This window comes from Diadema antillarum, unplaced genomic scaffold (genome assembly GCF_040938485.1).
Source record: "Diadema antillarum isolate AM-2024a unplaced genomic scaffold, OU_Dant_1.0 seq00000684_RagTag, whole genome shotgun sequence".
NCBI classification, from domain to species: Eukaryota; Metazoa; Echinodermata; class Echinoidea; order Diadematoida; family Diadematidae; genus Diadema; species Diadema antillarum.
Genome location: NW_027271589.1, coordinates 609,020 through 681,108, shown reverse-complemented (window position 1 = coordinate 681,108; position 72,089 = coordinate 609,020). Strand labels below are relative to the sequence as shown.

General features: G+C 38.5%; 2 protein-coding genes across 3 annotated transcripts in view; both read left to right on the top strand.

Annotated features, from left to right (window-relative positions):
* Nucleotides 1–11,584, top strand: part of LOC139737171 (rho guanine nucleotide exchange factor 7-like) — a 79,183-nt gene extending 67,599 nt beyond the window's left edge. For both annotated transcript variants that reach the window (XM_071647850.1, XM_071647849.1), the window contains exons 15-16: nucleotides 2,310–2,403; nucleotides 10,088–11,584. In XM_071647850.1, the coding sequence (XP_071503951.1) occupies nucleotides 2,310–2,403; nucleotides 10,088–10,259 (266 nt within the window). In that variant the 3' untranslated portion in view covers nucleotides 10,260–11,584. The remainder of the gene's footprint in view (nucleotides 1–2,309; nucleotides 2,404–10,087) is intronic.
* A 15,842-nt stretch (nucleotides 11,585–27,426) lies between these two features.
* Nucleotides 27,427–66,397, top strand: LOC139737165 (lysosome-associated membrane glycoprotein 1-like). Its single transcript, XM_071647843.1, has 8 exons — nucleotides 27,427–27,591; nucleotides 54,527–54,804; nucleotides 56,616–56,841; nucleotides 58,481–58,651; nucleotides 61,590–61,783; nucleotides 62,524–62,734; nucleotides 64,658–64,825; nucleotides 66,023–66,397. Exons 1-8 carry the CDS (start codon nucleotides 27,555–27,557, stop codon nucleotides 66,166–66,168), a joined length of 1,431 nt encoding a protein of 476 aa, XP_071503944.1. The 5' UTR covers nucleotides 27,427–27,554; the 3' UTR covers nucleotides 66,169–66,397.
* Nucleotides 66,398–72,089: the final 5,692 nt, after the last annotated feature.

Here is a 72,089-nt window from a genome sequence, read left to right as displayed (position 1 = left end):
TGTGTGCTGTGAGTGCTGATAGACACAGAAAACCCCATAGCATTGTACACACTGTCCAAAGTACGTGGCACAGAAAGGGTTAGACTTGCTCAGTTTATAGTGTCTGTGAAACTATATACAGAGACATGCCTTCCCTGCTTCCTGCTTTATTTTATTAACTCGCTTAGACATTACCTATCGAAGGAGAAGAGCTATAAACCTTGAAATCAAAGTGGCAACTCTCTGTGATAAATGTCTTCTGCAGACTATAGAAACATTACCTTGTGATTTGGGAATGCACAAATGTGAAAAGCTAAAACACATACACTCACATACACACTTACTTGTCATCACCAAACATTCAAGACTTGAGCCTAATAGACTAAAAGCAATTGATGATGTTGTTGTAGGATACCTATTTAGAGAACACAGTGTCATTACTTTCCACTGTCCAAACTACTAAGCAGGTATGAATGTGATAATTTGAAAGGGAAAAAAATGTTCTCAGCAAAGTGACTGTACACTGTTGTGAATGTAATATTATATACGCCCAATATTTTGCGAGGTTTTTATTTTCGCGAGTCAGCTGCTATTCGCGAAATTAACAAACACGCGAAAATGTTGACTCTAATGCCGATATGAATGTGACGTACGCATATACATTTATCCGTTCAGTACAGAATCGCGAATTTTACCTCTAGCGAAATTGTCGGGAAGTCCCGATGCGCGAAAATTTAGACTCGCGAAATATATGGCGTATACAGTACTTGAATTCAGTGGTGTGTATTACTGTGATAAGAGTGTCAGAATGATTTTCGTTTGCTTGCTTGTTGTTGTTGTTTTATGGAAAACAGTTGAAGGCATAACCAGTGAAAGTTTTGTGTAGTGGCATAAGGATCTTATCAAGTTTGACTGAGGCTGTAGCAAAGTGCTAAATACTCTGTATGCCTTCCTACTCTCCACTGATGGATACAGCTCATTTTCAGGTGCTTAATGGTCATGCACCAACTTGGACAAAAGCAAGAAAGACAAACAAAAAATAATCATGTTATAGACATAGCATGGACAATAAATGTAAACAGCATGGCTTGCTTCTTCGCGCTTTTCCCTCCCCCCACCCATGACCGATCTCTTACCCCCTCATGATTTTAACGTCCATACCTCTGACCACACCCAGTGCTTCTCCCCCCGCCCCAACTGCCATTCACCCCCTCCCTTGCCCCTTGGCTATATGTCAGCTCAAGTGGACAAACGCTCATGCTTTAAATGTGCACCTCATTAAACTCGAAAAGGGCGTGGCTGGTCCTGCTTCCCTCTCTACTCCGTCGGGTTCTTGGGCTCCTTTCTACTTATTACCCCCCTCACTACCACGTGACTCCTGCTTTTCTCCTTCTGGGGGACGAGGGGGGGGGGATGGTCTCTGCTTGATATCTTTGTTTCTCCTGATGTATTGTGTGGGAAAACTTCACGGTTTTATGGGAAAACTTCACGGTTTTAAGGGAAAACTTCATGGTTTTAAAGGAAAACCAGCCTACTACCAGCAGTGTTCGCATTTTGTATCCCCTGTAAAGATTTTTCGGAGCATGATGTGCAAAAGAACCTTTATAGCAAGGTTCAATTACCCCAAACACAAGGAGGGAGGGGGAATAGATAATGCAGATCTTGTGTGTGAAACCTGTTGATCACTCTTCCCAGTACGGGCTGCAGAGGCTAAAGGCTAACCTCATCTTTGTTGTGGTTGTTGCAGAGTTTAATACGTAGCACCTTGGGACCAATCTGCAACCCTTGTACCCATTTCACCTGAAATTGGTTGAACGAAGGGATGCTAGTTTCTTGGGTTGTTGTTTGTGTGTCTTTTTTGGGGTTTTTTTTTTTTTTCAGGGGGGTGTAAGAGCATTGCAGAGGGTGATATTGATTTGATATTAGGTTTTCCTACAAGGGAAATTATACCCAGTGCCAATTTTTTCATTGGAGAATTCCTCCAAACATGTTTGTTGTTGCTTTTTAAATCCTTAATCAGCTCACCTTCCTTTCTGATGTGACCTAACCAGTCGCCACTTTAAACTTCTTCCCTGCCCCCACCTCCCAATTTTTTTATATCGTAGAGTAGAATTTAGAAATCTCTTCTCCACTTTTTCTGAACAATTAATTGCAGTTACGAATAGTATTACGTGGTCACGCTCGATTAACTTTTTGATTTTATTTTCCGTTACCATCCGATCCCTCACGTTTTTGGTTTTTTTTTTATTTCGTTTATTTTTTTGATCCAATCTCTCATTCCCCCACCACCACCTCCAACACATCTCTTATTCCCGTTGCCATGCCGATAGTTCCTGTGGAGGCAGCCCCCCACGTGTTTCTGGCGGAGGATGAGAAGATAATAGTGGAGGAGACGAAGGGATCAGAGACAGTGGTAGAGGAAAAGTGAGTCCCCCCGAGATTTTATTCCGTCTTCCTCTTTTTTCGTCATCCTCTCATCCATCCATAATCTCGCTCTCCATCCTCATCTCGTAAAGACCAAATTTCACGTCTTTCTGTTTTCTCTTGTGTGATCTCTTTTTCTCTCTGTGTTCAGTATACATGCATTTGTGTCACGGCTTTGTAAAAAAACCTTTATTTGTTTGTCTTTAGAGATATTTTTAAGTGAAACTAACATCCTGACTCCTGTTTTAACCCTCAAATGATGTTCTCCGTATTTGTGTGGTCTTCTCATTATCAATATTCACGAATGTCTTGTCTGCATCTTAATGACTTTAGCTTCTCATACATTTTTTGGCAATTTTTGAAGTCATCAAACATCATGCATCGCAGAGCACATATTTACTCCGCTGTTATGTCAATTATTCATATATATCACCTCCTTATCTCATACAGAATATAGATTTGCAGTTTGTGTAGTAGCTGGCCTGATGGTTTGCATATTACAGGAAAAAAAAATTGATCACAGTCATTTCAAGCCAAGTTTATCATAGCAAGCTGCTGCAAAATTTGCTCCTGCTCGCAATTGCTGGTTTGAAACTTCTTTCATTTCTTTGTTTTGACGTAAATTCAATATCTTATGCTCTCGTTTGCCTCAAATCGTCCCAAGTAGATGCTTTAAAAAAGTGCTGTTTGAAAGGTGGCATCTTATTCTTAAGAAATGTTCTCTGTCAGCACATACTACTTCACGTAGCCTCATGCAGATGAAATCCATGCTCATAATAATCAGCAGATCTTTCAAAATCGTACACTGTGTGAATGTCCTTTGTTATACACTGTAAAAGTGGATATTCTCGTGCAAGTAAGTTTTCGCTCTTGGCAATATAGGATGAACTTCTTGTGTTTTTAATTCTGCAGAATCGAGACATTGATCAGTGTAACATATATTACAAGCTAAAATAGTGCTTTTATTTTTGCACTAGTTTCTGGTCACGCGAAATGTGCAAAAATTTCTACACTGCAAAAAATTTCCACTTTTACAGTTTTACAAACTGCCTCCAAAGCTCTTGTATTTGTACAACTGTATCTCAACTAGGTATCTGTGTCATAACCTACATGTATGTGTGTTTGTGCCCATTTCTCTGTGACCCTAAAGGAAATATATACTTCTATTGTATCCAACTGCGTCAATTTCCACACCATTTGAATAGTGCCCATATTCTTGCTTGGAATTGAAAGATTGCTGTATTTTTCATAGAGTAGAACACTTTAGAAAAGTCCTGAATAGTGTTTAACAGGTTTATGTTTCATTAGAGTCTAGTTATGGTTATGTATGTACTGAACCATGCAGGAACGGTGCATTAAAGGAAAAATCTGATGTTGCACATTGTATTGAATCCATGTCTAGGCGAATGCAACAGTTTTAGGGTTTCTTGTTTTGTGTGTATGTGTTTATTAATAAGACAGGAATATTATCAAATCATCACTTGAGCAGAACCACTGGAATATTGATGAGGTTTTGGCCCTGTGCATCTGGTTGGGAGATAAACTGCATAAATGCTGTTCTCGACAATTACATTTCTGCATCCTCTGTGATAGTCTGGACAAGCAAAATTGACCCTAAATAGTTAAAAAAAAACTTTGTTGAATATTATGTAGAATGCGGCCAACATATTTATTGCTATATGGGACTCTCCCCTTCTACAAATAAATTTCGGGGATCATATTGCAATTTTCATGAGTGATCAAACACTTCTTAAGTCCCTCATGCTCTTTATGTAGTATGGAAATTAAAGAAAAAAGGAATTATTCATTTTCTCCCTCTGTGTGAATAAAAACTTGATGAGAAAAAAAGGGAAGTTATTCATAGGCAAGTGCAAGCTTAAAATACCACAGATATGTCTTTTGTAAGTTTCTTGTAACATATATTTTACCTGCCTGTTAGCTAACCTCAACCTTACCGCACATTGAATAACCTTCTTGGTGAAATTTCATTCTGTATCTCACTCCAATTTATATGTATACTCTCCTGTATTCTTCTGTACACATTCCCAACTGGATGCATTCATTTATTTCCTAAGTTTGAGTCAATCCGTATTAATCCTCGTGTATCAATAATGATTTCTTTCTTCCCTTCCTCCTCCCCTCCTGGCTTTCAAAATGTTTCCCCAACTATCTCTCCTATATCAACATCATCCCCATAAACCTCCTCCTCCCCCCCCCCCCTCCGAAATGAATACATCTCAATGTGCCCTCACTGATCGCCGTCTATGGGAACCTGACGTGTGTGTGCTGTGTAGACCCCCCAAACTTTGGCCGATTCACCAGGTGAAAAAAATGACGGCCTATAAGCTGGGCGGGGGTCTGAGTGCTCTCAACGGGGTGCTGAGAGTGTAGCGCCCCACCCCTCCCTCCGGTAAGGCCCCCCAACTGCCCGCTTCCTTGACCGTCCTTGACCGCCTTGCTTGCCTCCTTGTCCAGTCTTGCCCTCCCAACGTTCCAACTGCCTGCTGATGCATTGTAGAGTGTTGTTCTTCAAACGCATGTTTAGCATGTCTGTATGTCTTGCAGTCTTGTCGATCTGTTTCGTGCATTCCCGATGGACCAGTTTCCATGACAACGCATGTCCCACAATTATATTCACTCTCCTGTGCAACAATGGTTACTCTGTAACTGTGGACTCCCACAGCAAGCCTTCCCTACCTGGCCAACTGTAATGCAAGCAATATGTATTTGCGAGAGATGAAACATGCCAAAATGTCCTATTTTTAGAATGTATCAGAACATCAATGCATTGTGTATTGCCCAAAAACAAAATAGCAAGTGCTAGCTGTTTGAAAGAAATATATTTTGATATCTGAGCTGCCTACTACAACATGTAGTATGTTTTAATCATACATTGTATTGTTATGCTAATTCTTTATCCAAAAGAACACAATATGGTTTGGAGTGAACATTTTGTTTTTTCTAGTAATTAATTCAGCATGCTTTGTATCTGCAATATCAAAAATATATATATTTTTGTTTTGTTGTTTTTATTACCTCCGCCAAGGGAGGAGGTTATGTTTGCGTTACCGTTAGTTTGTGTGTTCGTTCGTTCGTTCGTTCGTTAGTTAATTTGTCCGTGTGCAAAATAACTCAAAAAGTAGTTAACGGATTGGGAGGAAACTTGCAGGAAAGGTTGAAAATGACACAAGTACCAGACGATTAACTTTTGGTAGTGATCCGAGAATTTTGGGGGAATTTATGAAGGATTTTTGATATTTTGGCAGGTAGGGTCAATGAACTTGGGAGTTCAGGCTGCGCGTATTTGAGGTTTGCATGCGTGCACTAAAGTGTGTGCTCTAGTTTCTGCTAGGGCGAGGTGCGTCGTGCAGCTGAGGGTTTATGACGTAACAAAGGCTTCTATATTGGGAAATTGGGCGACTTGCAGCACACTATAAACACTTTCAGCATGGTGCCTAAGTATGTATGGGTGGAAATCACTGATATACTATGGAAGAACAAGATCAGTGGTGGAAATGAGCTGCATGCTTGGCAGAGGTCTGCGCTCTCAGAGTGCTTCTCTAGTTCTGTTCTGTTTTCATTTTTTTTTTTTGGGGGGGGGGAATAATGGGGTTTTATACATTTGTATGATTCTTCATTTGTGGAGATCGACAGCTCTGAATGATTGCTACTAAACTTGAATAATTGCGCATGCAGGTATAGAGATTTCAGTCGTTTTGAATATGCCTATGTAGTTACTAGTACAGTAGAAACTCAGTATATAATGAGATCCTTGGGACCAAGACAATTTGTTCTTTATATCAGATATTTTGTTATATCAGTAGTCAATAAACAATACAAAACAAAAGAAATGAATCAATTTGGACTGGAGAAATTAGTTTGTTATATCAGGTATTTTGTTGTATCAGGGTCTCGGTTCATAAAACTTGTCATCAGTAACAACTGCCACATTTCTGTGACAAATTTGCTCTCAGCCAATCAGATGCAAGGATTTCAGTAGCTTATAACAACTATCGTAATTTGTTGTTGATAACCAGTTTTATGAAACGGGACCCTGATCTCTTTGTATCAAGTTTTTCCTCTATATTGTATGCAAGTCAAGAAGTTATAGAATTGTTACAGAACTCTGAAGTCTGCAAAGCTGCTAATATCAGGAGGATGTACCGGTAGTGTCCCAACAAAATCAGGGGTTATAGCACTCTTGTCTTTCCCAACTGATCTCCTGCTAGCAAGACTAAAGACGAAGCATTAGTGATATTTGTGATACATGCATTATTATGTCTGTGCAACAGACTGCTTGCCAGTGTAACCAGGAAGGTTTGGTACACAAACTTTTATTGCATGAGCAGTGATTGCCATTTTTGCTTTTTTTTTTCTTCCTATATGAATTGAGTTGATAAAAATGAGTTGAGTGCTTCAAAATTGATACTCATGGAACATTTGTACTTATTTGTTCATCTTCTTTTATATTTTTTGTATATTTTCGTTTTCCTCCTAACCAGAGGAATTCTTTATGTAGCCATATTTTACCTTGATAGTCTTTGTAGATCTGCCCTGAACAATGTATCAGGTTGACTGTATGGCAACTAGTGCAGATGTTATCCCTCAACAAATGTATTAGTGTGTATGTAGATGGATAGAGGGATAGATAAGTAAATAAGGAAGAAATACAAGATATATAGACAGAAAGATAGAATGATAGATAGATAGATAGATAGATAGATAGATAGATAGATAGATAGATAGATAGATAAATAGATAAATAGATAGATAGGTACACTGTGGATAGATAAATAGATAGATAAATAGATAGATAGATAGATAGATAGATAGATAGATAGATAGATACTGTAGATAGATAGGTACAAGTAACCTCGCCGAAGTTGACATCACACAAATAGAAAAAAAAATGGTATTTAAAGTTGAAGAAAAGTTCTATCCCAGATGAATGTAAATGTGTTAATTTTGCTGTGCAAGTTGAAATTCACACATTAATTTTCTCTGGTCCCTTTGGATTTGACTTAGATGAGGCTGATGATATGTACAACCATCCAGATAGGTAGATAGATTTATATAAATAGATGGATATATTTGGGAGAAAATCAAACCTTGTATTTCTTAGGTGGGTGACCACTCAGGGTTCAAGCTGTATTATCCCTTAATTTGGCAAGACGGATTTGATATACTCGCTATGATTCAGCCGATGCAATTCAATTTCTATTTTCCACTCATGGGGTGGAACACACTCACCGGCCAAGGGCTGGTTTTCAGAGGGGTCCACTGTGGGATATTGTCCTTGTTATATTCATATACAGGTGTATTTACCATTTGTTCCAGTGTAACAATGACCTGGCAGTATGATGACAAAGATATGGCATTAACAGAATTTCATGTTGTATGGGAATCATACTTTATTTGTTAAAAAGGTTGATCAAATCTTTCACTGAGATTAAGTAATAAAACAAACAAATTCAAAAACAATCAAATAAGATCTCATCATGTTCATCTAAAAGGAACTTGCATAACTTTCACAGCCTGCTTTGGATATTTTGATTTCGTTGCAATTGATGATTTGTATGCCCTTTGCATCTTGTAACACATCATCATTGCAAGTACCACACAGTTATCACACAGGTGTCCTTTCTTTTGATTTTATGTATAACTCATTAAACAATCTGTTTCTAACTCATTTAACAATCTGTTTCTCTTCTTCTTTACTTTTGTAATACTTTTTTGTTCACCTTTTGCTCTAGTGCTGAGGAATCTTTCTGCCAAATTTTCAGTGCTGGAAAAACATTACTGCACACAGCTAGATATATCGCAGCAAAATGTTCAGTCATAGGCATGCACTAGTCTCACCCAAGACTTTTATGCTGAATTGATTCACATTTGTGAGTGGATTCAAACCCACCATGGGGTCTCCAGAGAGCAAAGTCAAACATGTATCTTATTTTCTTCTCTCTCTCTCTCTCTCTCTCTCTCTCTCTCTTTCTCTCTTAGATATCCTAAAGTCATCATGTATTCCTAGCCTCTTATATAATGCACCCAATAAGTAAATTAAGTTTGCTGATTCTTTGCAAATTAAAAAATGTGACAATGAAATGAACAGAAACTAAGCCCTGTCTGCACGAGACATCCTTTCATTTAAATAGCATGGATATTGAAAATTATGCGGAATATGTTTATTCTTTTTGTTTTTGTTTTTTTGCCTCATTCCAGTTATTGCTCTGTTGCCTAATTTGATGCATGCTACAACTTTGCATGTGTTTTGTGTTTTGTGGTCTGTAATTGCATCTGTCTGTTTGAATGTTTGTTTGTTTGTTTGTCTGTTTCATTGCTCATGCACATCATGCACTTTCCTCACTGCAGGCATTTTACCGCATGGTATACACATCTCTGTCAGAATTTGTTTCGTTCAGATCCTTCAATTGTTAGTCATGTTTCTTGTTTTAAATAGCATCATTAGTTTCACTTTTCTCCATTTTGTGCTAATATATGATAGGTAAGAGCAGAAGGGAGCAATGTGTCTATCATATTTAGAATTATGTGGGGTTTTTTTCAGAGTGTTTTCTCTGCATTGCCTACACATATGTTAGCTGTTGATTAAATGTAGGGTTCACAATTTTCCTTACGATTCTTTTTTTAACAGTTGAATGTGGGTAGGCACTTTCAATGACATCAGTGATGATCATATTTCAGTTGGAAATAAATTGTAGTGGTATTGAAAGGTTAAAATTTAAAAAAGAAAATTTTGATAAAGAGTAGACTTGTGTCATTTCTGAATTCTTTTTTCTTCAAAATTCTTTTTTTTTTTTTTGTGGGGGAATTTTTTACTCTTTTTTACTCTTTACCTTTTAAACCCCTTGCCCCAAACTTACCAACAACATACATGTACTACTGTTCTAATCTTATGTGCATATTTGTTTGTGAGCAATTGTATTTTTCTTGATTCTTCATTGTTTTTGTTGTCAAGAAATCATAATGTGCAGTGTGTAGCTACAACAATGACCATATGTTCTCGTACAGTTATATTGAATGTATTTTGAAGATGTGAAATGCCCACAAGGCAATGATCTTGTTTATTTAGATGATTGATATGCCCCTTTAAAAACCCTCCTGACCATAAAGTATTTTGTAAGAACACAATATCAGGCATATACCTCCTTCCTGTACTATTATTATTGTGTCCTGTCCTTTCCAGGAAATCAAATAACTTACACCCAATGGAGAAATAATTTTGAGCATTTGCGAAAAAGTTTTTCAAACTAATTGTGCTGTTAAATTCTTTTCAAGATACCATTTGAGTTGAAATTTGCATTAATCACAAGAGCACACCTTCAGTGTTAGAGGTCTTTTTTCCCCTATATTTATCGCTGTGATTGTGTCTGTCTATTCTCCCATCTCTCTCGATGTCAGTTGTCCATCTATCCATCTATCTATCCATCTATATATCCATCTATCTTTCCATCTATCCATCTGTCTATGCATATATTCCCATCTATTTATCTATCTGTCCATCTACCTATCCATCCATCCAGTTTTTCCATTTATCTATCCATCCATCCATCTATCTATCTATCTATCTATCTATCCATCCAATCTTTCCATTTATCTATCCATCTATCCATCCATCCATGCAATCTATCTATCTAAACTTTATCAATCTATTCTCTTTGCCGCCCAGGACCCTAGTGGACACAGTGTACGCCCTGCGAGACCAGGTCAAGGACCTGATGGACGAGACGAAACGTCTCAAGACGTATTTGGACGACGAACGGAAGGCACGGCGGAGACTGGAGACGTCCGTCAGACACTCCATCGCGAAATACGACAAGTTTGACGAGACAAACTTATGACACGCGTAGACGTTACAGTGGGAAGAGAATTAAGAGAAGAAAAAAAATGAGGAAGGAGTAGAAAAAGTGCATTTTTTGTTTCAGCCTACAATTTTCCTCATTGGCACATTCTTTTGAATTTATGTTTGTCATCTGACCGTGGGTCCACTTGTGAATTTTTAGTTTTTCTTAAGCTTATTTGAAAGCAATATATTGCAAAAGGACCAGTCAGCGTATTTTAAGTGATTTTTTATTGGAGTTAGCCATGATTCGATCACCCCTTTCCTCAGTTGACGCAGAGAATGTGCAGAAATGGAACGGACCTCACAAACTCTCGATGACATTTTGCTTAAAAGAAAACACTGTAATGTGAGTGGCACCTAGCTCTGCGATGTGACTGAGTCTTATTCCTTGTTCACTACTGTATTAAGCATCGAGATCGTGATACAACGCGGAAGAGTGCAACTGAGGTGCATCGGTACCAGTCGCGTCAACACCCCTCTACATTCAAATTCCATGCAGAGTTTGAAGGAACAGGACCAGGTGTGTTGCGTCCACCATGGGGGGGCAGCCCATGCACGTGTTCCAGAACAAGCAAGATTCAAAGAAGTGTATGCTTAAAAGTTGGACAATTTGCTTGATCTGCTACCTTTTATATCCATGTCACTGTTTCCACAATTTTACATTTCCTTCCGCTGTGAAATTTTCTTGCATCTTATAGGTACATGGTTCAAAACTTGCAATAATTTTTGCAATGAGGATGCTCATTATAGCAAAGCTACTGGAGACTGGGTGAAATAATTTCGATACATCACAATTTTTGTTACGTTGGGGTCACAATGACTGTAACATGCACACAAAGTGGATGTAGTGAGACAAGGGAGATTGCTCTTTTCGAACAGGGTCGCTGTATCAGCGATATCTCAGTAATTCAGAATGTCTGAGAAGAGATCAAAGGTCAAATTTTGGTGTGCATTGTAACAGTGTCATTTAGTCACGCAAAGAGTGACCACAGCATTAAATAGACACTGACAGTTTTACTAGATAATTTAATCTTTCCATTGAACAAGACAAAATTACAATATCTGATGGTATAAAGTTTTTGCATCTTCTTTTTTTTTTTTAAGCATACCATACTTGCACCACATCTTTGCTGAACCAAACCACCGAAAAAAAGTGAAAAGAGTATGTTTATTTTTTTTAATGCATATGTTTTTACTTAAAGTATCATGTGTTTTGCAATATGCTTCGGATGTACCATTTACTATGTGAATGATGACGTGGGGTGTGGCTCATGATCGCTTCCCAAGATGCTTCACCTAGTCATTAAAAAAAAAGAAAAGAAAGAATTGTTCATCTCAGTTTGGTTAGGTTGTATCTTGGTTATCATATTTTGGATGGCGTTAGGGTGGGGTCATTTCCCTGTGGTCCCACATTGTGGTGAGGGTATGGAATGCCATAGATGCTGGCTGTAACTTTTTTTTTTGCAGTATTTTATTCTGTTTTTTGCCAAAAATACTGCAGGTTTTATGGAAAGTTCTGTTTTATCCAAATTGTATTGCTACACATGTCTATTGCAGGAAAGGTAAAAATACTGTTTCTTCACCAAAAAAAAAATATGCCTTTTCAGCCCTGAGAATATTGAACTGCTGTAGCAAAGTTGGTATCCCAAATTACAATCGCTGTATAGAGTATACCAAGCTCTGCTTTTAAGCTGCTTTCTCAGTGTAGTTACATCATGTCAAAAGTATACAGGAAAGATGTGAATTCACCTAAATGTATAAACACACACAAGTAGCGGAATTCTTGTCTCTGATTTAAGAATATCAAACGAAATGCGATTTCTTTTTCTTTTAGATGAATTGATGCAATGTCAAAAATTTTGAACACTGAAGGAATTTTGAAATATGTACCCAAAAATCTGCACCCTCTGCACATTTTTGTCGCAGTCACCTATATATCAGTAGTGCCAACACGAGGTGGTGTGCATCGAAATACCACGTGTAAATAGCTAGAAACAACTTGCCATCAATACAGGAAATCGTTGCGAGGTGAAATGTATGTAGCGCTTTCAAGTTCTTGATGAGTAAATTATTTTTCTCTCTCTCCGAAGTCTTGAAGTCGTATCTCTGCAGACACGATTGCTTTCCTTTGAAATACAATTTGTTTCTCAAATCAGGTAATCAGGAGAGACTGTTAGTATGTTAGGCTTGTGCACCTTGCTAAACCCCCCAAGTTTTTTTACCACTTGGGGTCGAATACTCTGTACCATCACATATAAGTCACAGGAAATGAGTGATTTATCCATGTAGTATAACTTGTTCAAAATGTCACATCGTTTTAGCACATGCAAGGTGGTGAGGCTCATGGTAATCAGAGTTATGTGAAAAAAATGTACAGACATTTGGACAAGCCTACAAGATGCACTTGATCTTTTGTGAATAGCAGCGTTTAGCCGCCCCCCCCCCTACCCTGAACTAAGGTGGCTGCTCCCATAGTGGTCAGTGGACAGTCAGTGTGTCCAGAGCCAAGTTTGGTCGAGGTCCTCGTGGGATGACCGTTGTGCCGTGGATATGCCCTATCAGCGATGTGCTGCGTTAAGGTGATCTGGCGTGCTCGTTGATTCAGGTTCTGTTCCAACTCGATGCTCACAGTCCATCCTATTTCTTGAGACTGAGAAGATGGTGCAACCAAGTTGACTTTACGGCATTTTACTACGCCGACACAGCCCGTGAGGACGGCCGCATTCGATTTGCCGGGCAGTGACACCCCAGATCACACAGACTTGTAGAAACTGATGAAGTACATTGAGTTTACATGGAGAGGAATTTTGTGCCGATATCTTTCATTTGAGCGTGAAATATAAAGATGATTTCTGAGAGTTGATGATTCTGAGGTTAGGAGACTTCATAGGGAAAGAGAATTGGATACCAATTTGTTATCTTTGTCAGTGATGTTTTCCCCTTTGCTGCTTTCATATGAACATTAATCTCGATTCAACATTTTGATAACCAAAGAGATAGAAATAGAGAAAGGGTCATAACTGAGTTTGTGCAATCCTTATGAAGTTAGAAGATATGGAACTGAGATAGAAAAAAGTATACATGTATTTATTGCAATTGATTAACGAAGTACCCTTCATCAACATAAATTAGCACCAACTATTGAATGTTTTAGTAGTAACCATGACAAAAAAAAAAAAAGATTATTTGCATACGTGAGAACCAGCAATGGCTTGAAACTAGAAAGCTTGGCAGTCCAGTGCATACGATGCCTGTCTAGCAATCAGGAGATTGTCAGTTCAAGTCTATCCGGAGTATGTCTGCTAAGGATTTTTTATAATGGCTACTACTCAGAGACTGAATAATCAGTCTGTTTTTGCATCAATGAAGGGTAATTTGTCAATCAGTTGTGATAATAAACAACTTGACGCAAGAATCCATTAATATGAAAAGACAAGTGTTTTGTAGGAGTATGAAACTTGAAGGTGAGGATGGGGGGGGGGGGGAGAGGAAGGAAAAATGATAGAGAAGAGAGTGGGAGAGGGGTTACTAAAGGGAAGCCAAAAGTGAAAGTGAAGATGCCTGCTTTCTTGAAAAAGTAATTATCGCTGGAGGTACTGTGTGAAGCAAAACCCATCGTTTGATTTGTCGATTGATGTCTTAATGGAACACTATATAGAGGAAAGCCATCCAAACTATACAATTTGGTTTCAATTAAAGAAGGTCTCCACAGACAAAAAAAAAAGTCAAGACAATCGCTTAATGCTTTGGCTTTTAGATATAAGCGATAATTATGCAAACTAGATTATTGCAGGTATTCTGTGTTTCTGGGGATGTGTTATGGCCTGTTTTGTTTCTTTCATTTTATCGTTTTTTTTTTTACAAGGTGATAGATTTGAATTAGTTTCAGATTATGAGAGATTCCACCAGCTCTAGTTCCTCCTTCTTCCAAGTAAGGCGTGTTTGCCGTGAAAGTGATCAGTGTTCATTATGAGAGTGTGTGATCGTGGGGCGTACGTCCGAGGCATAGATCCCCTGCCACGTCTTTTGCGTCATCTCACTGGGCATCTCGCCCAAACTTGGCTCGAAAAAATGTCACACTTGAATGCCAGACCGCCTGGTAAAGCCTCCTTAGCGCCAAACCAGATTTTGTGAAGACATGGTATATGATTAGGTATGCATATGCAGTGGCGGATCCAGGCGGGGGCGCACTGAGCACGCTCCCCCCCCCCCATATTTAAAAAAACAAACAAAATAAAAGTAAAAAGTGGGGATGCGTGCACCCCCCGCTTTAATTTTGCAAAGGTGCTTACCCTTTATGGAATGCCTGGATCTGCCCCTGGTATGTTATCGCATCGCAACATCTCTCGCCACTGTAATGCTTGTATGAACCGGAATTCATGTACAATATGTAGGCGGGGGCGTGAGGCTGTGCTTAGCAAGCTAATTGATGGGCAGGAATAGAAAAAAAAAATATGAAAAGCTTCCTTGTTCTCAGTTTGCATCCAACAGGAGGCACTTTGTTTTTAAAATATTACCCAGACACTAATTATGTTACCACACACTATCTAGGAAGAAGTACATGTATGACAAGGTTTAAGAGCTTCATGAAAGACTTTTATTGCCCACAGGATAGTTTTTATGTCCTTTCTGTGCATTCTAGTGAATTGTGTTGTCTGAACAAAGCAACCTCATAAAGTTTTGTGTTGTCACATAGCTAATGGAATTATTATCGGATTGAACGAGTCGGAGAGCGCAGTCTTTTGTTTATGACCGCTTCTCGCAATTAGAGGCTGCGATGAGTCTCGTGTCTCCCCAGCAATGTGTTATGCTACGGTAATGTGTAGCCTTTGCATCCACATTGTCGGTGAGAGCTATGTTCTAATGAATTTGCAAACCAACAAAATGTTTAACGGGGAAAAATTGTATGTATTGCCTTAAAGTTGAAGATGTATGTAACATATTTATATATAAATAGATATATATATATAGAAATATATATATATCCTGTCAGCATTTTTTGACCTGTATAGAGAGAGGAAGGTACAAATTGTATACGAAGATTTTGTATGTTAAACTCGTCGTCGTCGTCGTCGTCGTCATCGAAATCATTGCGTGCTGTCACTGTTGGTGCGTAATGTCCCAGCGTGTTCCGAGAGATTTTTGGTCCAAGCCTTGAATTGATGCAGCTGGGGGAAAGCTGCGACAACAAACCACAAATATTTAAGTTTTAAAAAAAGAAAATTAAATAAAAAGATAGGAGGAACATGGGGAAAAGAATGCTTTCCTTTTTCGCATTGCAGGTGTAAACTTGCTCAAATGATGTGATTGCATGTACGGGAAAAAGGTCCATCTCATTCTTCACTTGTGGGCCAGTTTGCTAATAAATTCAAATTCAAGCATCAATATTCCGTGAGGATCTAGCAGAAAAATAGTCATTCATTTCCAGAGTGTTTTATGTCTTGTATGATGAAATGCTGCAGATGCCGAATATCAAACTGGAGTTTGAAGACAATTTCACTGGTGGCTGAAATTGCAAACAGGAACTACCTGTAAGCAGAACACGGTAAATTCATCATCGGGGAAAGCCTGTGAAGAAATGAAAACAGCCATAATTCCGTTGAATAAGGAACTAATTTGTATACATGACCAGAGGGAAATATTTAGATATTTCGGTGGGTTGTTTAATTTGTAATCTTTTTTTTTTACCCCAAAAATTCGCAGAACTTAAGCCGTCGCTAATATTCAGAATCTACAGTACATGGAATATATGCTTGCCTGCATTGATTGCAGAAATGTCCGACAAACTTTTGGACTTTCACGAACAACTGAAACTTGTAACAAATAATGCATATCGAGTGACTGTTTCTCTTTCTATTCCTGGGGGAGGGGATATATGTCGTAAACTGGTCTATTATAGTGTGACCATACATGTCTTTGACTCTGCGTCTTTAAAAAACAGAAATGAAAGAAACCCAAAATGGTTTCTGCAGCAACCCCTTTGCTTTGGTTCGTCTGCTTGGATCAAAAATCTCTCGGGGGACTAACTGGACAAGCGTGAACATAGTACTGGAACATGTCGTTTGTGGGCAGTGTTGAGAGATTGTGTATATAACCAGGTAACCTAACAGCTCCAAACACTTGTTCATCTCATTGGAATTGATGTCATAAAGCAACAAGACAGACATTTTTCTTTCCTTTTTTTTTTTTAAGGGGTAGGCAGTTGAAGAGAGATTTTGTTTGATGATCAAATGAAGAAGGGGGCTAAGAATACTCCCAAAATCTCCCCAGTCTCTGGAATGTACTTGTGTTGTTAGATTTACTTCATGACATGCTGTAATGCATTGTTGCTTTCTGGCACCGGTCAATGCAAATGTCAACGCAAGTGTAATTTTATTATTTTTCTCTCTTTTTTTTCTGTTCTTTCGTAGAGAAGGAAAGCTGCTAGAGAGCCCAGTATCTTGCTATATGACCTTTTGTTGCTCAGAAAGGTAGGCTGTCAAAGTTAGCATATATATGTTTAAATGCATCGTTTCGACACCCTTTGAAATAAATAAGGGCAATGATGCATCTTTTCTCAATATCTTTTTTTTTTTTGGGGGGGGGAGGGAAAATGTAACTATATGAGGATTAAGATTGGACACTTTGAAGGCATTTGTATGAAGTGTATGTGTGAGGCAGAATTACATCTGCTTTACAAGAAGCATCATTCCTAGAGTGTTTGCACTTATATGGACACAAAAGATAAAGAAAGTAAGACAAACAACTTACTTCATATTTCTTCTCGGTGTAGTCACCTTCAGCCTTAATATCAAAGTTGATTTGGGTCATAGTTTTGTTGGCAAGAACGAGAAAGACTAGCAAGCAAAACAAATGAGAAGTAGAAATTCTCCAGCAATGTAAGAAAGCAGCAAGCACTGAAGAAAATTAAAAGTTTTGCAAAGATTGGGTTCATATTCATTCATATCACACATGTGCAGCAGCAAAATAAAGTTTGTAGAATAGTAGTAGTCTTGCTTAAACTCTTTCATCAAGCCAAAGTAGATGGACAGTAATGAGAGCTATAGCATGCATAGATTTTTTGCCTTTCATCATCTCCAATGTTTGACATTTGCACAGCAAATTAATCTGCACGATATGTGCAGAAGATTGTCAGGAAAATTATGATTATGTTCCCTTTTCTAAACAAATTATACTCTTTTTGTTAGTATCCATTTTTATGAATTGGGTGTTGCCACGATGAAAACAATTATATGAGTATATTGATAAATTTCGTTGATTTACTTTTTCATTATGAACAGAGCGAACTTTTGTAAGTTATTATTATGAATTAGGAACTCAGATGAACACAGGAGCCTGTGGTATAATGCTCTGTGTATATCTTATATTGTGCATCTAGGAAGTATTGAGAATAAGACATTTGCACATCACGTTATCAGTGAAATAAAATATGAAAAAAACAACAACTTTGCGTTTGAATGGTTTTATAAGATGGTCTTATGTTTTCGTGGATGCCATACTCTTGTTGATAACTATGATGATTTGAGAATGAACAAATATGAATCTGCAGATTGATGGATGATAGAGTGAAGGAATGAGAAATGGAGAACATTACAGGTAAAGAAGATAAGATTGCAAATGATGGAAATGAAAAGGGGAGGGGTGGAGAGGGAGAGGGCCCTGGGAGAGATGTCAAAGTACCCTTGTCCTTTGCAGCTGTAAATGAGAAGGAAATTAAGCCTGGTCGCAGCTGCATGATTGACAAAATTGCCCTACATCGACGTAAATAAGTACAGAATTGATTGGTGTTTTAGTAGTAGCCTTGATAAAAGAAATCACGGGCATACATACAGCACTCGGGCAGGATTTGAACCTACGACCTCCTGATCTCCGGACGGGCGTCATCTCCACTAGACCACTGCAGTACCCGCTGCATGCTATAAGGATTAGAACCAACACTTGCTGTCGGGCAGAAGCTTGGTGGTCTAGTGGAGATGACGTCTGTCCGGAGATAAGGTCGTAGGTTCAAGTCCTGCCCGAGTACATACGCCCATGATTTCTTTTATCATGGCTACTACTAAAACACTGATCAATTCAGTGCTTATTTATGTCAATGTAGTACAATTTGTCAGTCATGCAGTTGCAACAGAAATCTTCTCGACACAAGAATTTGAAGAGTTTGTTCGCAAAAACCGATAAGTCCATATTTGCCAAATAGAGATACATGTACAATGTATTTGCGATTAAAGGTCAAGAAAAATAAAGAGAATAAGAAGAAAATTTTTGCTTCTTTTGACCATAAGTTCAAAAATGTACCTTTATAATGTAGTGACCAATATATCATTTAAAAGGTATTATTTTGTACTTTATGACAGAGACCGTACTTCAAAATCTTCAAAAATGGACTTATCGGTTTTTGCGAACAAACTCTTCATTTGCTATGCGATATAAACTTTAATCTGTTTATATTTGAAGAAAAAGAGTATCCAAGCATGTAGGCCAAATGATATGGGGTTTGTAGAGGTAGGGCCTATTCAATCCATTCAAGCACTGCTAGGTTTGGGTGCCCAACTGGCTTTCTTCTGCACCATCAATGGCTATGATTCTTTTCCTTTTGATTAGATTTCTCGAAAGAGCTGCGGAAATTAACTATTTTCCTTTGTCTGTGCAGCAAGGATCTGGAGTCCTCCACTGAAGTACACATTGTTAAATTGTAATCGGTTTCTCATTTTCAGAGCTTTTTATTACAAAGGGTGTTGTTCATCTGCTGATGGTACAGACAGAAAAAATATCAATCCGTCTGTCCGGAGAAGTTTTATTTTGACTTTTTTACGGTTCTCCGGAGTAGGGGATTCCGTGAAGCGAGATGCAGAGTGCTGACTCCAATATGAACAATTATTTTGAACATTAGTTTCACATGTATCTGGTAATGTTGTATACATCAGAATTTTTTCCTTGAACTTGTATCAACAAAATTGTGATATTGGAAATAAAATTCCGTTTGAATTGAATTTGAATTGAAACTACTAGTACACTAGTACATATATATCACAGATCTGTGTATAGCATCTTAGCTAGTACACTGCTGCTTGTTTATTTTATATCCCCGATCGACCGCTTTTTTTGTGACGCTTTTTATAGCCTTTATTCAGACCAATCAAATGAAATTATTACATTGTAATGACACAAAATATAACTATAATACACTGTTTAACGGACAACAAAAGGTTGTGTGTAGAATATAGATATAACATACATAAATTGTACACATTTGACATGATTCAGTCACCAGTCTGAATAAAGATTTTATCTAAAACAAATACAAAAAAAACAAAACGTGAGAGGTGATGGACTTACAAAATCTTTAAAATATATTCTATTCACCAATTATGAACATCATAATGACTGATATCTCTCTGGGTTTTATGCAAGTGGAGATTCATAACCAGATGATATTTAATTAAGTTTTAATGATAATGAGAATCAGAGAAAATAAACAAGTGGAGCGGGCAAAGCTGAAAACACAAGATATTCAATTCATTTTGAATAAATTAACTGAGGTAAATACTAAAGATATATCTTAACAAAATTCAATAGTTAAACTCGGTATTTCATGAAGTATAATTTTCCCATTTCGCGTAGTGTAATGTCAATTTATCCTTTAATGTTGCTTTTTCATATTCAGACTGTTTTGAGGTGGCGATTGCCCTACATATTTCTTCACAGGTTGGACCTCTTCCAATTTTACGATTAGTATAAATCATATGCTTAATCAAAATTAAGACATGATTCAACAAGGCATTGACTTTGATATTTTCCCTTAAGAAGTAAAACATCCAGCCAATTCATATTAATAAACTGAGGAAATTTTAGTTTATTTCCTACCTCGTTCCATACTCGATAAACTGGAGGACAGTCATAAAATATATGATAATATGTTTCAACCTTTTCCCTACAAAAGGAGCACAGATTTGAATGTGTTATTCCAAACTGGTAAAGTTTATCATTACAGAAAATAACATTGTGCAGAAGCTTATACTGGAATTCTCTCAGCTTCCAGTCTAGTGTTGAAATTCTAGGAATAGAGAAACAAACTGCAGTCGCAGATCTATCCATGTTTAAAGCTAATACTTCTGGGTGTTTGGAAAGGAAAGAATCTTCAAGTGTACCAATAAAAATATTGTAAATCATTTTTGAAGTCACTGACACTAAGGGGTACACTTTTTTGTTAATGTTAAGACTAATTTCAAAAACATCAGCAGGGTTATCATTCAAAATATGATCCCTCGCATTACCTATTCTCACCACCTTCCACTCTGCTGGAAATTTGTTATACAATTCATAAAGAAAAATTAAATCGTCTACATTTAAACCCTTTCTAATAAAATGCGCCCCTGATCTAATTTTTCCTCCAGCATCAATAACGTGTTTAACTTGAAAAACATTAGCGTTAAATAATTTTTCATTAAAGGAGAAATTTCTACCTGAAATAAAAGTATTGTTAAAAATTATTTGATTTTCATTATGCCTTTCTTTAACAATAACATTCTTTCCTTTCAAATAATTCCAAATATCTAAAAATTCTAAATACAAATTCGGCGCTTTAATATTTAATAAGCGGGGATCATAATTACAATGAAAAATTAATCTCCCTCCCACTTTCTTAAATACATATTCAAAAAACTGTTTCCACTTCATATTCTTATCACCTCTAAAAAGTCTCTTAATCCACATTACGCGCTGGGCATACACCATATACCTAAAATTCATCATTTTCATTCCCCCATTGTCATAATTCATATACAATAAATTTCTCTTTATTTTGTCACGACCATACCAAATAAAATTAAAACAAATCGTTTCCACCTCTCTGAAAACCCATCGAGGTACTGACATTATTGAAGAAACGTATAATAATTTAGATATAGCAAATACTTTAACCATTTGAATTTTCCCAAAGAAGGTCAAATCCCTTTGCTTCCACCATCCCAACAATCTTTTTATTTTGCTCAAAATTTCTTTATAATTCATTTCTTCTTTAACATCAATATCTAAAGAAAAATATATTCCTAACACTTTCACTGTTTGAACCAATTTGCCCAGCGTTATTCCAGTCAGGTTATCATTACTCAGACTAGAAGACCCCAGTTTCATAATATATGTCTTGTCCCTATTTATTTTTAATCCTGATATGTAATAAAAAGAATCCAATATATTATCTAATCTTTCTATATCACGTTTTTCTTTCACAAAAATTGAACAATCGTCTGCATACATTACTATCTTTGTCTCCATATCACCAATCAAAATACCCTTTAAATCTTTTTCATTCCCAATAAACAATGCTAATGTTTCTATAATCAACAAAAAAAGGTATGGAGACAAGGGATCTCCTTGCCTTACTTCCCTGCCTATTTCAAAGTATCCCGTGGAGAAGCCTCCATTCATACCACAACTAATCGCATTATTGTATAATACTTCTATCCATCTACAGAAATATGGACCAAAACCATATTTTTTCATTAATAATTTCATGTAAGAGTGTGAGACGGTGCCAAAAGCTTTCTCAAAATCGACTGTAACTAAATAGCCCTGCACATTGTATACCTGCGTATAAAATATAATATCATCAATAATCCTTGCGGCCTCTCCAATATTCCTCTCAGGTAAAAACCCAACTTGATCTACGTGTATCACTTCTCCTAATACCAATTTTATTCTTTCAGCTAATACTTTAGATAAAAGTTTGTAGTCTACATTGAGAAGGGTGATTGGTCGGTAATTACGAATATATAAAGGATCTTTACCTTCCTTTTTTTATTACTGTTATTACGCCCTGTCTTTGTGAGTTCGATAATTCCCCTCTCTCAAAAGATGCATTAAAGGATTCTAAAACAAAATTTCCTATATCAGACCAAAATTTTTGATAAAATTCAACTGTTAATCCGTCATTTCTTTGTGATTTATTCAAAGGCATTTTATTTAATATCGAAATACATTCACCCATTGTAATTTTCTCATCACATGATTTTTTACTAGCTTCACCTATATTCAAATGGGGCATATTAATTAAAAAAAATCCCCTTTATTGTCTATTATCACACATTGAGTATACAAATTTTGATAATTTTTTTTAATTTCTTTCAGAATCTGCTTTGAATCAGTGATTTCTACACCATCTTCTGATTTTAATTTATCTATAAATGTTTTCCTCTGGTTAGATGCTAATAATTGTTTAAAATAATTTTCATTAATTTCACTTTCCTCAAACCACTTAGCTCGCGATCTCACTTTTAACCCCACTACTTTCTCATCATATAATCCCTGCATCTCATTTCTTTTCAACTCTAATTGATGTAAAATGTCATTATCTTTGGAAATGATTAACAATTAAAGGGTTTGTTTGCAAAAACCGATAAGTCCATTTTTGAAGATTTTGAAGTACGGTCTCTGTCATAAAGTACAAAATAATACCTTTTAAATGATATATTGGTCACTACATAGAAAGGTATATTTTTTGAAGTTATGGTCAAAAGAAGCAAATTTTTTTTATTATTCTCTTTATTTTTCTTGACCTTTAGTCGCAAATGTCTCCATTTGACAAATATGGACTTATCGGTTTTTGCAAACAAACTCTTCAATTGTTCTAAATCAAAAATATTTTTCTGTAATTTTTTAATTTTTTCCTGTATTTCTTGGGCCTTTCCTTTCGAATATTTCTTTGTTATTTCACGAATTTTCATTTTAACAAAATCCCAAAGGACTCTAACATCTGTAAACTCCTTCTTTCCTTGCTCTATTATAGATTTAATTTCTGCTCTCAGGAAATATACATATTCTTTATCTAAATACAAACTATTATTAAACTTCCAATAAGATGGTCCTATATTCTTTAAAATATTATGATTTAAAAGCAATCCTGAATGAATAGCCGAGTGATCAGGGGCAATTGATGAGAAAATATTACACTCTGAAATTTGCTTCTCCAGTTGATTAGAAATTATCCAATAATCTAACCTACTTTGTATTAAAGGGTTCTTCTGCTTATATGTAAATTGGATCTTATCTGGATTTCTTTTCCTCCATATGTCTAACGCATCGAAGGTTCCAAGAAAATGTTCAAATTCTAAATTAAACTGATGACCTATAGCACTCCTTTTACTCGAAATATCATAATCAAAATTTCGAATCATGTTAAAGTCCCCACCAATACTAATTATCATAAGACCACTGATTTTCGGTTAACTGCTGATAGCGCCATCTACGTCAAAAGAAGCGCAATTCAATGTGCACAGACTGTCATATGACCGTTCAGGTGACTTTTCACTTTTTCGTTGGGGGTGGTTTATTCGGCTCTTCCAATCACTGAACTGCCCCCCTCTGTAGAAAAATATTATACGTGCACGCATGATAACGGATGCCATACACAGTTTTGTAGAGACAAGGTCGTAAAAATGAAATGTGCACGACTTCCGTTTCCGCAGATAAAGCTTTATAATTTGCAAGAAGGGCGACGAATTTCCATGGAGCCCCATGCATAGTATTATGCCATTACCTATTCAGAACACGGAACTTTCATTTTTAATCGTCCTTGTAGGTAAGGCCTACTTCGTACACGACTTCACTTTAAACACGCATGCTTTCATCAGTGGTATCTGTATGGGTATAATTCGCTGAAAAACGCTCTATATAGTCAGCAGGAAAACATGCAAAAAAGGAATGCGAGAATAACATTCAGATGATAGGTGCAAAACGTTTGGAAGGGCAACTCTGGAATCATTGTTTTCTATCATCATCTCTTCAACATCTGTTATTTGTGGTGAATAATTGTGCCTGTCTAAAAATAAACACAAATATGAAAACTTAAAAACCTACCTGCTATAGACCCTATACAAATCAGATTGCTTAATGTACTTGACGGTATACGGATCAAAATGTGCTCTAGTAAGTAGGCCCTAAGTGCAGAACTTTCGGAAAGACACCATGCAGTTAGTCATTGTTTTCTATATCATCTCTTTAACGTGTGTCTAATGGTGCGGAGTATATGGTGCCTATCTACTCTGACATGTAAAATAAACACACAAATGAAAACTTGAAAACTAGGTAGATATGCCCTATATGCAAATAAACCAAATCAAAAGAATATGCGCATAAACGGCTTATGATCAAAATGCATGAGCTCTAGTATTTTTTCCACAAAAATCGCTTCACATTTTGACTTTTCACTCCGGATGGCAATATTGTTGCAAGTCATGTTGAGAAACTTCTTGAGGGAAAAACAGCCAAAAGTAATATAATATAGGCCTACCGTCATGAGACACTTCTCATGACCGTGTTGGAACTGACCCAATTTCAGACTTTGAATTGAAATCATCTTAGATTATTCGATACCTGATATTCACAGCTTTATAGAGCAAAAACACATGCACTACATGGACAATTATTTCTCGGAATAACTTCTTGTGTTTATATACGCCAGTCGTGTTTTTTTCAAATTTCTTGAGTATAATTGCAATGTTCAGCAATCATACTTGCATTTTAGTATATAGACTTCACATCGCAAAACATCCATCGAATTCTGAATCAGTCATTATTAGGCCTACATCTCTGTGGTCACATTGTATATTATATAGAACATTATACACACGATCCTATAAGGGCCCGGGTTCGAACCCGAGTCTGGACTGAGCAATGTAGTGTGTAAGCATACGGTCCCCTCTAGCAAGAGGCAAAACACTCTATCCCTCGGATAAGACATAAAATGGAGGTCCCGTGTATATGAGAGAGCAACAACTCATGCACGTAAATGATCCCGCTTCATTCATTCATCGCAAAGAGCAGGGTGTTTAACCCGGTGAAGTGGTCTGCCCACCTCATATCCAACTGGACCCCACTGGAAGACCAGCTTAACATACCTGAATATGGGCTATCCAGCCATCTTCTCAGAGGGAAATGAACAAACAAACACTTTGACAATCTTTCTTCGACATTTTATCAACAATCGATACTATCGATACAAATAATTCAATCTATATTCTTATACAATAATGACGAAGAGAATATAGGCCCTAATAAAATGTATTTAATAATATTGTTTGCATCTTCAAAAATTGGCGGCCTATCAAAATCTGACCTTTTCCTATGATAGTTTCATATAAGTTATTCTCAGGAAGACCAGCCATGAGCAACAGCAGCACCAATAATAAAGAACGAATCATAAAATAAGATGCAACCCCAGTTCTTTGCATATCTTATATAATTCAAATTTTCAAATCATTTTTTTTTTCAGATACAACAATTATCACAAATCGATGTAACACAAAATATGTAATCGAAAACATATGAAATCGGAAAAAAATGAGTAGAAATAAGAGCATGCAATAAAATCATTGTACCAGAAAAGCGAAGCCCACGTATAAAGAAGAAGAGGAAGGAGTAGAGAAGAAGGAGAAGAGGTAATAATGATAATAATAACAATAATAATAATAATAATAATTATAATAATGATGATAATAATAATAATAATAATAATAATAATAATAATAATAATAAGAAGAAGAAGAAGAAACTTGATGCAATCCCTAAGTCATCTGGAGATTAAAAGATGATCTCATACTTAATAGAATCGTGTTGCACCTATGCATGCTTATATATACTTTGTTTTTATGTCCAACAATAACTGAACAATCAAATTATTTATTTTTCATCGTTTGAAAAAGAAAGAAAAAACAGAAATCAAGTCAAAATATATCACATCGTTGGATCCACAACTGTAGACAGAAAAAATGATCATATTGTGGTATATAATAAGGGACAACTTCTCATTGCTGCATATATACAAAATATCCAGAGTTTGATTCATGTTAAAGGAGAAATCAGCCTCAAACGTACAATTTATATCGTGACTTCGGTGAATGCAGATTTTTTTTTTCAGAAGGTGTATAACCTTTTTTTTAACAGTTTTAAATTGTATCATATATTTATGATAATTATGATGCATTGATAATGCCAGTAATGAGGTTTTGTTGATGGCAGTAATGATAAAGGTGACAAAAAATACTACAAGGGTGTTAGCAATGACAAGACTTTAAAGCAATAAAGATGTAAAGAGCATATAATGTATATATTTTTCGATTTGTTGTCTTCCAAAACAGAACGTTTTAGTTGGCAAAGTCTCCCCCCCCTTAACCCTCTCTCCCTGTGTTTTCGTATAGAGTGACACATCGTTTAATAATGATATAAATAACTCTTACTTTTATATACAGGAAGGAGCTAGACCTGAGAGTCATGCGACTACACAGAGTTGATGAACGTGACTTTCATTCATGTCACCCAAGTTTCTCATTTTTCCGTTTTTGGTATAGGGGCGTGGAACAGTGATCTCAACTTTGATAAAAACCAGAATTCTATTTGTTCACATGAATTATATTTATATATTTATGTATAGTATCATAATGAATTTACGAAAGTTTATATACTTGCTCGCCCAAGACTCCCTCAAATTATATCCTCTTTCTTTCTTCCTTTTTTTCCTCTTCTCCTTCCAGTCCTTCTTCGTATTTTTCATTCTTGTCCTTTTCCTTCTTCTGCACCATCTACATCCCTTTCCCCTCCTTTCTTTCTTGTAGATTTCTTCTTCTCATATTACTTAATCGAACCTTTTCCAATTTCCCTTTTTTCTGTCATTTCTATTTTCTTGTTTCCCTCTTCTATTTTTTTTTTCTCGTTCTTGTATAGATAACTCATTTGGTTCTAGATGGAACTTTGAAAAGTATTCATCGGAAAAAGAAGAAGAAGAAGAAGAAGAAGAAGAAGAAGAGGAGGAGGAGGAGGAAGAGGAGGAGGAAGAGGAGGAGGAGGAGGAAGAAAAAGAAGAAGAAAAGACGAAGAAAAAACTCTGATTAGCCGATGATGAGAGTTTAGAGGTCATGTCGCAATACACAAGTGCATGACGATAACGTCATCGGCTTTTTAATTTCCAGGGGGAGGGTATGCTAAAAATGACCTCACCATCACGTGCCTGATGAGAGATCCGTGCAGTGCGCGATGATGACGCGCGCGCAGCGCACACTAGCCGAGCTGCCATTGAGACAGCACTCTTACGGAACAGTGAGCTGGACTTTGCCCGCAACTTTCCCGAGCTGAGTAGTACGAGAGCTGCCCCTGATCCGCTGAATTTGGTACATGCAATACATTGTACCATCATTGCGACACACTACGGGTTTACAGCATCGAGAGTCTTGTCCACCGGTGAATTGAGCGTTGTTTGTTTCATCACATATCAACTTGATCGACCACTCAGGAGTATCTCAAAATGAGGCTTTCGTATACATCGTTGCTTTTTCTTGTTGGTAAGGCGTCATATAACGTGTAAATTATTATCATGCTCTTGTTATTTATTAAATTATAATCATCGTCTTACTCCCCCTAATGTTAGATCTAGCCTCACTCAGCAGCTTTTCCAACCGCTGTGTGTGCTGTGTAGTGGCACGAGCGTACCACTTGGTAATGCAATGATTACTATTATAATAGTTGGTAGTGTACTAGGTCCAGGGTCTAACATTGTTAGATATTTTCAGCAAATTCGTCTAAAGCTACTCAAATCCTTTGTCGTTGTAGTAGGAAAGTGTTGGTCGGTTCTTGACCAGGCTGATTAAATTTAATTTCGAAATGTTGAAACTCACTTTTAGATGCCTCGACTGGTAACGTTACAACTGAGTCTGCATGCCATGACTGGCATGACATGAGGTCTAGCACTCAGCTAGATTTAGTTTTCTAAATTTAGGCCTACTGCTGTTATGTCACCACCCTCATGGCGCTCATGAGAGGGGCTCTTCTTGATTTTGCTCATAATCATAAGGATAGGGTGTCTGGAGCATTTTTGTAACGTTTGAAATTCTGTGAGAAACGAATTGTGAATTATTTCATATGAAAGAGAATTACATCATTAACACTTAAGACATATTTCAAATTTCATGGCGAAATGATGTTTCTATCTTGAGAAATTTAACTTTGAAATCACAGCAATATCACCCCCTTTTTTTACGAGCACGCATGAAAATGTGACCCAAATCATGTTTGCAAACAACGCCGAAAAGCTGCATTCGCGTGTGGGATGTGGATCTCCAGCGATCAGATAATGAGCGTACAGCGGTTAGAAAATACGCGTAACAAGCGCAGAAGCCACTCCCCCTATGTGTTGTCATACCCTGTGTGCGCTGCGTGCGTACGTACGTGCTCGGTATTCAGTTTACATTCGATTCACATGTACTGTATTGAGCACCCTACAACACGTACGAACCCCGCGTATGTGTGCAGGCGCAGCTAGCTAGCAGCAGCTAGGCAGCCCCGCCGGTAAAATTTGGGGAGCCGAGCGGAGAGCATCGCGATTGTAAGCCCGGGCAGCCGGCATGCGAGCATGGTTCGAAGAAATATGCAGTCGATTGTCGAGAGCAGGTGCACACAGCTCGCGTGAAATGTACAAGCTACAACCTCTACAGCCACAGGCTTGGAATTGATGCCACATTACCACTATTCGTACATGCAAAAATGGCCAAATAAGAGTCTTCCGAAATCTTTTGCACGCCCTTTTTGTCGATAGGGTGTTCGTAATACACGGCTGCCGCTACCACCACAGTAACGTTAAGGCCTACTTCGTTCGCACTTTGGCTAAGCGAACATGATTGTATTCACAACCGACTTCTCGGCTTAGTGCCAGTGACTCGAGCATCGCGAGTGCACTTTCGAAATATAAATGAACAACAAAGATCATAACCAATCCACAAGTAAACTAATAATAGTAGACAGAAATTGGGGTAGTAGAGTCTGGTTGTTTTGCAAGATGTACGTGATTTGTGAGCGTGACTGTATCCGATATGTACAGTACAGAGTGCATGCTATGTGTGATGCGTGTTGTAGGAGCTATCGCAAGCGACAGCCCAGTTTCCTGCCTCGTGATATGCACATCATACACAACACATACACACACACACGTAGTGACACGCACACAGAGGTAGCTCTTTGCTGGCAGCATCTGGCGTGCGCCGCATGCACACGCGATCCCCACACTCCGCAGATGAGGCCATGTGGCCGGTGGTAGACGGCGCGCGATGCGTAATCAAATTTACATATGCATTAGCCCCTTCGCGCGAAGTTACTATGGATTCTTGCATATGAAGCCCCGCCTAAAACGTGCGCTGTGACCAAAAAGTTATTGCAAGGGGTATCTTCAAGGCGATATCCCCACACCTAGGCGTGGAGCTAGCGAAAAACTAGCCACACCATCGGATTCAGCATATCCTCAAAGTTCTACTAGCATGTCTTGGGGCGATACAAATACCGAAGCAGACGCTGAGATATGGGGATAGATGTGCTTCTATCGATGTTTACATCAATTTATCGTCGGATTCATGAACCGCCCCTCTGATAGAATATGGAGCAAAACTTCCTCTTTCATATGATACCAAATTTGTCAGGATTCGTTAATGGCATGGTCTGGGGATTTGGCAATAAAGGCGAAATTTGGCACAAAAATGCTTGGTCAAAACAGCGTAGGCGCGCGGCTCCATTGCGTTCTATGGGACTTGCGTGTTATTAGATAGGGGCGCATTTTGGTCGAGGGTTAGCAGTGCGCGATCAGACACCCTAATAAGGATCCCTCCTCCTCATGAGTATCCTGCAATGCTCATGAGGTCCTCACAGCATGTTGCTCGTGAGGCTCCCTGTTCATTTCTTACATCATCTGACATAAAATAATGTCGCAAGTTTGCACGGTGATTTTTTGTTACACACACAGGTCCATTCTCCATGATGAAAAGAAGGAAAAATTCTGCCTGCACTTTTTTGACAAAAATTGAGTTTAATTAACTGATATGCACGTGCACTGATCCCACAAAACACGGGCTCTCCTTGTAGGTTCGTTCAATTGATGGAGGGCTTCTGGATGCACCAATTGGCCTAATCCGACTCGAAATTTTCGGTGCCTTTTCCGGCGCCTCTCACCTTTCCACGCATGCACAAATCAGCCCCATGAAATTGAAGTTTAACATCATTTTACCAATATTCATAAAGAGAAAAAAAATCAGAACTAATGTGAACTTGTGCATAAACAGCATAGATTCTATATTCCAAATTACTATTCCACACTGATAGATTAGGTGGGTACTCAGATTTGTCAGCAAACTAATCACTTTGTAGGTATTAGTACAGGGTTCTATTTCTTTGTGAATTCCGCAGTCCACTTGCCTTTGGGCGCCTTTCATACATAGTACAAGCGTCCTGTGGCATCTGGCATAGACAGCGTTCAAGCCACGCAAGCTGTTTGGTTTTCTGAGGGAGCTTGGTGCACGCACAGGCGTTCTAGCATTGCATGGCTTGCATGCTGTCTGCGCTGGATGTCTTGCTGAAATCTAATCCTGATTATTTTAGGTTCATTTTGGTGTTATCCATATTGATTTGTAAACACAATTTACAACCTGCTGAAAACAAAGATTTATTGCCTTGTCTGCACACTGTAGATCACTTTTTTCTGCGCTGTTACTGCTGAGTGAAGGCTGAAATGACCTGGAAGGGATATTGCTGCCTCACTTTGAAAGGTCATACTGGCGGTCGTGCAGCGCGCACACAGAAACGATCACTGCACATCAGACGATGTGCGATACTTGCAGCGCACGTGCCAGGCTCGGTACAGAGCACTTCTGGTCGGGCATGCACACAATTTGTATCGTTCAAAGTCGCCGTTCAAAGTTCAAAGTTTGTGCAGTAATGATCATTCTCTGCGGTTGAAAACTCAATTTTGCTCCTTTGACATAGCACGAAGGTGCAGTGTGGATTTTAAATACCATAATCGAGTCCCAGCAATCAGTTCTATGGAAGTGAAACATAAAATTTGTGGTAGAATGTAGAAATTTTCAGCAGTTTTTTTACTGTTTCGGGGATGTCCCCATAAAAGTGTGTGGGTACTTGTCAGACGCTGTGCTGCATCTGGTCGGGCTATGCCATTGTATAAGTATTGATACCATTAGATCCATAATTCTCTCAGGGTGACGAAGGTCAAGAAATACAGGGTCCCTTTCCTGTGAAGCACTATGTGTTAATCAGAGCGCACAGTATTATGCAGGCTGCACACTAAGCTTTACATTTAGACTAGGGGTCTAGGTTAAGTGAACCTTGTGGTGGTACAATTGTACTTTGCTCTGCACACTATAATGAAGTACCTTTGGTTTGGTGTTACTGTTAGTGTGTTAGTCCCAATGATCCACCATATTGGCATACGGGTACATTGTTGGCATAGAGGGGGTGGATTCACGCTTACCATTGTACTTTGTGGTTCAACTGCGTGTGCATTGCACCATTGACACATCGTATGGCCCAATGTGAAATATCTCGGTGATGAATATAATTGTAGACAGTTGGGCAAAGAATGTGAACAGAAGTCCTGCTGATTTGAAAATGAAATAGGAGTAAAATTATGCTGGAAGTTTTCAGTACATTTCAATGGTACATTGTTGGCATAGAGGGGGTGGATTCATGCTTATCATTGTACTTTGTGGTTCAACTGCATGTGCATTGCACCATTGACACATCGTATGGCCCAATGTGAAATATCTCGGTGATGAATATAATTGTAGACAGTTGGGCAAAGAATGTGAACAGAAGTCCTGCTGATTTGAAAATGAAATAGGAGTAAAATTATGCTGGAAGTTTTCAGTACATTTCAATGGTACATGGTGTTTTTTTTTTTTTTAGCATTCTTAATAAACATTGTTTGACCGATATCGATTTATCATAATGTGCCTGAAGCCATTGCCACTATGTAATTGCGATTCAAAAATTGATCCTACTCCACACCTAAAAATTACCAGAGCGTGACCTCAAGCTCCCTCTCTGAGGCATGGTGTGGTTCATTCATTCAAGCGTATGGCTCAATGTGTGCCTGGTTGATACCATCTGCTTACTATTGCTAGTCATCTGGGGCGAACCAGGAGAGGTCTGTATCATTCGCCAGTTCTTCTTGAGTTTGCACCCTGTCTTTGGATGAATGAATGAAGTGGGATCTTTATCATACAGAATGTGCAAGTTGTGGCTAACTCACACATAGGACCTCCATATAATGTCCAATCCAAGGAACAGAGTGTTTTGCCTCTAAATGAAGATAGCTTAGAGGGGACTAAAAGCTTACACACACCCATTACTCAGTGAGACTTGGGGACTCAACGAACCCAGCATCCCAGGGCATGGAGTCAGACTAAAGTGTGGTGGAATGACCCATTGGGCAGAAAAAAAAAGAGTGGTTTTGTTCTTTGTGCTGTTCACACATACCGCACAAGGCAAATCATTGTGAGAGATCAAAGAAAACCTTAAAGATAATAAAAAGTTTTGGTACCTCAAAATTTTCCTTGAATTTCCTTGTCTTAGTTTGTGTTTCAGGTTAAAGTACCTTTCATATAACTAACACTGTGAGACTTACTCGCCCCAAAGTGCTCTTATGTCTTAGTAATCATGCAATTAACTGCGACCAGCAGCCCCATACGCATAGCGACCAGCAGTCCCATTATATGCATAACGTAATCGGGCTACGCATTGTAGCATTCAGGATCATGACAGATTTAGTATCGCAGGATAAATGTCAACTTAAAATCCCAAAAATTCTTCAATTTGAAGACTTGCCAATTAAGGTGAAGTATTGAAAACAGGCTTCGGGCAACGTTTGGTTCTGCCTATAGTCCCTTTCTGTTCGAATTGATGACTGAATGTGACTCGGTCGAGAGGACCTTGGGAGAGCTACATACACTGAATACTACAGCCAGTGCATGCGAACACATCACATGCGTACAAATTTCAAATCCATCAATGGATAAGATGTTTGTGTGCGCATGCGCTGGCCGTAGTAGTCAGTGTATGTAGCTCTCCCAAGGTCCTCTCGACCGAGTCACATTCAGTCATCAATTCGAAAAGAAAGGGACTATTGGCAGAACCAAACGTTGTTCGAAGCCTGTTTTCAGTACTTCAAATTAATTGGTAAGTCTTCAAAACGAAGAAATTTTTGGATTTTAAGTTGACATTTACCCGTGATACTAAATCTGTCATGATCCTGAATGCTACAATGCGAAGCCCCATTACGCTCTGCGTATGGGGCTGCTAGTCGCAGTTAGCTATGCGTACAATGGGCTGCACGCTGCTGGTCGCAGTCAGTGGTTTCGTACAATATTTATCGACGCCGTACGGCGACGGCTCTGGTACGAAACCATTATCGCATGATTACTAAGACATGAGAGCACTTTGGGGCGAGTAATTCTCACAGACAACGTACTTAAACGTGAAACACAAACCAAGACAAGGAAATTCAGGAAACTTTTGAGGTACCAGAACTTTTTATCATCTTTAAGATGGACCAATTTTTACATGTGATCACCATTCAATTCAAATTATGGCAGAATCAACTCAGTCAGGAGGATTTTTCTGTAATCATTTTATATAAGTTTTTGCTCCCAAACTAATGTAATATAGCTCTACCTCAAAATGTCATTGATGTTAGTGGTTGTTTGCTCAAGGAAGGAAAGATGGCAGAAGAAAAAATGAAAGAAAGAAACATACATAGGCAGGCAGGAATACAGTATTGTAGGAAACAACAAGGGTACCATCCAGCATGAATTGGTCAATTTTAGAGGAAACAGACATTTTCTTGTGATAAGGCAGATTGAATTTGTTAGCATGAAAGCATAAATTTTGCCGAAGTCAAAGAAGAAGGAGAATTAAAAACCTGGCCCTTTGAGACTCCCTGATTTTGTAGTAGTAGTAGTAGAAGTAGTAGTAGTAGTAATAGTAGTAGTAGTAGTAGTAGTAGTAGTAGTAGTAGTAGTAGTAGTAGTAGTAGTAGTACTTAGTAGTAGTAGTAATATCTAGTAGTACATTGTAGTAGTAATAATAGTAGTAGTAGTAGTAGTACAGAGCACTCCCGTTACAACGAACACGGTTATAACGAAATTTCGTTATAACGAAGTAAATCTTCTGGTCCCAAAATTTCCACCATTAAAGTCTATGGTGCAAAATTCACTTATATCGAACACGGTTGTAACGAAATATCCGTTATAACGAAGTCTCTTCTGAGCGCCACAGACAAAGAAAAACAAAGGAAATGTGCTCCGTTATAACGAAATGCAAATTGTTTTCGAAAATACGTAGCGGAACAAGCATTTATATAGCGTCTCTGCATGGGTGAACGCTTCACACCACTGTGTGTTCGCTCCTTGTGTCATGCACAGTTTCTGAGGGGAACTTGCGTTTATTATTGTAATACAGTTATCCCATCACATTTCACATAGCTTTCCAGCGTATGATGAATATTCAGCAAACAGAATATGATATCAATATAGATTCTAGTAATGTGGTTTCCTTGTTTTCGTTATATATTGTATTTGCTCGGTTATAACGAAATTTAGTTACAACGAAAGAAAACTGCCGGTCCCGAGCATTTCGTTATAACGGGAGTGCACTGTAATTAAAATGATAATAATGATGATGATGATAATAATGATAACAATAATAATGATAATAATAATAATAAGAAGAAGAACACTAAGAAGAGTAATAGTAAAGATAATGACAGTGATGAAGATATTAATAATGACAGTAATTATTATTTTGTATTATTATTATTATTATTATTATTATTATTATTATTATTATTATTATTATTATCATCATCATTGATTTATTTGTTTATTTATTCTATATTTCATATTTTATATATATATATATTTTTTTTGCTGGAGGCAAATATAGCCAGACCATGAATAATATCTACTGAGTATGCCAAGGTGCAAGCATGCACGAGTCACTCGCACTATGTGTAAGTGCATGATGCGAACCATTCTGGATTGGGTTTTTAGATTGTGGTTAGTGATTGTACAAGGAGCTAAGCAGTGCTGCATGTGTCATGGGGATTAAACATGGCACTGCAGTGATTGCCGACGATTGAATGAACACTTTCTGTAAAGATTCTGACTCACTACAGAGACGGCAGAGCATTAAACTTGCAAGGAGAGGCAGAGTTCACTGGGAGAGAAGGAACACATGAAATACATTGTAATGATACAAGTAGGCCCTACCCAGGTCCATGTAGAAATGTACACTATATTGGATCTCATAAAATTGTCCTTTTTTATTTCAGGTTATTGATAGGATATTTTCTGTTTTCATATTTAGGGAATATAACAGCATGTTTATGAATTAAAAAATATATAAATGTATATCATCTTCAGGAGTCACCGTCATGATTTTCGTAGGAAGGGGTCTGATGTAACTATTGTGTGAGCATGTGTGGTATCTACATGTATACCAGGGAGATGAGACTAGCCTCACCTTCCTGATGTATACTGTATATGTGTGTGTGTTTGTACGGGACTGTGGTGAAAATTTAGTTGACTGTACACTTTATAGTCTGTTTCAAATTTTATCAAAATTTTGAGTGGCATTTCTTTTTGATGGCTTTAGCGTGAGTGGCAAGACTCAGTGTGAGGCAATACTCTATATGTAGAGCATGGTGGGGGCATAGTCCAATCCTGTTTTCTCTGAGGAAGAAATATTGTGAAAAATATATTGCATGAGACATGTAAACTGCAGATGGTGTGGTATTACATGATGAAGCGATGCCAGTGTTGGTTGCCAACATGCTGTCCTCTAGACAAGCTTTTGAGATCAGTTGGCACACATTGTTACAGAAATGGTTTCAATAGTGGCATGTCCCTGTGCATAGTGCATGTGCATAATACCATTTACTTCCTGATAAATGCTTGTACAACCCTTTATCATGACCCTTTAGGCAAGAGCTAGAGGCGTGTGATATTTCATTCACATAACCTGGACATGGGATTGCCCATAGTGTGGAATGGAAGCTGATACTGCACATTGAGGAATAGCCTATTCAGACTGACTTTCAAGCACCTGACATTAACGAAAAATGCAATACAACAGAACACAATTAATGTTATTTACATTCTTCCCCCAAGGCACAGAGTGCATGCTAATACAAAATTACAGAAATGGAACATTTGTAAACACAGCGCAGAATAATAAAGGGAAATATTTTGACCAAGCATCAATTCATTTGAATATCGCACAAAAGGACCACACAGGCAGTATAAACATGTAGTGTAGACTACAATGTATACGCAGACAGTTACATATTACACAAGCACACATGGGAGTACTATGTTTGAAGGAAAGGATGGGGGGGGGGGGGGGGGGGGTGGAGGTGGAGAGAGAGCCGCTAGCAAAATGGCTGCAAGGCCAGACTGTCCAATCAGGAGACCGATACCAACTTGGGATTCCCGCTTCCATGGTCGTCCTCGTCACGGATCGTGGTCAAGATTCCATGAGGTTGATGTGGCAGAGAAGAATTGAATCTCACTTGTGGCACACGCTGCACACACCATGTGCCTGCCATGCAAGGTCATGGACTCTGTCAAGGGCGAAACGTCAATTGTTCCTTGGTGCTCGCGCTCATTATTTGTTCAGTAAGACTGCATACAGTAGAGATAGAGGCACATGATACAGTTTGTTGGGTGCCTGCAGGATGTGTTCATTCAGTCGGGGTTTTACCCATTTTGAACTGAAAACTTTTTGCTCAGGAGTCAAATGCTACTGACATATTACTTTTTGATCCCCCCCCCACCCCACCGACATACACAAATGTACATGGTGGCAGCATTGAAGCCTAGACCCTTACTGCCTTCAAATGTTATTCATTGTACATGTATATATTCTTGAATGAGTATTGTGTCTAATGTGTTTCATCCTCATTCCGTGCAACTATGTGATATATAAGGCTTGAAAAAAAGGGAATGTCCACAGACTATAAAGTGCTTTGAAGCCTGGTGTGCAACAGTGCATGCGAGGAGTCTTTCTTGAGCAAGTGAGCGTGTCCAGCTGTTGGTAACAGATGCCAACATGCACATTCTTTTTCCAGCAAAGCCAAACTGTAGATCAAATGGGGATATGACCATGTGTACAGAAAACTCTATTTCCAATCTTGCATTTTCTCTGAATATGACCGTCTTAATTTTAGCATAATGTTAGCATTTGGCAGAGCAGGGACTTATATCTTCTTCATGCATACTCCTGGAAATCCTAATTTTATTCTTTCTCTTTGTTTTCCTTGTTTGAACTGACTGCTTGTTTTCCCATAAAACGCCCGACTGAGCCATCGTGTCTCAGGGTTGTCTGTTGTATTCTCATGATAATTTTTGTATTATCTTTTGTAACTCAGTGGTGCTACAAACCCACTTGACTACTTGCTCAGATCAACTACGAAACTCACTGTTTGGCAAACAGAATTAATGTACACAAGTTTGGCAATTCCAAGTATGGGCCCCTTGCCCAAACCGCCCACTCAGAAAAGTGGGAAAAGTATCTTTGGTAGTGCTACATAGTGTATGAAGATGAAGATTGCTGAGAAAACCTTTAAAGGAATGATATAGTTTTGTTTAGGATAGGGATTCAGGCTTAGCTCTTTGCGAGATAATTAGAAACCACCTAATTGAAATGTTAAAGAGCATACATATATTTCTAAGAGGAATTAAAAGTTTATTTGATGGAAAATCGATTTTAAAATGGCTGAGATATCAAAAGACAAAGCAAGATGAAGTAATCCTAATAAAAGGTGGGTTTTACCTTAAATTAGGACTACTTTGTTTTGCCTTGTTTTGCATCAACTTACCAAGTACAATGCAATATTCCACTTATGTGTGTACAGAGAAATAGTTCATGAAGGCTATGAATGTGAATTGGGACTCTGTTTTCTTTGACTTAATAGCTGATTACCATACTCTGTATGTGCCATCAACTTGCACAGAGTTGACAATAGTTCTATGACTCAGCACTCTGAGATATTAGTGTACGTAGTGCGCAAGGTGGCCTCAGAAGTACATCCAGCACTGTACTGATGATTAGCGCTTGTATTATGAGTAATGTAGAGGTCTTTCTATTGGATAGGGTATCAAGGGGGAAGGGGAAGAAGAAAAACAGTTAAGGGGCTGAAGCTTGAAGTTAGGATTATGGATAAGTTAATAAAGTTCATTTGAAAATGCCCTGCCTTTTGCCATCGTTACCAGAGATGCTTAGCTTTCGTTAGGTTGCGTGAATGTCATGACCCTTACTGAACTGCAAAACCAGAAATATTTGTGGCATGAAATTTCGTGATTTGGAGTGGACGGTCTTTCAATGCATAAGTGTAGACAAGAGCATTTGTGTGCATTTTAATTGCACAGATCTTGGCTCCTCTAAAAAAATCTCTGGTTTTAGAATACATTATAGAGCCAGTAAGGGGATAGAAATAGAGAGAGAGGCACCTGTAGATAGAGAGAGAGAATGGGGGGGGGGGGGAGGTGGGGGGGGGGGGTGTTGGGGGTGGGGGCAGGGCTTTGTTCGCAATTGTTCGGTAGCAGCCACCTGCTTATAAAAAGATTTGACTGTGCCAGCAGTTCGCAACATTAAGAAAGACAAAAAAAGAACTTGCAGATAAAATGATTGTGGCTGCAAAAATAGTGAGAATTTGGGCAAATAGAGTATGTTAGTAATTTTATGTGATAAAACAGAAAAGAATACAGAATTACAGATTTAGTTGGCTACCTTGAGAGTAATAAAAATATCAGTTCTTTGTGAAAGGTCACCAAAATTTAGATAAGTTGGCCATATTTGGGCCATGACTTCCACAAGCCAGTGATAATGATTTATTAGTGACACAACATTTGCTCCTGCAACAACTGCCGCCATTTTGATTTTCTTCAAAGACTTAGGGTTAAAGGTTTAGGGTTGTGATAGGGTTTCAGGTTTAGTTTGATGTGAGAATTAGGATTAGGGTTACAGTTATGTTTGTGGGTAGAATGTATGTCTGTCTTTGTGTGCAGATATTGCATGGGAGCAAGTATCACAGGAGCAAATGTCATGGAACCAATATTATCAGATTGGAGAAAAATTAGGAATTACTTCCTCCTCGCACAAAGGATTAAATATCATTTCTTGGTCAGTTATCAAGATCAATGAACTTTGTCAAAATATCAATGCAAGGCTGTACAAGTGTATACATACTAATGGCAGATACAGTGTGAGAAAGTGGGGGCATTGCACTTGACTACACACTGATATTGAATTGCCTTCCAGGTTTTCCATTGAATAAGCTGAATTTTCAAGTTGTGGTCCATCATTGAAGATCCCCTACCAGCAATTATCCATGAAGATCTACTCATTCATTTTGACAGTTTTAAGTGCTAGGATGTCACAGAGAGACCAGTTCAAGAGTGTGCAATATACATTGTACATGTATGAGTATCGCGGTCTCTGATAGTGATGCGAGATTCAGGCATGCCATGCGGCTCGAGGTCACAGGAATATGCCAAAGGTGTTCCACAACCACGGCCACAATATCATATGCATCTGGAACAGGGCTTTAAGAATATCAATGTTGCAGTTCAGAGCATGGTCTGTGTTTGAAACTGGAATGTGCCAACCGTCACAATACGCAGGGATGGTTCTTTTGAGGAAGTGCAATGGGCAACTGTTATTTTCACAACGACACGCTTGATCTGGTTCCATGTGTTTCCTTTCCTTTGTACTTTTGTAGCAGGCAGGTGAACAAGGGCACACACTTTTATTTGCATTTGCCTCAAGAGTGTTGTTAACCCGTTGAGGTCGGACTGATTTTGATAGAACAACATGCATTTCCCATAGACACCTACCCAAGTACACTCGGGACTCGTCCTCGGCGGGCTAAAGGGGCACTGGAGACAATTTTCATAATTTCACATCATTCACTACATAAATCGGTAGTACCATGTATAGATTTGTGGAATTCATTGTGGTCCTTGATCAGATAAACCAATACTCTGAGAAACCCTAAACAAATTACACTGAAGAGGGATGATGACATGTAGGAGGCTCACGTAATCCAGTAAAGCAGCAATGTAGCCATTGTTGTAAAAGTGGATATTGTTGCGTGACTAATGTTTTGTGTTTGGTCGGATAAGAAGAGTTTCACATGTTTCCGTGTAAATTCTATGTAATCAAGACATCAACTAAAGTACTGGAACATACATTGTATGGCACGCAAAAATGTTTGTGTGTTTTTATTTTCGCACTAGCCTCTGGTTGCATGAAATGTGCGAAAATTTCAACATCACAAAAGTTTCCACTTTTACAGTGTCCTACCACTTGTGGAACAACTTCATCTGTGTAGAATTTGTGCATGCTTTCCATTTTTGTTCTGCTTCCTTGAGCATCCAATTATGCATTCTTATGTAAAGCTGCAATGTCATCATCGTTGTTCACTGTGATTTTTTTATGAATGTTGAAAACATTCTAATTCCTCATCACAGTCACTATAAATTGTGAAACTGTGTCCCCAGCATAACCAATTTACAGATGTGTTGAAATGTTGAAGTCTAAAAATCGGCCAGAAGTCTCCTTTAAAGTGGGCATGTGGGTGTAATAGCTAGCTGTATGAAGGTTCAGTTGATAATTTGTGATAAAATGTATCATGTTACATAACATGAGGTACAGGACAGCATGGTTCAAGGTTTCCATGCTAGCTGTGTGCATTTTTAGGTGATATGAAGGTTTGTTTCAGATTGGCTATTTTTTTTTTTTTTTTTTTTTTGGACAGAGAGTCACATAGAGCTTGGTACAATGTACATTGTATGTGACACACAGCAACCACAGCAACCACAGTAACCATCCTTGACACTTGCTATGAGTTTGAAGACGACAAAATCCCATGTCAAATAGAACTGTGACTAGTAGGGTCAAGGAGCTCCAATATTTGTATATTCTGAAGGACTGCCATATTATGTGTGCAGGAATCTAAATCATGTTTTCTTCTTTGCAGCCTTGTAAATGTGTGTTATCAAAGATGAAACTTGTCTGAAGGTTATATACAGTACGACTTACATTGTGGGCAAATATCCTGGCTCCGTTTACCTTAGAGTCAATTACATTTTAAACAGTCAGATACATTAAATGTCATATTCTGCTACCATATTTATTCATCTACTGGGTTAAATTCATAACTGAAGCATGTGACTGTGCCGAGTTCAGAGAGTTCAGTCCTGGACAATTAGGAATCTAATTACTCATTTGACAAAAGAGCCGTCGTTCCACAAATAGCATCTTCCAGATCCCCCTCGGAACGACTTCCCGGGCTCGGCTTTATAGCAACGAGTCGCTTCCAAACGGCGAACAGCAGCCAGTGTGCGGAGGAAGTGGCATTAAATTGGTGATGGAAGCAGAGTGTAGGGGGGAGGGGAGAGGGGAAGGGAGGGGGGTGAGGGGAAAGGGTTAGGTGTGAGGTGGCATCACCTGCTTACGTATACAAAACATGTCTACAGCTTGATATGGAGTCCTCTAACGTATGGCTGTGGTTGGGGGTAGGGAGGGGGCATTAAAGAGTGCTCAGCAAATGTTTCACCAGTATTCCTCGATATAAAGAATTGTAATCCAAAGATCATACACTTGTAAAGAAATGGGCTGATATCACCGGTCGTTCGTGCTGTGTTCAAGGTATTTGTTGTTGTCTTGATGGGCTTCGAGGTTTCAAGCCCATAAAAAGGCTCCTGACGGAATTTTGCATGCTTTGTTTCAATTCTTGGACCCTGCTTCAATTCGAAAAAGGATACTATTTCTAAACACCACTTGGTTCCATTTATAGGATATGGTAGATGACAGTGTGACAGACTTCTCTTCACATTGTAATATGCTACTCATTTTAAGTAATGATCTTATGGAAAATGTTTTCCTCGCGTTGGAAAGACGATTAAATTCCTATCCTCTGTAGTATGTCTTTGATTGCGCTTGATATGGAATTGAAGCCGTCAGATGTGAGCTGACAATACTGTCGGATTATCGTTGCAGAGAGCGCAGACATAGCTTCTTGGCACCTGTTGCCACTATACTTCAAGTTTAGTCATTCGCTTCCAGCTGCTCAGGTGTGCTGGAAATGTGATAGAAATTCTTTGTATATATATGTATAAAGCAGAAAAACAAAAACAAAAAACAAAACAAAACAAGAAATAACAACAACTGGGAAACCAATAGTTTATTGCAGGCCCAGGTATGCCATATAAATCCCTGAGAATTTATATTAGGTGTTAAAGGCTACATGATATACAATGTAGATGCACAGAATTGATAAAGGGGGTGTTCATGAAAGAGTATGTTCAATGGCCTTTGTTGAAATAGGTTTGTCTTTGATATGTATCTTAATGTACGTGATCGAAATTTAACATTCTGCCTAAGTTGTTCAAATAGGTTTGTCTTTGATATCTCAATGTACATGAATGGAAATTTAACATTCTTCCTAGCTTTTCTTTTCTCCAATCAAGTCAGTTTATACATGTAAATGTAATTTACTTTTGGTATCAATTAGAAGGGCTGCAATCCCATCAAGCCTCGCTGAACTGTGGGTCTTTCAGTTTTATAGCTGTCTCATTTCAACCTTTATTTGACTGTACATTGTACAAGAGAAGTATTCTTCCCTGCAGAAACAGAAAGTGAAACCAGTATTAAAATGAATCAATTCAAATGAAAGTAGCAATTGAAGGTTCTTCCTGATTTGTTTTCTAAATCTGAGTATACACTGCCCTCAACGACAAACACGCTTTCGTAAAAACATTAAATAGTCCTCCAAAAGGATGCTGCCATTGTGTAAATGTACATTAGTTATTCGAGACGGTATAGCAATGGACTTTCATCTGCATGTTGGTCATGCAGTGAAGTTATCTTTCTATACGTTTAATGTCACATGATACTGGATAAAGAGTTATTTTATCACTGAGGACTTTGTATCCTTCTGCTCAGAGATTGCGTTTGCATTAACAGGTTATGGCATATTGCTTTCGAGAACCTTTAGATGTACTATCTCTAATGGCAGTCATGTTGGACAGATGTGTGTATGAATTGCCAATGGCATAGAAATTTACAATTCCCTGTGTACGCCCATTTGATACAAGTGCATTGTTTCGCAGTCTGGTCCTTTTGGTGGAATAAAGGCTTTTTGTGTGTTGTTAGAAAAGAAGGGGATATTGTAATGGCCTATAGATCCTGCCAGTCTGTATTCTTTCTATTGGTCTACTAAACATAATGTCCATGTAAATCGTAAACAGACCACACATTCTCTTCTCCAAGAGGTAATGATGAAGCACTGTTAATAACAAAACAGGATTACAGATTGTATAGGGTACTGTATCATTATAATTTTCGCGTACATAAATTTTCGCGAATTGCCACTGTCACACGTTTTTGCGAGTGGTTAAATTCGCGATTGGGGGACCAGAGAAATTATGAAGTGGCAAAGAAAGTGTGAATTTTCAACTTACTAGCAAATAAGAATGATACTAGTTATACACTGCATGAAAAAAAAACTTACCAAACTCTGCAAACTAGTAAGTTAGAATTCAACATTTTTGAAGTGGTTAAGTCCAAAGCGCTAGATTTCTGATGAGTGGTCCCCTTGCGATAATGGATTGGCTCTCTACAGTATTCGTAAGTAGACGTGGATGTGCGTAAACAAGCTTAGCCAGTATGGTCTGTTCGGTAAGCCGTGACATACTATAGTACTGAAATGTTCGTATCATCAAGGCAAGGGATTCATTTTGGAAGGTAACATTTTTGCGTGTTCTTAATTTCGCGAATAGCTCCTGACTCGCGAAATTCTCGAAAATAAAACCCCCGCGAAATATATAGCGTATACGGTATCTGTTTAATTAATCTGTATATTTTTCTCTTGTAAAATTACAGCATGACCTTCATCCATCATGCTTCTCAGTCCCATGCATTGGCATTACTGCATATGTAGCTATATGCAGTTTGCTACCTTTGTAGTGTTGTGTTGAACCTCAGAACAGTGTGCGTGATATTCATCCACCTGTTTTTACTATGTTTCAAATGTTTGTTCATTTTTGTTTTTGTTTTTTGGGTGTATCCACTGTGTAATTCTTTTGAATATTTGGGCTGAACTCACCTAACAAAACTGATGGAGTTACTCAGTAGGATCTATTGGTGCTACTTGTACAATGGGATGTTCAGACAGCAGAAGAATGAGATTTGGATTGCGATCAGATTCGCAATCCGAACCACAGTTTTTCAGAATTTGCAAGGCCTGCGATCATTATAACAAATTACTGAAATTTGGATGGCAATCCAAACATTCATGTTTGGATCGCATTCCAAATCTCACTCCCAAACTGCCCCCAAAATTATTCTTCGTGTTCTAGAGGCTTCGAAATAACCATTATATTGCATTCTCCTGCTGTCTCTATGGCAACCAGTTACCATGAAGCTCCCACAATGCAGCAGATGATTGGAAGGGGAAAGCTTCAGGATGCCTAGACACTTTCATGCTTGACGTCTCGCTGTGATAAAAATAGCAACAGTGACTCAAATTTTGCCGAGATGGTACAGATAAGGGCTTTTGATTCTGTCGCCATTGTTTCGCTGCTCTTGTAACAACTGACATTCATGATTTCCTTTTTGTCTGCAAAAGCCTAAAACGGAGAGAAAAGGGTGCTGCAGTTAGTTTCTGTGTTCATAAATGTACAATACTGTAGTTTAAAAGAATGACTTTTGACACAATGTATCAAATGGCTCATACACATGCAGTTTATTGTAATGAAAAGATGTACACACGTAGCTTGAGGGAAGGGATTAATTTTCTCAATTTCGGAAAAGGAAAGAGTGGAAATAGAACTGAACGTGTCAATAATTCTTCTTATAATCATAATTTTTGCGACAGGGAGGTTTAATAGATATTATATATGTATCCCTAAAGCTCTGAGGTGGGGGGATTTCTTTTTTTTTTTTTAATTCAAGAATGGTGCACATGATATCGAATATTGATAATGTATAATGTTTGTTAGAAGGTCCTTATTTTCATCATTATTATCGTATCATATTTTTGTTCTACAGGTACAGGCCTTTCTGTCCTGTAGAACAAGTTTCAGACAAGTCTGCCCTCGGTTTCATTCAGACAACTCTTCGAAGTTTTTGAAGTGTTGCTTAGCAAAAGCATACTGTATGAAGCTTTTTTTTTCGCAAGGGTTTAATTTTCGTGAATTTTGCGAATCACAGTTGGATCGCAAATTTAACAACACACGAAATTGTCTCCATGCGCTTTGTTAACAGAGCATTTACGTAAGCATCGGCGTCGATTCGCGAAAACAACATCTCGCGAAAATGTCTACGACCTCATCAATCGCGAAAATATCTGTATGCGAAAAAAACAGCGTATACAGTAGTATAGTCAACACCAGTGTCAGACTACAATATTGTACACACTGATCGGTATGTTTTCATGGGCTATTTCCAGCTGCTCAGTGTTGATAATCTGAATGTTGCACATTCAGACAAGATAAAAGACAGTGTGCTGCAACACAAGGGGATTCCACATTTGGTGTACTTGATATACAGCAATGTGAAAGTAATGCATTGTTGGTCATAAATGTCAGCAGTGGTGAGTTACGTTCACACGCTGTTCCTAAACTTTAAGCTTAGGTCAAAAACTTCACTCTCGATGATTAGCTCGTGGTCTATCACGGTGTGGACGCACTCGAAAGTTAGCAATCTTAGAGTTTAGTTGATGATTAGAACCACAAGACATATTAGGGTTTACACTGTGTCCACGAGCCAGTGGGGTCCCCACTTGTAGTTTCGCTCCGTATGGACATCAACAAGCTTGTGAGTTAGCGTGAAGGTGACTTTTCATTTGCTTCAGCTGCAGTATTTTGTATGGGCATAAGGTCAAAATGAAGACTCTGCACTTCTGGTATAATCATCGAGCAGGATTTGCTCGTAAGTTGTATCTTAAAATTTAGGTGTGCGTGTGAACCTGTGTTGTAAATTGACGAGTGGAGCTAATCATCGACATTTAGGTTTTTGACCTAAACTTCAAGTTTGGCAACTGCGTGTGAACGTAACTTATGAGTCTTGGCCACACTGACACAAAGGGCTGTTGGTCTATTACAAATGAAACATAATTGGGTCATAAAACGGAGGGCACTTTTATGAGGCAAAATGCCATATAATGTCCGCTAGCTTCTCTCGTGGGCAACTTGTTCTTTGCCCAAATACGTACACGTAACCACCTGCTGCCAACTTGTGGCACTTCAGTTGTGAATGCACTTCTCCACTAGCCATGGTTGATGCATCTGTTTTTGATGGAAACATGCTTTTAATTGCCAACAGGTCAATTAATGGGTTTATGTCGCTAACGCTGGACCTCCTTGTGCTGTGAGCCATTGATAGAATCTAGTAATTTTCCCTTTATTAGGTTGGCATGAAGTTTGACGTACCAGGTATTTAGGACTTGGCAAATAATTGGCGATGAGATGTCGGTTTTGCGTTGCCAAAGGGGACAGCTAAATTTGTGATGCCGTGGCCTCGCCTTTATTTTTAGGTGTTTTTTTTTTTTTCTTCTTGTTTAGGTGGGTGTTTCTTTTTTTGTGCCGTTATGGCTTACATTTGGAAAGCAACTGGCATGTCTGGTGTTTCATTCAAGGCATGGAGCCCCTTTTCTGGGAGTAATTTGCTGCAAAATTAGGGGGAATAAAGTGGCATATCAGTGCAATCCTGTAGCCAAAAATGAACCAGTAGCAAAAATGCCGCATGCTGATCAGTCATGTGACATACAAGTGTATTGTATCCAATCAGTGGTAACTGCATTCATAATCATCCATGTCATTTTAATTCTGAAAGTATAACTAGCCCTTTAAATACTAATTCTAGCAGTAGCTTAAAGACAGGGGGAGGGGGGGGGGGAGTTCAGGGGTCCTGCAATATTGTGGCTAATTGTGCGATGAACAAGCTGTCATACCATCAACTTTATTTTAGTATCCCAAAGGTTCCCCATGTGATATTTTTAACCCTGCCAAAGTCTCTGTGCATTAGAATTAACTTTATATTTGCCTGCATGTTGTACTTCAATGCAGAAAATTGACACTCGGTTGGCAATAGACCACCATGATATTGAAAGGAGCACTTGTTGACAGTGTAGTTTAGTCACTGCAGCCCTGCTCTACTGAACTCTATGTGCACTGCATTGTACAGGTACCAGGATAGTGTAGAAGCTCCCTGTTTAATTACAGGAATGGTTATCTTCAAACAGCCTGCCCCATGAACCATGCACAATATTGAATACCAAATTTGTGATGATCCTGTTCAAGGAGCCAGCAAGGATTCTGTATATGTGGGACTACATATTTTTTGTCGTTGTAAAGCTTTGCATACAGTGTATGCTTGTAATTTCAGCACTCAATCTTCAAGGGGTGTGAGGTGATAGGTTATACATTGTAAGGTGATGAATTTAGCTTTTATGTGGACTGCTTTTTCATCCTTTTGGTTTTGTTTCCAAATTACTGCAAGTTTTGATCTTCTCTTATCCAATTTTGCAAACTGACCATAAATAACTGATTCGTTTTCTACCTTCAAACAATGTCACGCCAATGAAAATGGTCTTTATAGCATAATTCATGCAGTACAGCTCCCTGTTTATGACAATGTTATGCCTCCGTAGTTAGGCAAATAGTTGTAAATCATTTAATGTGCTGAAATCATCACATGATGCATTGGATATGAGTTAATGAGACCCAAGTATGACAATGTACAAAGTCTGCATCATGTGCTAAATCTATGTCTGTGTGGTCTATTTTCGGTTTCTATTCATGATAACTGGTTAATGGCTTCTCACTAAAACTGTGATCGATAGCACTGTCTCAACTGTAATTGGGGAATCTAAGAAGGACGTTGTTATCAAGGACAAGGGTTTCAATCTCTCCCTTCTGGAGTCAAATGACAGTTTTGGTCTCTATTTGCTTTCATTTCCGTGTTTACTTGCCTACTTGTGGAGCCCGTTGAAATTGACCGAAGAACTACTTTGTCCACATTTTTATGAGATTCTCTGCTAGTTTGTTTGTTTAATCATTAAAACGCAGGTTAAAATACTTACACTCAGCCATTTGGCTGTATTTCAGGAAGTCCATGTAATAAAAAAGATTGATGAATATTTCCAGTCAGCTACTATTCACGAAATTAAAAACACGGGAAGATATTAACTCTAATCCTGATATGAATGTGAAGTACACGTACACATTTCTCCGTTCAGTACAGGACTCCACGATAGCGAATTTAACCACTCATGAAATCGTCGGGAAGTCTCCATTCGCGAGAATTCAGACTCGCAAAATATATGGCGTATGCAGTAACACATGTAAACAAAGTAACATCACAAAGAAAAATAAAATTGAAAACATATTAAGAAGGACTGGGAGGGAATAGGTCACAAGCAACCAGTTGGCCATGCTCTGAGCTTATGGAATAAACTTACAATCAGCTGTAAATTTAAAAGTATTACCTACATATACCAGATATGAGCACAGCTGTTTCTCTGTTATCAAGTCTAAGTTGCATGTGTACAATGGCATCATTGTTTCTTGCATTAAGGGTTGCGATTGTTGTTAATGTTCGTGGAGCCCGGCTGGATCAACTCTGGGTAGCCACAAAATGAGGGAGATTAGTTTACTGATGCTTAGAGGCATGCTACATATAGCTTTAAAGGGGAACTCAGAACCGGTTATGGTCTGATAAGAAAGAACAAAATCTTATAGGCACAACAATGAAAATTTGATCAAAATTGGAGAAAACTTAAAAAGTTATGAAATTGTTGTAAATTTCACTAACTTCGCAAAACAGTTTTCAAACAGTTGATTTGATGCAAATGAATGAACTGATGAAGTTATCACCTCACAACTTCAATTGATCCTGTAAACAAAATAAATGACACAATTCAAGTTTTCTGCATTAAGAGTACAAAATGTGTTATTCCTTGCTGAATGACTTCAAAAATAATGATCAGTCAGATGCGAAGGACTTGAGACAAGTGTGTAAAATGGAAACATTCTGATGATGTTTACCAAATATGTTGCAATTTGTGAGGCGATGGGATCATTTGCAAATTCATATCATAGAGAACTGTTTTGCACAAATTAACAAATCTTCTAAGTTTTCATAACTTTCTCACTTCTAATCCAATTTTCATTAAAATCTTTTGTTTTACTTGTAGAATTTACTCTTTCTTTTCAGACACACTTTTATAATTGGAGCGGAATTCCCTTCAGGAAGTTGTAAGTGTAGTTGTGAGGAAATGGGGATGGAGGGTGTACACATGAAATGCTTCATAGTTTGGTCCCAAAACCACAAGCTATGGATCTTGACTGAAGGGGGTTAGCCTGCGGCTTGAACTCTGCCCTCCGTTGGCTCTGGCTCACCGTCATGTGATTGTGATAGCAGCGAAAAGTGCTCAATGATTATTAATACGTAGCACTACTCATCCCGTTCCCAGTCCATCCCTCCCTCAACACGCAAACCGCTTTGATGGAACGATGATGCCAGCGTTAAGATTGCGCATCCGTGTCAATTGGAGGTGGAAAATTTAACCCCCCCCCCCCAACACGCACACACACAGCATCATCTGCATGCACTCTACCAGAAAATTTTAATCTGCCTAATTGACAAAAGACAGATGCAAAGTGTACTGATGGAAAAAAGAATACACACATAGAAATAAATAAATTAGGAGAGATTGAGACCACTCTGTATTTTTCCTTAAAAGCCCTTATACACACGCCATTAAAAAAAAGAAGAAAAAGTGTGATTCAAATCAAGCTTTTTTGCACTCTGGTTCACATGTGTATAGGAAACACAATTCCGGGACCAAATCGCAGTGGCTCACATAGAAAAACCCTCTCGTCATGATGTGTTTAAAGGGAAGGTAAACCCAAACAGCAATGTGGATTGAGTGAAAGCAGCAACATTAGTAGAACACATCAGTGAAAGTTTGAGGAAAATCGGACAATCGATGCAAAAGTTATGAATTTTTAAAGTTTTGGTGTTGGAACCGCTGGATGAGGAGACTACTAGAGGATATGACGTATGAGTGGACAACAATACAAAGAAAATATAAAGGAAATTCAACAAAAATTCACTTTTCTAGAATTATGAAAGAGCAATGGACCAACCTCTTTCAGAAAGCAGGGGGAATAATTGCTACCCTTAACATATGTCAATATCAAGCTGATGGAATTTGTAATTTCCATGAAAAATGGATTTTTGTAGAATTTTCTTTATATTTTCTTGGTATTGTTGTCCACTCATACGTCATAACCTCTAGTAGTCTCCTCGTCCAGCGGTTCCAACACCAAAACTTTAAAAATTCATAACTTTTGCATCGATTGTCCGATTTTCTTCAAACTTTCACTGATGTGTTCTACTAATGTTGCTGCTTTCACTCAATCCACATTGCTCTTGGGGTTTATCTTCCCTTTAATGCATGTAACATTTCTTTATGTTGCATGACAGTCTACGGCAGTTAACATTGAAGTCCATGCCAGATGTGTGACATGACTTGGTCAAAGATTGTGAGTTACCGGGTTCCATCATGAACCATCAAGCTGCGGGGAATTAAGCGTTGGGCTACTGTGTTTGTGTGTGTATATGTATGTGTGTCTGTGTCTGTGTGTGTGTGTGCATGTGTGCTAGAGAATCGACATGCAATGTGCGAGTATCATACCATTGTGCTCATCACGCCTCGGTATGCTACATATCACGCAGTGACGTATCACGCAGTGACGTCATTAGAGGCCAAAGTCACGGAGAGCTGACAGACACAAAAGTCCGTTGTACATTTCGACCAAAGTTTGAAGGATCCCATGTAATAAATGGCTCGTGAGTCTTTGGTAGGGGGAGTTGACCAGAAGGTGCTATGACCATGCTATGTAAATATTTGCCATTTCGTCAGTAGATCTATCCCGAATTTGTTTGTATACCTCAGATAGCAGACTTCATTGCAAGGTAACTGTACCAATCTTCTTTTTTTTTTTTTTTTTTTTAAAGACAGAAATTTGTGGCCACTCTGTTAACCTTTACTATTCTAAAAGCCAATGTGCAGCCTGAATGTGCGGTCAACATTTTTTCTTTTTCTAGTCCCATTTCATATATGAATTTCTTTTCTATCTTGTTGATATTTTGTGACATGTACCAGTACTCATATGTACACAAAAGTTTTAAAAGAAGACACAGTTTCCAAGTAAATTTTACTTTTACTCCTAAAACTCTGCACACTTGGCCTTTAACACAGTGTTGTTGTTCTCTTGTAACTGTATAATGTAGCTGTAAGACCACAGATCTATTGATTAGAAAAGATACCGTTGGCATGAGTTTTTGATAAGGATAAGATACAAGAGTTGAACTGACTGGGTAATTTTGACACTGTGTTTTGTGTGGTCCCTTTTTTTTGGGGGGGGGAGGGGGAAGGGAGATCAGAGTTCTGTGTGCTTCACTCTTGTGGTTGAAGGCTGATGAGTTTGGATGGTGAGTAAAAAATAGCGCATCATGACAGTAGCAGTATTCACACCACAGGAGTTGTCAGTTTTTTGCAAGAATCAATTTTAATTGCCGCCGCTGCGTAGGACAAATTATCATGATATTTCAAATATAAAATCAATGTCAGTGACTGGAGTGTGACCCCAGGCATCCCAGTGTACGGGCTTACTGTGGCAATTTGCATTGTGGGAGTAAAGATATTGATTAAATCTCCATGTACTGTTCACACATGCCATGCAGGGCAAATTATTGCAATGTTTGAAAGAAAAATCAAGTGGTACTGATTTTCATATCATGATGCAAATCGTGATAATTGTTACCTGTAAAAAAGAAATTGTGTGTCCACACACACACACACACACACACACACACACACACACACATGAATGAATGGTTTTCGCATCACATTACAAAACTTGAGTTAAAAAGTGTTTATTCGAGCATGTTCAACTGGCGGTAAAGTATCTCTCCTTTAGGTATTGGCGTGTTACCCAGTTGTTCAAGCCCTAAACTGCCACTTTTACCCTTTTCTTCAGCAAAGCATGGTTAAGTCGACTGATTTCCCTCCTTTTACAAGCAATAGTTTGTACAAGGGAATCCCTTCAATAAAAAGGGTGGATAACAAGAGTCTACAAATGTACTTATTGTGAGAAAAATCTTGAGGTGCCCAAATATCCTTTGCCTGTTGACATGTGGTGCTACATATCTCTTTTAATCCAGATTTCAGACCCCCAAAAAATCCATGTCAAGCAGCACAGGCAAGATCTGTTTGCAGATAAAATGAGGTAGAATCAGCAATCTGATGAAACTATAAAAGGGGAGAATTGAAAACCTTGTCAAAATGAGCCATTCAACACTGCTCTGTTATGTCTCAATCAACTTATATTTACTGATGTGACCATTCCTTTGATCTGAGGTACTTTTGTAGGCTAGTAAGACATGTCCCAGGCAGATCCAGGAATTCTGGAAACTTGGGGGGGGGGGGGGGGTGTGCAAAAAAAACCACCATAAACGATGAAGGGGAATGCACATGCCCCCTTTCATTATTTTACTTCTTTTTTTTTAATATAATTTCAACAAAAAATAAAGAGAAGTGCAGGCCTGGTGCGCCCCACTGGATTCGCCACTGTAACAGGTGCACATGATACCCAATCCTACATAGCATACATGGCCGCTTACCTTTCCTCAATAGGTACGATATGCAATTGCATAGATTCATTGATGATGGGGTATAGATTCATGTGTTGGATGGTGTTTCTGGAGGTAGCAGTAGTGATTTAGATGTGTGGCCATCCCTGTCATCATACCTGTACTGGTTTGGGAGAGTGGAATTTTATTGGAGCATCATGAGGGCGAAGCTTGCATGATATATGGTATGAGCATTGTGTTCATGAACCCCATTGTTGGTCATATGGGGATTTTAAAGCGACTGACCTTTGGACACATGCTATCTCAAGCCACCATTGTAATCAATACTGTATCTGGCATGATATGTGCCCCTCTGTCACGAGACCAACAAACAAAGGCAGTTGTTGATGTTTTCCAGGAGGCCAGAACAATTATCACTTTAGAGCACCTTGGCAGAATATGAATTTTCATGTTTTCAGGCAAAGTTATTCTTTTCTTTCTTTCTTTTCTTTTTTGCCAGTACTAGACCTAAAGTACTGGGTAGGCCTATTTGGAATAAACTTATTATTTTTATTTTGGTGGCTTTATTTTATAAAAGCATTTTGAGGTTTTTGTCTCTCATCTTGGTTTTCTAGTTTTTACCAGTTTTCCTACATGCGTGACTTGTGTGTTAGTGTGCATGAAAAGCCTACAGAAGTCTCAAAGTCTTCGAGAGCTTTGATACTTTTGGCATTTGTCACTAATAGAATGTTTCTAATGTATACCACGTTTTAAGGCATAATTTACCATTTTCAGATGCAACAAAACCAGCATTAGTGCTTGAAAGTTCAGAAATATGAGTCAGGGATAGAAACAACCAATGTAAAAATTTGCATCAGTCAAGTCTATGTTAAGTACCGGTATCATTTGATATACAAAATGTGAACAATAGTTATAATAAAAATGTTGCCAGATTAAACCGTCTACAGTTATGGTTTATTGAGAAAAGAAATGATATCTCCTTATATTTTATGCTTTATTGCAAAATTTTTATGTGGTAGGATGTTTTGGGATAAAACTCACCACATATGCATAAAATGTGATATCTTAAACATTTTTATAAATTACTCAGACTCCCAGAGATAAACAGGACCTTTGAGCTTAAAAAATATGCCTTCACACTATCTTGCTGCAGAGTATCAAAATCCTGGTTTTGTTGAGCTCACCAAAGGGGTAAGTCAGTGGACTGGAATAGACCCTTGACTTCAGAACAACTTTTCTCCAGGCAGCATTCTTTCATGTTAATTTATCCAGTCATTACCGGGAGTTGCTGCCATATAACTCTACTTTCAAAGGCTCAGTTAAAACGGGGCTTTAAGACTTGTTTCTCTACGCTGAATAAGTTTGACACCAGTTTTCTGCCGTAAAATATGCCGAGAGTAGTTTCTGGCAAGAGTTTTAACCTCTCGTTTGTTTTTATCAGCAGGCCCAATGCTGCTTGTTTGGGCAATATCCACACCTGTATCACTTCGTAGCTCACTCGATGAAGCTCATCCATAGGGCATGCATGTTCCAGAAAACAAAACAAAACAAAACAATGCAAAAGAAAACAAAAGACCTTTCCGTACTTATCCTATTTTTCAGTGACCCATTATTTGTATACAAAAATATTTGTTCTTTTGCCTATTAAACCTACTAGTGCTGATCAATGTGCTTACCAAGTATCTTGTTTTTGTTTTCTTTTGTTTTCCTCGCTGTTAGGGTTGCAATTGGCGTTTGGTCAATTTGAGAGTAATGGCACCGGCACGACGGTTGGAACAATGCCCACAGAGATCGTGACTGGGTCTGTGATGACCACGGCTTTGAACGAGCCGACGACGACGGCAGCTCCACAAACCACTGCCATGAAGACGACGATGGAGCCGAGGACGAAGTTTGTTGTCAACGACTCCAATGGTGACGCTTGTATTATGGAGGAGATCAAGGCGTCTTTCGAGATCCATTACAACATGACAAACGGCGAAGGAAAAGTGGTGCAGGTAAGGTTTAGACCCACAGTAGACGAGGGTTGGACTGGTGATGAAGCAGTTTGGACTGCTGGTGAAGAGGTTTGGAATAATGGTACAATTATTTGGACCACTTAAAGCAAGGTTTTTATCAGTAGTGGAGATGTTTTAAAAGTAAGGTGGTAAGAAAAGTGTAGACGGGTTTAGAGATGTTTTGACCAGTGTAAGAGCAATGTTGGCGGTTTGAACCAAGGTCAAGATGTTTGGACTGATTAAGAGAGTTTAGACCAGTGGTAAGGGTTTTGACTAGTAGTAGAGAGGTGTGGATTAGTAGAAAAGAGGTTTGGACCAGGAGCAGAGAAGATTGGACCAGTAGTAGAAAGGTTTGGACCAGCAGTAGAGAGGTTTGGGCCAGAAGTAGAGGGGTTTTCACCAGTAGTGTAGAGGTTTGCACCAGTTGTAGAAAGATTTGGACCAGCAATACAGAGGTTTGGACCAGTAGTATAGAGTTTTGGACCAGGAGTAGAGAGATGTGGACCAGTAGTGTAGAGAGGTTTGCACCAGTTGTAGAAAGATTTGGACCAGCAATACAGAGGTTTGGACCAGTAGTATAGAGTTTTGGACCAGGAGTAGAGAGATGTGGACCAGTAGTGTAGAGGTTTGCACCAGTTGTAGAAAGATTTGGACCAGCAATACAGAGGTTTGGACCAGTAGTATAGAGGTTTAGACCAGAAGTATAGAGATTTGGACCAGAAGTAGAGGTGTTTGGACCAATAGCAGAGAGATTTGGACCAGGAGCAAAGAAGTTTGGACCAGTAGTACAGAAGTTTGGACCAGGTGTACAGAGCCTAGTTTTGACCAGTTGTAGACAGGTTTTAAGCAGAAGTAGAGAGGTTTGGATGAGTAGAATAGAGGTTTGGACTAGTAGTAGAGATATTTTGGCTGATTTTGGACCAAGAATAGAGAGATTTGGACCAGTGGTGTAGAGGTTTGTATCAGTTGTAGAAATGTTTGGCTCAGCAATAGAGAGGTTTGGACCAGTAGTATAAAGGTTTAGACCAGTAGTATAGAGCTTTGGACCAGAAGAAGAAATGTGTGAACCAATAGCAGAGAAATTTGGACCAGTATTAAAAAGGTTTGGACCAACAGTGGAGATGTTTTGACTAGTAGCATAGAGGTTTTGGCCAGAAGTAGAGAAGTTTGGACAAGTAATAGAGAGGTAACAGACCAGCAGTATAGAAGCTTGGACCAGTAGTTGGTAGGTTTAGACCAGTATAGTATAGAGAGGCTTGGATCAATAGTAGAGAGGTAGGGACTGATGATAGAAAGTTTGGACCAATACCACAGAGGTTTGGACCTGTAGTGCAAAGATTGGGTTTGCTAATAGAGTTGCAGTTGACTGCATAGCACTAATAAAGATAATTCAACAAGGCTTCTTTTCATGTAGACTGATGTGGTCTCTGATTTACCATTCGGCGATAGAAGCTGTAGGGCATTTGCTATAAACTCACAATTTTTCACGGTACATTGATTTTCGCGCCTTTCCGTGCTAATTTTTCCTAGCCTTTCCGTGCTAATTTTTCCTAGCGCAAATTCTAAAACCTGCGAAAATATCCTCACAATTTTCTCTGCACATTCTGAATGGGTTTGGCAATCGTGAAGTGCGAATATAAGGACCCACAATACTATGTTTTTGAGCTGATGAGCATGAAAAGTTAATCTTGCAAAAATATACTTAGACAATTACAGTACGGTACCAGAACGTGTCGTATGTTCTTTATATTTTGATTTTGCATGTTCATTTTAATGACTCAATTTGACTGTCATTTTTTGTTTCCTTCAAGGGCAAAGTAAACTTTGAGTTGCCCCAGAATGCTGAGACGGACGACAAAAATAGCTCCTGTGCAGGCCAGGGAATGGCACCTAAGATGACACTGCTGTTTGGCAACCCCACCGAAGGCAACTACTTTATACAAGAATTCACTACGTCAGCCAACAACTCTGCCCTGACGTACGTCTCACTGGCGCTGAAACACACTCCAGCGAGATTCCCAAACAGCACGCAACCAGGTGGGTTAAATGCAATTTTGCAAAAATTTCGGATATTACAGTACTGTAAAACATGATATATTCGCGGCATGAAATTTTCGCGAATTGAAGCCAACGGCCTTTTTTGCAGCATGAAATTTTTGCAAATTGCCACTGGCTTTCAGTGCACATAGTGTAGACAAGAACTTTTGAGTGCATTTTAATTTCGCGAATCTAGGCACTCACAAAATTCGCGAAATTAAAATGCGCGCGAACTTTCCTCGTTTTACAGTTATTACGTGCATTCATTGCTGATTATTTAGGTTGATATGTCTTAGGTGTGGCTGAAGCACATATAAAAGTCGCAGAGTACCACTTGTACATGTAGGCTTTGTCTATAGTCAAGGCATTTTTCCCCCTCCCTCGTGTTTTTTATTCGTTTCATTTGTTTGTCAGTCCACTGGGTTGTACGAGGGTCACAACATACATTTCACACTTTGCCCTGCATGTGCTTTTGAGTGTGTGTGCATTTTTTTTTTTCAATGCATACACACCAATATAAGGCATGTACAAACAGACAATAATTTAATGGCATGAGAGAATTCTGCCATCTCATTGGTCAAGCTGTAGATCTTGTTTTAACAGGGAGTACGTTTGACATAAGTTGATAGAAACAGTACGCACGTTAGTGTACATACTTTTACAGATTGTAAGTAACAAAGAGTTTGCGCTTGCGCACTAAGCAAGCGTAAGCCTACATACATTTGTACACTTGTCAAGAGATGGCTGGCTGTGCATACCATAATAACAAGTAACCCTTGTTCGCATACATTGCAAGCATTTACATACTTTCTAGCAAGACATGGCTTGTCGTGCATCATTATACAAATGACGCACAGGTCTGAGCGTCAATCAGAATTGTTTGCATAATGTAACTATGGAACTATAAGTAACTATGGAATGCTTAACCCATGAGGTGAAGCCGAGTGGGTCTAGGCTAAATTCCATAGTTTCTGCATGCACACTATTCTGATTGACACACGAAAAGACATGTACATCAGCTTTGTTATGGAATGGGTAATTTTCTCGCCAAAAATTAAATTTTTAATCGTGTTACCCTATGGTAAATGTAGTGGATGCATTTCCTTTTGGCTTGCCATAGATAAGAGCCCGAAAAATCATGCATCCAGTATATTAATACTGGATGCATGATATTTAACCAATAGGTGTCTCATACTGAGTGTGCGAACCTTTGCTACAAGTACACGATAACCTGTTTACCACTGTGACTCAGCGTGTGGCCAGTAAAAAATCAACATATAGCTCTCGATCAATGAGATTGTGAGATTCTCTTTACCTATTTTCTATTAAGTACTGATGCATAGTTTTATTTGTGGTAATTCCAAAGAAAATCCTCCAGTAGCTCTGCAAAGCGATTAAAACTATGTATTTTTGGCAAAGCAAAAAATTGCAACCATTGTATAAAACAAATTATGTTCATGTCTCTTCGCGTGCCAGATGGAATAGTGTGCATTCGGTAATTATGGAATATAAACTAAACCCACTCAGCTTTGCCTTGTGGGTTTAGCATTCCAATGTTATCCTGTGCACACAATTCAGACTGATGCACTCAGACCTGCGCTTCATATACATGCATGTTGTTTCTTTTCTACACATATAGGTGAACTGGTGCAGTATTCTGGCAAACTTTCCAACTCAACTTTCGAAGTGAACAACGGCAATGCCTTCGTCTGCCGAGCAGACCAGACCTTCCCGCTCTCCAATGCCAATGTCACCTTCTCAGACGTCAGGGTACAGACAGCTGGGATCGTTAACGACACCTTCGGCAACGGTGAGAAATGCGGCGGTTTGTCCGTTAACGAAAGACGAGCCATAGATAGATAGATGGAAGCAAGATTTCTAAGCGTATGAGGGTTCAGTACTTCTCTTGGGGATTTTCTTGATCATTTTAAAATGCAAAAATTCTTTTTGCTGAAATTTCATGATTTTTTTTTTTCTGTCACATCATGCACACATTTTGAGACCCTATTCACGAAAAATCAGGGGTACGCTTACAGAGATCTAGCACATTTTCGTGACCAAAGTTACCGAAAATGGAAGTTTCTAATGGCTTTTATGTGTACAATGTATGAAATTTTAAATACAAGAAGTGTAAGACGGATGTTTTCCCCTGGTTTTTCTCAGATAGCATCCCTTTTGGTCATCATCAACTATTCTCGATGAAAAGAAACAATGAAAAATGAAAATAAAAATGCAAAGGAAGTGCAGAACAAATTATAAACAGGAATGCATAAATTGACAACAGTGAAATTTATTTTTGATACCACAATTTAAAAATAGCCTGGGCTATTAAGAGGTTAACGTGTTTGCGGATTGACACCCACACTGGAGTTCTTTCTCTGGTGATTGGTAGAGATGTCTGGAGACTAATTGTTAGTGATAAGAGATTATCTAATCCCCCCTAATCCCTGTTATATCACTATTCCCTCATGGTAGACTGAGGCACGTGGCTACACCAGAGTGGGCTTTAAAATACTAACTTTACAACTAGGTGAAGCATAGCGTCACTCGGGTGACAATACCTCGTATCTTAAATTTTAGTGAAAATAACTTTTTTGGATTAACCGTAATCAGGCTGGGCTTTTTTGGCTATGCTATATTGGGGGGGGGGGGGGGGGGGGGGGGGGGGGGCTATGGTACGCGCGATCACGCCGAAAATCGGCACACGCGACGCCCGCGACGTATTCTATCAAAATGTATGGTTGCTTTCTCCGAAAAATGTTTGTTATATTTTATATTAATTAATTATTGTAATTTATGCATAAAATCAGTTTTTGGCTCTAAATCACTTACTAATGCTCCAATTAAGCTAATTTCTTTTTTAAAATGTTTCTTGTATCATTCTTCTGAGACATAGGATAAAAAAAAAATCTGTATCGAAATTGATTTCTTATGTATTTTATTGTTTTTTGAATTTCTTATGTATTTCTTTGTTTTTTGACCTTTTGTTTTTGTTTGTTTTTTGGCCAAAATTTGTCACAGACATTTTTCAAAGCATTATTATGCTAAAATGAATTAATTTCAGCCATTCTAAGTGAAGATATGAATTTTTATGTGAATTAATTGAAAAAACACAATTTTCATTGGATTTGTACACAAAATCACGTTTTGGAGCAATTTTGGGGTTGACAAATTTTTTTTGAATGGGCGTCGCGTCAAAACGGTACGCGCGGGCGCAACAATTTGGGTCTCAAAAGTTGCGCGATACTTGAAAGAAAAAAGTCATGAAACATCGCGGCGGGAGCTTATCGCGTTGTGAAGATATTGCGCGAAACGTCGAGGGGGGGGGGCGGATTCCCCCCCCCAGCCTGATTAGGGTTAATGGTCAGATAATCAGTTAAATGATGTCTTGTCCAAATCCTAAAGTTCTGTCTTAAATGAAGCCACCACAGCATGTCAAAGGAAAGGCTCTCCCATTTGATGCAGTGCTTTGGCTGCTATGGTTTTTTTTTGCTCTTCTGAACATTTGACATTTTGTGGTTACCAGGTTTTGTCACCCCAGCCACAATAGATTACTGTAAAAGTGGTTTCTTTTGCGGTGGCTTTATTTTCGTGCTTTGAATTTGAACCGAGAATTTAACATCATGCAAAAATGTTTTGAACTCGCCACTGGTTACAACGCTATTGCGCACGTATGCACACACGAAGATTGAGTGTACTAGTATTGATGGTCAACACACACACAGCAATACCGTGCAATGTAGGTACAAGCATGTTATAAAGTACTCGAGAGACTGGATTTTAGAAAAGCCTGCATTTAATTTTAATTCCTATTAAATGAATAAAAGAATAATTGGATTATAGTTTGGGTTTTCATGTGCAAAATAGAACAGTTTTTGCTGACCGCAAATCTAAACACACGCGAAAAAGTCAGCACCGATGGAAACCGCGAAAGTATCTGCACGCGAAAGAAACCACTTTAACAGTAATGAATGCTGATAAAAAAACTTGACAAGTAATAACTTATGGGTAGCACAACAATTGCTCTGGTCTTATTTTCTCCAAGGACTTAGGGTTAGGGTTGTGATAGGGTTTTAGGTTTAGTTTGATGTGAGGATTGAGGTTAAAGGGGATGGCTAGTAACTGATCAGTGGGAATCATTGGGAATGCTGGGGGATGGTTGTTCCAATCCTAGTAGGATTCATTTAAGAGTACATTATATATCTATTGTTGTGTGAAAATTGTTTGCTTTAGAATGGTCTCATATTCAAGTAATAGGCAGTTTAATGTTAACAATTGCCCCGTCACTGTACAGGCATGCTAACCTGGAAACAGTAAACTGCACATTACTTGAATCTCAGACCATTCTGAAGCAAATAATTTTCACACAACAAAAGATAGATAATGTACTCTTAAATGAATCCCAGAAGGATTGGAACAATCACCCCCCAGCATTCCCACTGATTCCCACTGATCAGTTACTAGCCATCCCCTTTAAGGTTATGTTTGTGGGTAGGTTTTTTTGTTTGGCTTAGCGTGCAGATATAGCGTGGAGCAATTGTCACAGGAACAAATGTCGTGGATCCTAACTTAAGTCGGGTGCCTTCGTACTAAAAGAGTAAAGTTATCTGTGTCATCCAAAGAAAGGCACTTATTATGATAAGAGTAAATGCTGGGTGCCTGCCATTCATCTGTGCTCTCTGTTTCCAGTCTCGTTGCTGACTCACTCAGTTTCATGCCCTGTGTGTGTGTCTCTCATCATCGTGCAGGTGTGGAATGCGCCCAGGACAGCACGACCACATCAGCAATGACTACCGAAATTGCCACAACAAAACCAGTCACGTCGACGCCCCTTCCCCCCGCACATTTCTGGGAAGTGAAAGGCGATGACGGCAAGGTGTGCATGATGTTCAACATGTCAGTGGAGTTCAAAATCACCTACAACACTACCAAGAACAAAGAGGTGAGAATTTCTTCTTCTCTTCCACCTCCTCCTCCTCCTTCTTCTTCTTCAAATCTCTTTTGGACTGTGTGAAGGGGCAGTTGCCACCATGAATAGTGGAAACTGTCGTACAATCATGTATAGACCTATTATTTTATTTATTGGTGCTGAACCAAGTTCAGTGAAAATCACATACTTATTTAAAATTTGAAAATAAGAGTACTCTGGCATAATTCAATATGTCTTGAAAGTACTCACTTTATTTTTGCCATTTTGCTTTTTTTTTTTTCCTTTTGAAAAGTTTTATTGATCAGATAATTGACATGTCCATCAAAATCTGGGCTTCCACTCTTATTTGCACAGTTGCCATATAATTCAGCCAGTAACTTCTTTTCCCGTTCGAGATTTGCAAAGATTTACAGAATATTTCAGTTTGTCATGTCTACGGCACAGCTCAGTAGTTCAAATAGACTTTTGAAGTGATTCGATGTAAAGCACATATGGTTCTTTATGGATGTGTCTTTGTAATATACCTTTGTAAGCATTATCTGTGCTGTGCATTTCCCATTGTTCATATGCATGTATGGTATGTACGCAATCATGTAAAGAGTGCATGTGTCTTATACATGTCTTTGGGCTTATATCTTACAGTGTAGCTTTTTTTCGCCAGGTGGTCACCAAATTGACATCATTCTAATTCCCATTAAACAAGAGATGTGTTGGTCAAATTTCCTTCCTCCCCCCACCTTTTTCTATCGTAGAACACAACTACCATCCCTCTCCCGGGCGATGCTGACCCCTCGAGTTCAGTGTGCAGTAACACCAGTGCATCATTCGTGCTGACGTTCTTCGATGATAAATGGAAGATGAAGATGGACTTCATGTACTACAATGACACAAAGAAGTACAACAACACCGGACTCTCGCTCTTCTTCGTTTATGATGACCACTTTCAGGATGCCAAGAAAAAAGGTTGGCGCCGTTGTGTCTGTGTTTGCATGTGTGTATGTGTATGTGTATGTGTATGTGTATGTGTATGTGTATGTGTATGTGTATGTGTATGTGTATGTGTATGTGTGTGTGTGTGTGTGTGTGTGTGTATGTGTATGTGTATGTGTGTGTATGTGTATGTTTATGTGTATGTGTATGTGCATGTTTATGTGTACGTGTACGTGTACGTGTGTGTGTGTGTGTGTGTGTGTGTGTGTGTGTGTGTGTATGTGTATGTGTATGTGTATGTGTATGTGTATGTGTATGTGTATGTGTATGTGTATGTGTATGTGTATGTGTATGTGTATGTGAATGAGTGTGTACGCTCGTTCTCGGAAACAGTTTCAATTGGGGATATTATAGAGTTTCACTCCAGACAACCAGGGATACATTTCACACCAGGCATATGACCATTAGTTCAGAGTATTAAAAATGAATGAAATAGCTGCATCTTACCTCCTGGGTATATAAAACATCATATTTAGGACCTGCGTGTAAGTAAATAGTGCTTCACACTATTCAGATGGGGAAATTAAAAAAAAAATACATTACATGAAGCCCAATTCTTTAATTAGTGAACTGAATTTATGTATATTATTTTTGATGGTTTTTTATTTCAATTTTAGTCATTTTATGGGAACTAATGAAAATAACTCTTTTTCAGTAACAAATGTAAGAATATGCCTGGTTTCCTTTAGCAGACCTATCATATCCCCAGTTGATGCATCCTACGAGAATGTGTGTGTGTGTGTGTGTGTGTGTGTGTGCGTTTTGTGACAGCAGTGCCTGTGATGGCGCCAATGGAAAATATGATTAACTCGTCAGCCCCTGAACCGTACATGATGGCACACAGAAAAGAAACCGAGTGCTCCGAGATGTGTGTGTGTGTGTGTGTTTGCATTTGCCTCTGCTTGTGTAAGGTGCCGTGTGGGACTTGATTTGTTAATTCCTAGGTCATTTTTGTCCTTGATTAACACTTCTCTTCAAGTCCGTCTCCATGATTGGTGCTATGAATTTGTCTAAACCAATGCAAAATTGCGTCACATTTACTGCTTTCTCCAAGAGATAGTGACAGATTTTGCACGAGACATCTGGGGGGCTAAAGGTTTAAAGATGTTGTCTTGTCAAAGATATCAGTGGTAATAGCCAACTTGTGTTGTAGTGTCTTTGTTAAATATGTAAGCCATCAGATGTCACCAGAATTGTGTAAAGATGGTGCTTTGGTCTGTTAGATCTTGTGGAAAATCTCTGTCATAACTAATTGTACGTTTAGAATTACACAAACGATGGTATCAATCTTGAATGTGGATAACAAGTGATGATTTGGTATTCTTTGAATCTTCAACTCATGTTGAGGATGCCCTATAAGAGAAGAAGGTCATGAAGGATCAATGTAAGAATGAGTTATATCTTTTACTCATACATTTGTGGAGTTGAGAGTTTTGTAGCGACAATGGCTCTATGTAACTGGCGAACTTATTTTGCTAAATACCTTGTGGAGACACATGTTTGACAAGTGGCTGTCTCAACTCACTCAGTTGTGTGACTATAATACTTTTTGCTCATCCTACCTTCAGACCAACCGCTGGTGGTGGTGCCCCCAGTTGTTTGTGTTCCAAAATCGTACAAAAAAAAAAGGAAGAAGAAAAAAGAGCAAGCAAAGAGGTTGCTCAGAAATCAACATATACCACCTATGCTGTTTCCCCCTGTAGCTAGTGCTCGTTTGTGTGATAGACTGATATTTGATGAAGAGTACAACATATCACATGCTCTACAAAAAGCAGTAGTGAGTCTGAACTGGAAAGTGTTGCGCCTTCTATGAATAGGACTATACTAGAAGTTGTTGGGTTTAACGATTGATTTTGCTGTGTAACAGTCTATGTACATTTTACCGCTTCCTCCCAGGCCAAAATATGACTGTCACTTTCAAGGATACCCACATAGAAGCGGAAAAGAACACGTCGTACCAGTGCATCGCCGAGCAGACGTACACCGCTAGTCCCGTGGAGTTCGTCTTCTCCGAAGCGAAGATGCAGCCATTTGCCGAGTACTCCGACGGGAAGATGGGATCACGTAAGTAGGGGTGGGGCTTCGAAGGAGTATCTTGCTATCTGTTTCTGATTAATCCAACAAGTGCAAAGGGGAGGGGGGTTGCTGAAGAAGTGATCATTTTGTCTTTGGTAAATTGGCAACTCTTAATTTTGCTGCTTGTTTTGTATTGGAGAAGAGATTGGCTGACTGTTTAGAGTTATATCAGTCTGCTCAAGAAAAAAAACAAAAACAAAAAGAAATTTATAAGCAATTGCCAACATGAAAGACAAGCAGGAACTGTGAAAAGCTTGTATTGCATTGCCAGTTTGAGAATCAGTCATAAATGTGGCAATTGTGAGATTTTTGAAAATCATGCACGGAAAAGAACAATTGTATGTGATCAACAGAGGGATAAGATAAAACAAGTGTTTCTTACTCTGCCGTGTGAAACACTAATCATGAATAGTGAATGTTGTATAAAGATTCAGCACCAAATCACAGGGGGATTCATGTAGCAGGGATGATAATGTTACCACCATATGAAAAAACATATGACAGAAAAACCAACTACCATGATTGTTAGACTGATCCACTGTGATATATTACAAAAGAGATAATCTTGATTGTAAGTTCACTCGTTCTTAAAGACCCCGCATGGGGAAAGCATGGGTGGTCTGGGCCCCGTTTCATAAAACTTGTTATCTGTGACAAGTTGTGATAGTTGCTACATGCTATTGAAATCCTCGCATCTGATGATTGGCTGAGAGCAAATTTGTCATAAAAATGTGGCAGTTGTCACTGATAACAAGTTTTATGAAATGGGGTCCACATTGAATTGATGTTCATTCGAAGGCCACTAGGGTGCATTCAAAAACCATATAAAGGGTCTGTCATTCACGTAGCAGCGAATACCGTATGTTCATCAAAGCGTACTTTCATTGGTGACAGTCGACTCCAGTTGAGATACTTTGACCTTGCGTGGACTTGTAGAGAAATCTTTGACAAAACATTACGCAGTCCATGTCAGCCTTGCCAATCCATGGTACTCCATGCTACCGAGTCTTTGACTTTAGGAAAGACATTTTGGTTTAGCATGCCCTGAGCACGCCTGTTTGTTCTTGTGTTTTGCCGTGTACTGTCAGGAAAAAACAGTCCAAGAAAGATTCTTTATTGGAGATCCAATCCCTGTATCTTCTTAATTGTCATTTGTTCATTTCCTTGTTCATTGTAATTTTGCAGCATCACCATGTCCGGCAGACACAAAGTTCAACAACATCGTCCCGATTGCAGTCGGTTGCGCCCTAGCTGGCCTGGTCATCATTGTCCTCATCGCGTACCTGATTGGCCGGCAGAGGAGTTCAAAAACTGGCTATGAATCGGTCTAGCCCACAATCTCGTATTTTTAAGCGAAAATAGAAAGAAGTAGGGACGAAAATGATTATCTTCGAAGACCATCAAGACTTCTGGGAAAGCTTTGCTGTCGACTTGGCATGTGACAATAGTCACGCACTTGTGCGCCAGGATGAGCAATCTCTTTGTTGCTTTCCATATTACTCTGATTTCCCCCCTTCCCCCCCCCCAAAAAAAAAACAAAACAAAACAAAACAAAACAAAGGATGGTGGTGGGTTTTTGACTTACTGTGTTTGTGTCTCAGCATGTTCGCACTGTCTTCTGTCATTGGGCAAACTTGTTTGTGTCAGAAATTAACTTTGAGGCAAGGGTTTAATCACAGAAATTAAATTTGTGGCAAGGATTTAATCATCACATAATACAAGAATAAATCAGAGGTGCTATTCAATCACTGCTTGACTAAGCGGTAAGGTAAGATGAGGAAAGATCAAGGAAAAAATATCTTAATTCTTTCCAGTTTGAATGCATAACTCTAACTCTGCATTGACCCCTCCCCCCCCCCCCCCCGAAAAAAAAAATATATGTAAATAAAAAGAAAAATTCTTAAAAATCAACGGCTTCTAAACATTGGTTGTTTAAGAACAAGACATTTCAAATAGTCTCCCACGATTTTTCAACTGGATTCCATCTGATACTATAAATCGTAGTACATTACTGTAAAACACAATATTTTCGTATTATTGCAGCCGAGTTCTTTTATGGGAAAAGCCAAGATTTCCTCCTTTTTTTAGGTTATTATGTAACCATGTCAGTTGTACAAAGAAGTCTTGATGGTTTTCACAGGGTGGAAATACTAGTCAGAGTTTGTAAACGCTCAGAAGTTGCCTTGAACGTAATTTTTTTTTCTTTCTTTGTTTCTGTTCAATTGATGACTTGCGTGGGTGTTTGAAATATATAGAGCAATACGTTCAGAGGGTGTACAATCGCAGGATACTCGAGCAAAGTGCTCGAATCACTTTTGGGTGGAGGATGTGTATGTGACTTTATTGTGTGTATGCTGTTTTCTGTCATATTGAACACTCTATATCTCACAGTTAAGTTTTGTGGTGTGCAAAAATGAAATTCATATTCAACTTAATGCACTAATCTGATAGTTGTAAGAAAGAGAAAAAAAAAGTACACAGTAGGTTAGAAATTTTGGATGTGATATTGGTTTTGATATGCCATTCCGTAGCACAATAAGAGCGGTGAAATCATTGTAATTATATTCAAATATGTAGTTCAAATATATAGCAATGTGATCAGCTGTGCTTTTGAAGCTGTTTACTTTTTTCATATCAGATGACACTGGAGTACTACAAATTTTTGATTACCGTAGATTTTTTTCTTGCAAAGTTTTGTGTTGAACAATACCTCCCACCTCTCTTTAACTGTAGTTTGCTAGAAAAAAGAAGAAGAAGAAAAAAAAGAGAATCACCTAAATGCTAATTAGCAGGGGTAGCACACACATTTACTTATAAATGTAACAGAAGATCTATACAGGTTATGGCAACTTCAGAGAGGTGGAATTTTTTTCAATTTGGCAGAAAGAAAGAAAGAAAACAGAAATCATGATATGATATGATATGTTCTTATGTTTGAGTTAAGACCACTGTGTGTGTAATTAGTGTTCTGGAAGAAAGAGAGATTTGAATCTGAAATGTTCTATATGCAACTTAAGTATCATGCATTGCAGAATCGTGGGAAGGGGCTAATATATCACAAGATTACACAGTTAGCTAGTGAGCGTATGTTAGAACTACCTACACAGAAATGGATTTTTGTAGGACTGTGATTTGAGGGTGATTAAAAAAAAAATGATTGTCAGATTGTCAACAAGTTGCTCTTTTAGACCATGATGCCTCAAGTTCAGCTGCTCATATTTTGTGATGTTTTGTGAATACATAGTCAGACCATTTCTTGGAGTTAATTGTCTTTATCTGGTGGTGTTGCAAATTACATTTGTACATTGAGACTTCCGAGGAGATCTAACATGTATTGTGTTAACGTGAATCAATGGGGGGGGGGGGGGGGGGGGGGTGGGAGGGGAAAGGGTGTTGGGTGACTGGCAGTCTGACATTAGCACATGCTACTGCATCTTGGCATGTGGAAAACTTGTAAAATGTGAACGCACCATGCCAGGTCTTTTGTAGCCAGACCCTGCACCTCGGGCCCCCAGTAAGCAACTCCTCGTTACTCAGAATGTTATGCTTTGTTTAACAAACCACTGCATTGTAACATTCAATAAAGAAAGATCGATTAGGCCAGTACGAGGGAGGGTAAGTAGCAATTCTGTGTAGCACGGAATGTATGCAATGAAATAACGCAAATACACGTATCTATGTCTCATAAAACCAAGTTCAAAGCAAAAAAAAAAGTGATAATAAGTATGTTCTCATTATCAGATGCGCAATCTTGTGATCACATGTTGTCACAATAGTGTGATTCTCTTGTTCTTGAAGTGTTGTGTAAATTTTCAAGTGAGCATTACCCTACATGGTGTGTTTTTGGATCACTTTTGGTTATTGTTTTGTGTGTTCACAACATTTATGTGTAATATCGTGAAACTGATGAGACAATATGTAATTTTTCTCCCTTTTTTTGTCGTTGCCTGTAGTCAAAATATTATATTTGGTTCTCATGTTTACAAAATCACATAAATGTGATCACCTAGTGATAACATCTTACTGATGTGTTCATTGCGGGAAATATGAAAATGATTTCGCGAAGAACAGAACATTAGCAATTGTAGGAATCCATAAGATGTTGGATGATTCTACAAGCTGACTCCCGATATGAGAGTTATAGGCCCGAATTCACAAAAGTGGTTTAAATTTAGACCATGGTTTGTGCAAATTTCTTCTGCGTAAATACACGTTATAGATTTTGTACGCCAGACAGACGTCTAACAACAATAACACGATACGCGCAAGTCAAAGTTACGCTTATTTCACGCTCTATTTTAGACCATGGTCTAAATTTAAACTGCCTTCGTGGAATTGGGCTATAGAGTTTAATTTTACAAGATGTAAGGTTTTACTGCGTAGATGTAGTTGTCCATCTTTCTTTTTGTGAAAAAGAAAAAAAAAGGAAGAAAAAAGATTGTTCATGATGTAAACTACTGAAACATGAATATTTTCCTTGCATAGGTGTACCCGCTTTTGAAGAAATACTCGTATGTGATTGTTGTCTTGAACTTAGATCTGATGGAAATTTTTATATATATATATCAAGAAAGAATGATGTGTCTTGTGTATAATTTCTTTGATAATCTATTTTGAGAAGCAGTTTCAGTGTTTTTTATATGATAAGGTATGTTCTCCCCCGTGTTAAAGCGAAAAATGGGGAATTGTCCAAAGTTAGGATATAGTTATCAGCTCAGAGTGTACATAATGCTGTGTGACAGGTTGGGATCATGGTGTAGGGAGGTGTAGCCATTACGTGCGACCATCCATCTAGATCTGGTTGGATGATGAGCTCAACACTATTATTAGGCTTGGTCACACTGGCAAAAGATTGAGAAGTTTAACATTGGAAAAAGAAAGAGCGTGCCATCCCATGGCTATGTGATTGTGATGTAACAATGCACATCTGTGCGCTTCGTAGACACCGCCCGCAAACAGATTGAGAAGTTTGGCCGGATGAGGGAAATATCCCTATAGTTGGGGTGGGAAGTTTTCGCAAGAAGTTTTGCGGGAAGTTTGTGGTCACACCGGCAAAACTTCGAGATCTTAAAGATCACAGACTTAATCTTCTTGATCTTTTGCCAGTCTGACAGCACCTATTATGTTACACACGGTTGTGTCTCATCTGTTTATATTGGTTGCACTATGAACCATGTAGTTTCGTTGTGTATGTCACACATATTTCTTTGCCATCATGATATCTCAGAAATGTACCAGTTTAATGGTATAGACAAAGAAATGCCTCGGCAAATTAAAAGTAGAATTCTTCATTATTTCCAGTCATCATCCTCAACATTATAAGGGTTATCGGCTTTTGCAGCTGTGGAAAAAAAAAAATTGAAAGTTGAGAAATGCATGATATGTTTGTGTGAACAGTAATGTGCATTTTGGGGGGATGTGAAGTGTTAAGTTGGAATTATGATATAATATTCTATTTTTTGAGATGTAGATATTCCCTGCACGCTCTCCTCTTGTTCTTGTTGCCATTGTTAAAGAGAACAATGTTTGTATGGCCTTGCCCTGATTTGAGGGGACGGTATTAATACAGACTGGCATTTTTTTTTTTCTGTGGAGCATTGTGTTATAATTAAATAAACCAGGAGTTTCAAGTGATTGACACTCAGTACAGGTATTCTGCGTTGGCATCGTTGTTTCATTGACTTCGGGAAAAATTTGTGTGTTTTGTGTCGTTTGTTGTATGTTTGCTTGTTTTTTAGCATGTGCAGTTTTCCTGTATTCGGATCAAATATATTGCCTGGATTAAATGTAGGGTTTTTTTTTCATGCTTTGGCTCTATTCCCTCAATTTGTGCTATTTCATATTTCTATTTTTGTAAGTATGCCTATACTCTTTATTACCTCCACCAAGGGAGAAGGTTATGTTTTCGTTACCTTTGGTTTGTTTGTTAGTTAGTTTGTTTGTTTGTCCGTGTGCAAAATAATTCAAAGAGTTGTGCGTGGATTTGGATGAAACATGCAGGAATGCTTGAGAATGACACAGAGAACAGATGATTAAATTTTGGTAGTGATCCAGAAATTTTTATGGATTTTATGAAGGATTTTCGATATTTTGGCAGGAAGGGTCAATGAACTTGGGAGTTCTAGCTGCACATTTTTTAGGTTTTCATACGCGCACTAAAGTGCATGCTCTAGTTTCTGCTAGGGCGAGGCGTGCCGCGCATATGACGGCTTATGACGTAACAAAAGCTTCTATATGGGGCAATCGGACGATTTTTCAGCTCGCAAACGTATAGGTGGAAATCACTGATCTCTATGTAATGATCCGGAAATTTTTATGGATTTCATGAAGGATTTTCGATATTTTGGCAGGAAGGGTCAATGAACTTGGGAGTTCTAGCTGCACATTTTTGAGGTTTTCATACGCGCTCTAAAGTGCGTGCTCTAGTTTCTGCTAGGGTGAGGCGTGCCGAGCATCTGAGGGTTTATGACGTAACAAAAGCTTCTATATTGGGAAATCGGACGATTTTTCAGCACGCATACGTATGAGTGTAAATCACTGATCTCTATGGAAGAGCAAGATCATCATTGGAAAGTAGGACTGTAGGTGCTTGGCAAAGGTCTACGCTCTCAGAGTGCTTTTCTAGTTGATTATTGTCTCAGACATCAATCTTTGCACGTCCACTTTATTTCTGGAGAGTAGATCTACAGTCAAACCGGTCTATAGGGGCCACCCAAGGGAGACAGAAAAAGTGGCCGTTATAGACAGGTGGCCGCTATAGACGGGTAATCCAACTTTGTGTGCATTGCTTAGATGTACATGTATCATCGTTGTATCCTTGTATGTGTGTACGTATGCACACACCGTCTGTTTCGTGCATTTAACCATGCCGGTGTATATGAAATTGTTGCACAGTAGTATGTGTATTGTCGTGAAGAAAGCTTAACACAAGTGCGTTATTATGACTGAATGAGGGATGAATGCAGCGGTGGTGATCACGGAAAGTTGCCCGCACGGCTACAAAGCAGAAAAACACGCTGAATTATCGGCTCGGCTACGGCTCCATTGGGTTTTTGGCCGCTATAGACAAGTTAAAATCTACCGCGGGAAACAAAATTTGTGGCTGCTGGCCGCGTTAGACAGGTGGCCGCTATACTCAGGGTCTTTAACAGGGCTTTTTTCTCGGGGGGATTTTTCAGTGGCCGCTATAGACAGGTGGTCGCTATAGACAGGTGGCCGCTAAGGATGGTTTGACTGTTCTTAAATCACAAAA

Coding starts and splice junctions, on each gene's coding strand:
- LOC139737165 (XM_071647843.1), top strand. CDS start 27,555: ATGAGGCTTTCGTATACATCGTTGCTTTTTCTTGTTG. Junction 54,805..56,615: donor GCGAAGGAAAAGTGGTGCAG/GTAAGGTTTAGA, acceptor GTTTCCTTCAAG/GGCAAAGTAAACTTTGAGTT. Junction 62,735..64,657: donor TCAGGATGCCAAGAAAAAAG/GTTGGCGCCGTT, acceptor GCTTCCTCCCAG/GCCAAAATATGACTGTCACT.